General features: G+C 36.6%; 4 protein-coding genes, 1 long non-coding RNA gene and 1 pseudogene across 5 annotated transcripts in view; 3 read left to right on the plus strand and 3 right to left on the minus strand.

The window, feature by feature from the left end:
- Positions 1-868: 868 nt before the first annotated feature.
- Positions 869-14339, plus strand: LOC109046154 (structural maintenance of chromosomes protein 2-like). Its single transcript, XM_042716114.1, has 24 exons — positions 869-1169; positions 1570-1719; positions 1825-1947; positions 2245-2283; positions 2442-2552; positions 2668-2712; positions 3032-3265; positions 6775-6924; positions 7190-7423; positions 8012-8156; positions 8326-8443; positions 8544-8682; positions 8774-8893; positions 8991-9195; positions 10400-10535; positions 10634-10758; positions 10888-11081; positions 11222-11365; positions 11705-11899; positions 11975-12175; positions 12897-13013; positions 13122-13282; positions 13481-13628; positions 13746-14339. The coding sequence occupies exons 1-24, from the start codon at positions 1002-1004 to the stop codon at positions 13926-13928; spliced, it is 3585 nt and encodes a 1194-aa protein (XP_042572048.1). The 5' UTR covers positions 869-1001; the 3' UTR covers positions 13929-14339.
- A 1378-nt stretch (positions 14340-15717) lies between these two features.
- On the minus strand, positions 15718-35426 carry LOC122134561 (annotated as a pseudogene).
- Positions 35427-37233: 1807 nt separating this feature from the next.
- On the minus strand, positions 37234-39545 carry LOC122135826. Its single transcript, XR_006153673.1, has 3 exons — positions 39411-39545; positions 39110-39180; positions 37234-38556 (listed from the first exon to the last, which is right to left on the minus strand). It is a non-coding gene; the product is annotated as an uncharacterized LOC122135826 (long non-coding RNA).
- LOC109059031 (F-box only protein 10-like) lies at positions 39372-53420 on the plus strand. Its single transcript, XM_042716115.1, is given in 11 exon segments — positions 39372-39508; positions 40673-41310; positions 44459-45271; positions 46003-46152; positions 46461-46597; positions 46734-46804; positions 46973-47125; positions 47780-48109; positions 49249-49559; positions 50325-50506; positions 51124-53420. Coding segments are annotated over 10 exon segments (2925 nt in total). The 5' UTR covers positions 39372-39508; positions 40673-40710; the 3' UTR covers positions 51302-53420.
- Positions 53421-60312: 6892 nt separating this feature from the next.
- Positions 60313-70817, plus strand: LOC109059035 (transmembrane protein 192-like). The gene is made up of 6 exons (XM_042716116.1): positions 60313-60442; positions 60964-61116; positions 61449-61710; positions 62434-62571; positions 68436-68538; positions 70064-70817. Exons 1-6 carry the CDS (start codon positions 60413-60415, stop codon positions 70185-70187), a joined length of 810 nt encoding a protein of 269 aa, XP_042572050.1. The 5' UTR covers positions 60313-60412; the 3' UTR covers positions 70188-70817.
- A 414-nt stretch (positions 70818-71231) lies between these two features.
- Positions 71232-72089, minus strand: part of apela (apelin receptor early endogenous ligand) — a 5203-nt gene continuing 4345 nt past the window's right edge. The window contains exon 3 of the mRNA XM_042716117.1: positions 71232-71950. Coding sequence (XP_042572051.1) covers positions 71881-71950 — 70 coding nt within the window. The 3' untranslated portion in view covers positions 71232-71880. The remainder of the gene's footprint in view (positions 71951-72089) is intronic.

Genomic DNA, 72089 nt, shown 5'->3' on the forward strand with positions numbered 1-72089 from the left:
ATTAATAACATATTTAGGGCGAAATGTACAGCTGCTTACCAAATAAGTATATAAATGGTAATAAAATATTTGAATTGGGATTAAAAGTTTTTATTTGGTAAAAAGAAACAGAGTTCGAAATAAAAAAAAAAAAGAGTATATATATAGAGAATATATTTTTTAGGGTATTTTACAAAAATATAATACACGACTGGGGAGAGTATATTTTTTTTTTTTGTCCAGAAATAAAATATTATGATATTATGTAACAGGTTAAATGTGCACTACACTACTTTCCTTTATTATTATTATTTTATTATTAAAGCTCAAAAATCAAGATTAGTACACACAGAATAATACGGCCATCAACATAAAGGTGGTAGAAAATAATATTAAATAAAGTAGAAACAAACAACAAAAAAAGAACAGAAAAAAATCAAAAGGGGGGTGTTTATACATTACAACCTAAAAGAATAACTTACATGTCATTAAAGATAAGAAAAGAGTTACAGACAGATAAAGTTTCTGAGGCTTTTTTGTTCTCAGACAACTTGATTAATGAAAGGTATTGCTCAAAATCTTTTATAAAAACAAAGAAAAGATGTCTAGAGTTTGTACTCTACGTTCCTTTTGAACTTAGCCAAACCGCCGTGCTGACGTCATACACGCGTCAATGTTTTGGGTCCATCAATGGGGTGGCTAAAAAGTCGCCTGAATCAAAAGAATAAATTAATTTCACTTCCAATGGCAATGCCTTGTTTGTAATAAACATGAATTCTTGCAAAATAAACTATCATTTTGTCTAAATATATGCAGGCTTCGAGTGGATTTATTTGTTTGTAGTTTAACTAGTAATTTGAATCTGGTCTTAACGGAGCAGCGGAAACGCGCCTGGCGCCAAATTTCAAGTTTGGATGGTTGAACGGAAAGCAACGCCGAAGTTCTTTTGAGGTTGTTGTTACGAAAAATATAGCAGCGTACAGCGTTTTTATTTTATTTTACGCATACGGTGGTTTACTGAAATGTACATAAAGTCTATTGTACTAGAGGGCTTCAAGTCCTACGCCGAAAGGACGGAGATTAACGGATTTGATCCGTTTTTTAACGCCATCACCGGACTGAACGGCAGTGGAAAGTCTAATATACTGGATTCCATCTGCTTTCTGCTCGGGATATCTAACCTGTCACAGGTCAGTTTTAATACATCAAATATATATATATATATATATGTATATATATGTATATATATGTACATATATATATATATATATATATATACACATACATACAATATAAAAAATAAAAACACACACACACACACACACACGTAGACTTTTGTTTTGATATGTGTTCTTTTTTTTTTTTTTTTTTGTTCTGTTTTTGCTTATTTAATAAACAAAACTATTTTCAGTTGTTCTGTTGTCTAAACCACTTGTATAACGAAAACAAAATGCAAAAAATAAATAAATCAGAATACATGTTTTCAGTCTAATATGGATACAGAGCATGATTAATTAAGTATGGAAGTGGGTTGCAGAGTTTATAAGCTAAAATGTAATACTGCTCGTTTTGGTTTGTCAAACCTTGCAGGTTCGTGCCACTAATCTCCAAGATCTGGTGTACAAAAATGGTCTGGCTGGGATCACCAAAGCAACTGTGTCCATCACCTTTGACAACTCCAACAAGAAACAGAGTCCACTTGGGTTTGAGACCCATGATGAGATTACCATAACACGACAGGTATTCACCTTGAGATCAGTGTCTGCTCCACTCTCACTGATGGCTCTTAGCACGCGTCAAAGAGTGAGTTACACAGCTTGTGATTTTATCGTTTTTATTGTGCAGGTGGTCATAGGTGGACGCAACAAGTACCTTATCAACGGCGTGAATGCAAACAACCTGCGAGTCCAGGATCTGTTTTGTTCAGTTGGCTTGAATGTCAACAACCCTCATTTTCTTATCATGCAGGTAACCACCATAATACACTGATTTAAGACTTTTCAGGTTATGTGGGCTTTTATAAAAGTATTGGATAATCTTATTCTTAACAGCAGCATTTTCATTTTAAAATGAATGGAACGGCTGTTTGCAACTTATTCAACAGTTTGTTTGTTGTCATAAATGCGTGACAAGTAAATAGGGTTCATTTTGATTATATGTCTTTTATATTTTGATTATATATATCTTTTTGGATTTTTAGACTTGTCATATGTAGTTAGCCTTTTCTTCACATTCCCAGTCACCCCAATTGTATGTTTATTTCAGGGGAGAATCACCAAGGTCTTAAACATGAAGCCTCCTGAGGTGAGATGTTTGTCATTTGAATATACTTGGTTGTGATCTGCTCATATTTTGAATGTAGTAATAAAGATTCCAGTTGATTTGCTCTTTACTGATGGATGAAATGATACAAACATTCAGTGTCATTGATGTTTTTTATTTTATTTAATTTTTTTTCACAGATTCTGGCCATGATTGAGGAGGCGGCAGGTACCAGGATGTATGAATGCAAGAAAATCAGTGCTCAGAAAACTATTGAGAAGAAACATGCCAAGCTGAAAGAGATTCAGACTGTACGTACATTTATTTCATTATAACTTTTTTATAAAAAAAATCACCCAACAATTGGAGCAACCAGCAATTTCATCTAATGGAGACTTCATCTTTGGATGTTTTTGTGTGAATCAGATCCTGGATGAGGAGATCACCCCTGCTATGGAGAAACTGAAGGAGGTATGTGTTAAAAAAACAAAACAATAATTTATTGTATATGTGTATATTAGATTCATGCTATTAGAAAGCCATGTATTATTTACTTGCATCTTCTTTTATATAAATAATGACGTTGTCAATTATTAATGAATCATGTATAATAGAGAGAGGCTATACATTATTGTGTGTCACTGCTTCTTTATGTGCAGCGGTGAACAGCATTTTGTTTTTCATTTTCTAACAGCGTCAGTTCCTTACTGTGGACTGAATATGTATGACTTATACAATATATACTTATCATCTTTGTCACATCCTGTCCATCTCCCTTGCTTCTCCTCAGGAACGTGCGTCCTACCTGGAGTACCAGAAGCTCATGCGTGAGATCGAGCACTTGAGTCGACTGTATGTGGCATACCTGTTCGTGTGCGCCGAGGAGACTAAGCTGAAGTCTACCGAAGACCTGCAGGAGATGCAGACCTCTATCGCACAGCTGCAGGAGAACATGAAGCAGAATGAGGCCAAAGTGAAGGAGCTGAGCGCGGAGATACAGGAGCTGGAGCGCAGGAGGGACAAGGTAAGCAGCAGGAGCAGGGAACAGGAGCAAGAAGCAATAGTGCAGTGCTTCCCAAGCTGTGGGCGGTGAGAATTTGAGATTGGTAGTGCTGTCATAAAATTCACAACGGTTGTGCTAAAACTATATAATAGGTTGTTCAGAATTCCTTCAGAAATCATTCTAATATGCTGATTTGCTGCTCAAGAAACATTTCTCTATTCTAAATTTTAGAAACAGTTTTGCTGCTTAATATTTTTGTGGAAGTGATACCACTCAAACATTTGTATGAGAGAAAGTAATAATTGAATTCATCATGCATGAAAGTTACAAAAAGTGAGTGATGATCATTTAAAATTATTTATATTTAATAAATGCATTAACAAATTTAATTTACATATTTGATAAATGCAAATAAATGCTGTTCTTTAAACTTTATATTTATCAACAAAGCCGGAAAAATAAAGTTCATCATCATTTCCACACAAAATATGAAGCAGCAAAATTGTTTTCAACATTGATAATAATCAGAAATGTTTCTTGAGAGTCAAATAAATTGTAATGATTCCTAAAAGTCATGTGACACTGAAAACTGGAGTAATGATGAAGAAAATTCTGCTTTGCATCACGGGAATAACATTACATTTTATAATGTATTAAAATTGAAAACGTTTTTTTGCATTTGTAATAATATTACACACTATATATATATATATTTTTTTTTACTTTATTTTGATCAAATAAATTCAGCCTTGATGAGCAGAAGATAGTTATTCCAAAATCATTAATAATTGTAATTTTTCTAAACTTTTGGCAGGTACTTTAAATAATAATAATATTAATAATTCTATATACTTTACTATAACATATTATAGTACTTTATTATACTATACTGTATTATTATATTGTTGTCATGATTATTAAATGCTGCTTTTTTTTTTTAAGTATTTTTACAATATAAGATATATATTTTAATGTGCTAAAATCTATATTTTTAATAATAAGTGATGTGGGCGTGGCTTGAAGCATGGTCAGATTGTTCTTCTTTTTGTCTCTAGCTGATCAAATGCCTGAATAACAAAAACATACTTAACATACTAGTAGATGATTCAGAAGCGCCAGATTGTCTTAGCAAAGTCAGAATTACCCTCCTCTCCTAGGTTCTTCCTAGGTACTTTCGGAAGGCCAAAATAAAGTGCTTTTTGCTTTCGTCTAGATACACACAGTATCTCCCTGACATGGCTGCTTTCAACACTAACGCGTTTACTGAAACCACGCCTTCTTTCTTTGTGTGAACATTTGGGCGGCATTACGCAAAAATAACACCACGTTTCCACATAGTCTTTGAATGAGCCGTTTTAGAGGGCATGGCAGAGTCTTAACTTTGATGAAAAATATATCTTGGATTTGAGACTTTAGTCTTTGCAACTTTACAGATCTTCTTCGTGCACCAAGAGCTTGTATCGCTCCAAAGAGAAAGGAAAAATTTAAATTGCATCATATGACTCCTTTAAAATAATTAGAGTATTGTAATTGTTATATTGTGTGATTTGACCCCTTTAAAAAATTTTTATTCCCTAAATAAAAACACATAAAAACATTTTTTTCCTCCATTATAAACCACAGGGTATGGCGTGGGCGCGGGGGTTGATAAAATAATTCCATGGCACACTCTACTGAAATGCGGGGGAGAAAGAAAGGGGGAAAAAATCAGTAACAAAACAACACTGCATCGTCAGTGTTGGTATTGTGGTCAGACACTTGCACTTAATATGAAGAACAAGCTCAAATGGAGTTAACAAGGTTTTTGGCTGGCGAATGAGGAGATTTGTGTTTTGTCTGTCAATAGATCGGCCGCATCTGAGGCAAGTGCATCGCATTATATGCTTTCATCAACTTTTATAGGTTATATAACATTTATTGTTGCTATATGGGCGCTTAGTTTTTCTTGTTGTTTAACACTTGGCCAAAATCTCATGATATGAAGCGAATATGCACAGGATCTTAAAACGTGCAAAAGTATGGCTAGTCGGCAAATAACCTACTCCGCTCTTCAAACACACAAAAACATTATCCTTTACAGACATAGTGTTTGAATAAAGAAAACGCTTTACTGTTAGAACATCAGTTACTTATTTACTCTTGCATTTGCGAAAAAGCGGAGATCTGTCTCCTCCTGGCTGTGCGCGGAGCATCATCTGAGTGGAGGCGGGCTGAAGTTACGAGGTATCGCTGAGAGCTTGAAGATCCAGTGGCGTTACGAAGTTTAACTGACAAGCTCTTTGTAATACTTATCATTGGTTAAATATTTGTAAAAACTCTGTTTTAAAATAATAATAACGATTTATAATAGAGATATGAAGTTTGGATCATTTTTCACGGCACACATGACTGGGCTAGCTAAGAGACAATCTGTTTATTAAATATATGTAATATACAAATATATCTATGTACTATTAATCTATGTTTTTTTTAACAAAGAGGTGGGGGGGAGGGTCGTGGAGCTATGCTATGTTTTTGGGGGGCCTTACCCCTCTGAAGTTTGGGAAGCTCTGCAATAGTGTATTTGTTGGTAACATTCATTTTCATATTTTGTTTTTAATTTTTTTTTTTTTTTTTTTTGCTGTAATAGTTTCCACATTTTTCTCCTTTCTTTCTTGTCAAGTGCTCTGTGACCACCTACACAAAAAATGTAACGTGCAAATCAAAAGCATAGCATAGTATTATGTATAAATGTGAAATGCAAGCCACATGATATTTACACAGATGTTCAAAATATTGGTTTTTAGATTAAACTGGAAAACTCTTTTGAAATCTCCAGTTTTAACTGTATTTTTGATAACATAAATGCAGTCTTGTTAAGCATAAAAAACTACTACCTTTAACATTAAAAAAAATCTAACTTTAACCAACTTTTATCATGGATTGGGTTTTTTTTACATAATGACATACGCAAAAGTAAACATTAAAGGCTGCAGTTGAGTTGTAACCGTAATCTAGTATCACTATAATTACGAAAAGTAAAAAATATTTATTGTAACCTTATATATTTTTTTGGTAATCTATCAAGATGCTATTTTGTAGTTAATTTACCCAAATTGTTGTTGTTGTTGTTGTTGTTGTTTTTTGGTCTAAAAAGGCCACTTTAAGCTTAATCTTGAAATCTTTTGTCAGCTCTGTATGAGGATCAACAATTGGTTATAAATAGTTTTTCCTCCAGTTATTTTTCAGAATCGGACCGCAGTTTGTTAAATGGTGTGGTGACCTCTGATTTAATTGGGTAGGGTTTCTTTTACCTGAACAGGTTGGTAATCGTGTACTTGTCCTGTAGAGACTGAAGGTCTGTAATAGAGAGTGGAATGGTGGGTAATGGACTGGCAAAAGTATTAAAGTCTTTGTACGGGAAAACATTTTTGAATTTTTTATGATGCAAATTGATACCTGTTAGAAAAGTGTGTGGTTGATTGATTAAATATTTCTGTCTCCTGTTGTATTCCATTATCATGTCTCATTTCTGTGTCTTGTCTGTCTAGGAGGTTGGCGGGGTTTTGAAGACTCTGGAAGAGACCTTGTCTGAAGCACAGAGAGTGGACACAAAGGCCCAAAGCGCTCTGGACCTGAAGAAGCAAAATCTGAAAGATGAGACCAAGAAGAGAAAAGAGCTGGTCAAAAACATGGAGGAGGTATAACAGGAAAAAAAAAACTTTTATTTTTAAAAGCTTGCATTAAAGTTACAAATAGATTTAATACACAAATGAATGAACTTTAATAGAAATAATGATGTAACTTAAAGAAAAATATTCCTGAAGGGTTGTAAAGTATTGTGATTATTATATTTCAAGATATTGCCAGAAATCCGTTTGTCTTTTCATAAATGAACGAATTAATTTTACATAAATTAATCATTTATTAACAATCATAAATAAATGTTAACTTTATTTGAACTAGGATAAGAAGATGATGTCAGCTAAAGAAGTGGAGGTTGCCAAGGCTATGGATCGGCTGAAGGCCGTGCAGGAGGAAGGGCAGAAGGATGCAGAAGCGCTGGAGGCGGCTTCACAGCATTTTAAGGCAGTGTCAGCTGGTCTCTCTGCCAATGAAGATGGAGCTGAAGCCACACTTAGTGGCCAGATGATGACCTGCAAGAGTGACATGAGTAAAGCTGAGACAGAGGCCAAACAGGTGACCTTTTTGGCCTCTAACATCCGTCAATAAGTCCAGTAATCACAGTGATGTAGGATTTTTTGTCCAATGTATACTTTAAAAATGTTGTTCATTGTCCATACTGTTATTACCCAGATCAGTAATGTCTCAGAACTCTGCCTAGCAATTTTGATTATTATGGGTAAAAAATACACTATCATTCAAAATTTTGAGGTTGTATAATGTCTCAGAATATATATATATATATATATATATATATATATATATATATATATATATATATATACTGTGCTGTGATATATATCATACATACACACACACACACACACACACACACACACACACACACACACACACACATATACCAGTGTGTTTCATATATATATGTATATACCACCAGTGTGAAAAAACAGAATTCATTTGAAATAAAAGTCATTTGTAACATTATAAATGTCTTTACTGTCACTTAAGCAGTTTAATGCATCGTTTTTATGTAAAAATATTAATTAAAAAATATTTTTGAAAGGTATTATGTTGGTACATTTTATTCTATATTATGTTGTTTTTTTGAAGACCACTTGTCAATGTCTCTGTTCTGACTCTTAGGCTCAGATGAAACTGAAACACGCTCAGCAGGAGCTGAAGACTAAGCAGGTTGACAGTGGCTACAAAAAAGACCAGGACACATTTGAGGCTGTGAAGAAATGCATAGAAAAGCTACAGGCTGAAATGAAGAAACTCAACTACGAAGGTACTGAATACATTTTGAATGTGATTGTGGTTGAATTGGGTGCAGTTAATTGAAGCCTAAAAATGTGAACTGTAAAATTTTAAAGCTTAATACAGAATTAAAGTTTCATATTAGTCTTTAAGACATTACTTTAAAAAAATGTTTTAAAGAAGATTGACTGTGTGTTCAGATGGACGAGAGGAGCGTCTGTTGGAGCAGAAGAGGCAGTGTTCACGGGGCGTCAGTCAGCTCAGAGAAACCTACGAGTCCCTCATGGGCCAGTTCCCCAACCTGCGCTTCGAATACATGTGAGAACATGCGAGCCATTTTCATTTCGACTCATTTCTTATTTGTTGTTTATACACTTCATTCATTCATTGACTCCATTGGTACTATGCGTGTATGTAGGGACCCTGAGAAGAATTGGGACCGCAGTAAGGTGAAAGGTTTGGTGGCAAATCTTTTCACTGTGACTGATGTGTCAAATGCTACAGCTCTGGAGGTGGTTGCTGGTGGTCGACTCTATAACATAGTGGTGGACAATGAGGTGAGTTTTACTTAATGAAAGGTTTGGTGGCAAATCTTTTCACTGAAAAAAAAAAATAGTTGTTTTTGGTTTTAAACTTGTCTGCTTGCAGGTTACTGGGAAAAAGCTTCTGGAAAAGGGTGAACTGAAACGCAGATACACCATCATTCCTCTGAACAAAATCTCATCACGTACCCTCAATGACAATGTAGTGCGCACTGCCAAAAACTTGGTGAGCATTCTGCTAAGTTGTTGATTTGATTATGATTTCTTTTATTCTCAGTGGAATTTTATTTAAAGAAAGGATACCCATATATTTTGTGTTACAGGTTGGGCCAGATAACGTGCACACCGCTCTGTCGTTGGTAGGATATGAATCGGAGCTGAGGAAGGCCATGGAGTATGTTTTTGGAACTACGCTAGTCTGTGACAGTTTGGACAATGCTAAAAAAGTTGCCTTTGACAAAGGTGTGAGCACCAAAACTGTTACGCTGGGAGGAGACGTGTTTGATCCTCAGGGAACATTGACTGGAGGTTAGTATGGGTTTATAACTAGACAAGATATAGAGCCTCACAAAAGTATTCAGACGTTTATAAATGTATTAGGTATAGTTATTTTTTATAGTTTTAATAGATCTCAGATATGTATTTTTGCTTCTGGGATGTTATTTCACCAATTTCATCAATCTGATGTAATTGGATCAGTTCTTATTAAATTCTGATTGCTATATAACAAATAATGTTTTAATGAGAATGTAGGACAAATTGTGAGGGGGGAAATCTTTATAATGCAATATAATATAATGTGAAAATACCTTTCTACTAAATTCTCCCAAGAAAAACTTTTTCCCCTTTTTTAACTGTTATTTTATTAAGTGCTATTTTAATAGTGATATACTATTATAATGTTTATTTCCAATTAATTATTATTGACATTTTTATTTATATTTTTATTTTCTACTCTGAAGTAAATTTTTCATCTTTTATATTAAAATTATTTATTAATTATTACTGAAAAGGAATTTTTCTTTTTTTTTTTTCAAGTTTTTGGCTTTTTTTCACCTTTATTATGATATAGGTGATAAATGGGGGCGTGATCAGGAAAAGTCCTAAAGTCAGGGTTAGAACTCAGGACACTTGTAGCAAAATGGCACTGTATGACTGCATGCTGCTGACACCGAAAATGATTTTTAAGTTATAGTTAACATTAACAATACTAAATATGACCTGTTCGTGATGGGTTTTGTGAGATTCACCAATCAGAAATAAATTCTGAGTTTGCAGTATTCAATCTCCACATATATTTTGCAGAGCAATCAAAGCTTTGTTTTTGAGCTCAGTATGTTGCAGATTCAACTGAATTGTGGAGATTTACATTTATATAACATACGTTTGGCAAATGCTTTATTACACTATTTGCTAATATATACAACTTATCAGTTCATGCATACCCTGGGAATTGACCCATTTGCTGTTTGAGCTACAAGAACCATAGATACATCTTTGAGATCATTAAATTGTACTGTGTGTATCACCTTTATACTGGCTCCCCAATCTCTAGTTCTCACCATCAGCATTAGCCACTGAAAACCCATATTGGTGGACCACACAATTTACAATCTGAATAATGATACCTGTGGGCTTTTTATCCAGAAGACAGATGAGTTTATGGTCTAAATACATTTACAAGGGACATTGTGTTCTCTAATAACTGTTACCTGTCTGTGTGTGTGTGTAGGTGCACGTGCTCAGACAGCCTCTGTCCTGTCTAAACTGGCTGAGGTGAAGGACATTCAGGACAGTCTGAGGGCTAAAGAGGCAGAACTCACCGCAGTAGAGTCTGAGCTCAGCAGCCTCAAAGGAACAGCTGAGAAGTGAGTCTCTGTCCAAAATCCAACTTCTCAAAATCCCCACTGACCAATCAGAACAAAAGCACAAGGCAGAAGACTGAAATGTTGCTGCTCTCTTTTAGATACCGTCAGCTGAAGCAGCAGTTGGACCTGAAGACTGAAGAGGCCCGGATCCTGGAGACCAAACTTCAGCAGAGCTCCTTCCACAAACAACAAGAGGAGCTGGAGAACCTGCACAAGACCATCGGTACACACAAATACCACTCTTTGGCAAATTGTTGTTGGTTCTCTTTCTGAAACCGGTGCTCTGTATAAGAGTCGCAGTAAACACACAACTACCTAATATGCTGGTTATCGGGGTGTTCTGTTTCTTTAGAGGAGTGTGAGGAAACTCTGCAGAAGACAAAGGAGGTTCAGAAGAAAGCAGAAGAGAAGTACAAAGTTCTGGAGAACAAGATGAAGAATGCAGAGGCAGAGAGAGAGAAAGAACTGAAAGCAGCCCAGCAGAAACTCAATCAGGCCAAGAGCAAAGCAGATGCTTACAACAAGAGACTGAAAGAGAAACAGCAGGTACTTTCTCATTACGATGACACACATCAGACTCCAGACTGACAAAGTTACACTGTGTCTACACTGGTTGTGTCACACCACAACAGCTAGAAGCTGAGTACTTTTTTATTTTTTAACCACCTCTCTCTTTCTTTCTCTAGGAGGCAGATTCGGTAGCTCTGGAGTTGGAGGAGCTGAAAAGAGAACAGGCTGGATATGAGCAGCAGATTCAGGCTGTAGATGATGCTCTGAAAGCCATACAGGAGCAGATCGACACCATGACCACTGAGGTTTTGGCCAATAAGGTACAGAGACAACCTATTTAAGACTTTTCCTTAAAAATTAACATTCTGTTCTCTTTTTACTTTCCTGTCATTCCAAACCTTTATGACTTTCGTCTGTAAAGCACACAAGATATTTTAAGATGCTGGTGAATAAAAGTTTTGGTTCCCTTTGACAATGGAAGTCATTCGGAACCAAAACATGAAACTATTTTGTGTTATGTTTCTCAAAACAAAAAGTCATACAGTCTTGGAATGCCATGAAGGTGAATAAATGACACAGTTTGAGTTTTTGGGTGGACTGTCCCTTCAAAAGTGATGCCTTTAGTGCCATAACTGTTAACTGTCACTCTCTGTGTTTAGGAAGCAGTGCGTGCCGCACAGGAGCAGCTGTCCCAGCAGAAGAAGGTGATTCTGGGACAGGAGAGAGAGATTAAAGGAAAGACCGGAGAAGCAAACTGCCTTCGAGAGCAAAACAATGATGCTCAGCTCAAAATCAAAGAGCTGGAGCACAACATCAGCAAACACAAGAAAGACAGCGCTGATGCCACTGCCAAGGTCAGAGGAAGTTGATGAGATCATTCAAGACTAGAGTGTTGTAGATTAGATGATCTAAAGTTTGTGTTTGTTTAGGTGGCCCGCATGTTAGCTGAAAATGACTGGATCTCCTCTGAGAAGCATCTCTTCGGCCAGCCCAACACTGCCTACGACTTTAAGACCAACAATCCCAAAGAGGCTGGACAGAGGTTGAAGAGACTCGAGGAGACTAAAGACAAGCTGGAGAGAAATGTCAACCGCAGGGCCATGAACATGCTCAGTGAGGCTGAGGAAAGGGTACGACCTTTGACCTCTTTAGTGACAGTGCTGATAGAGATGTTATTACAAAAATGCATCAATCATAGATGAGAATAAAAGAGCAGAGGTTAATCTTGGGAAACTTCATATTATGTGTGCTTTTTTGTGTGTTTTTTTTGATAATATAAATTTCCTCAAAAGCTAAAATGCTCTTTTTTTTATTACTGCTGTCTCTGTAAGGCTATATCTTGCTTTCAAGATAAGATTTTTGTTGATGTTTTCAAAAGAAGCTTCTTAAGCTCACCAAAGCTGCATTTATTTGATCATAGAGTATTATTTAAGAAGTAATATTCAGAAAAATTATTACAATTCAAATGAACTGAATTCTATATTACTCAGTTTTTTTTTATTTTTCAGAATTCTGTTTAATAGAAAGTTAAAATTAACAGCATTTGTATTAAAATTTTTTTTTGTAGTTTTACAAATGTCTTTACAGTCACTTAAATCTTATTGACTGACCCCAAAATTTTGAATGATTGTGTGTTTATTTTTATTATTATTTAATTAATATTATTATTTATTTAGTTAGTTAGTTGTGCCTTGCATGTTTTTTCTGAGATTTGGACCAGTTTCTGCTTTATTGTTTTATTATTAGTAGTATCTTTATTTACTTATTTATTGGTAATGATAATAGCAATTACTATTAGAAATAATTTATTAGTAGTAGTAAAATGTAATAACACTGTCTGTCTTCTTTTAGTACAATGATCTGAAAAAGAAAAAGAGAATTGTTGAGAATGATAAAGCCAAAATCTTGGAAACAATTGAAGAATTGGACCAGAAGAAGAATGAGGCTCTCAATGTGGCGTGGCAGAAGGTAAAATAAACCACCCATGACCCATTCATTTTTTTACAATTACAACTAGTAAGAAAAAGATCAAACACTCATGATGCATCCAGTTCATTAAAATGTGTGTGATTGCAGGTGAATAAGGATTTTGGCTCCATATTCTCCACCTTGTTGCCTGGGGCAAATGCTCGTTTGGCTCCTCCCGAGGGATGTGGTGTCCTGGATGGGTTAGAGTTTAAAGTGGCTCTAGGAAAAACCTGGAAAGAGAACCTGACAGAGCTCAGCGGGGGTCAAAGGTCAGCTTTTGCCAACTCTTTTGCTAAAAGTGGCATATCGCTCTTTCCTAAAATCAATAACCATTTTGGTTATGGCTCTCCAAGCCAACATTTCTTGGCCACAGATCCATTAGAGCATAAGATTGTGGACTGGTTACTGCATATTTCCCTGTACATTTGCTGTCTATTGACCATCTGATGCCTTTATGTGTGTTTCAGGTCTCTGGTGGCACTTTCTCTGATTTTAGCTATGCTGTTGTTCAAACCTGCTCCCATTTACATCCTGGATGAAGTGGATGCCGCTCTTGATCTCTCACATACACAAAACATCGGACAGATGCTGAGAACACACTTCACACACTCACAGGTAATACACATAATTCATTTTGACATTTGTTTTTGACTATATGGCAATTTTCCAGTTTTTTTTGACTGTTTGTTGATCACAGCAGAAACGTAATTATTTTTTTTGTATCCGTTGCAGTTTGTTGTGGTGTCTCTAAAAGATGGAATGTTCACCAATGCAAACGTGCTCTTCAAGACCAAATTTGTGGACGGCATCTCCGCAGTCACTCGCACAGCTCAAACACATGAGGGAAAGGTTTTGGCCCAGCGCACTCAGGAGAAAGCCAAGGACAAACGCCAGCGACAGATACTGGCCAGCTAAACACACTTGCTATATTGCACAAATATAAAGATAGAAGCCAGATATATTAAGCTTTTATTACTTTCAGTTGAGAAAATGAAATGGTAGATTTAAAATTGTTAGTACTAAAAGCTTTTTGAACATCAGATTTGTGCTATTTGTGCAACTAATGCATGTAGAATTGCTCTGTAAATCAGCCTTTTCCATTGCCTATTTTAAAATGCTGTTGCACTCACAGATTTTCTCCACATTATTAATTGACTTTATGGAGTGTAGTTGCTCTACTACTTTTTAAGCCTGCGAGTCAGTTTTCTCTCTCTGTGCACTGTATTTCCGTATATTTGTTTGTAGGATGACCTTTTTGTCTTTTCAAACTTTGCAAGCTGGTTTTATATAAATAAAATGTCCCCCAAAAAAAAAAAAAAAGGTAGTTGTTTCAGAAATTGTCAAGATGACATCCTGCCCTAATGAACATTTAAGAAAACAGGTGAAAAATGCTTATTTAATATTTGATAAAATATGTATTTTTGCCATTAAATGTAATTGGATATTACTTAAACACTGAACGATGTCATAGAACAGTAATTTATACTAATTTATTGCCATTATCTTGAGGCATATATATATACCATTTAAAAAAATATTTATGCATAATGCTAAAATATTTGATTAGCCAAATATTAACTACAAAGCTCTTTAGATTTATCCAGTAGTCACAAATCATGGAAAGTAATTTGTCAACAAGTAGAAGAACTTTTTTTTTTTTTTTTTACATTTTAAAGTCACAGTAGCAAGATTTTTCTTTTCATATTTTGTGATGTGTATCTATGGAGATGGACCTGAATGCCAACTGGCAGTCAACTGAAAGAAAGGGACGGGGTTTAAGTGGACAAAAAAAGAAATTCACAACATTTTGACTAACAAAGACACCCCAAAAATTTGCACAAATGTATTATTAATTTTAATGGGCACAAACCACAAAGGGTGAGATGAGACCCAGTATAACGTGCTTCTACAACAGGGTTATTCAAATCTTACCCTCGAGGGCCAGTGCACTGCAGAGTTTAGCTCCAACCCTGATCAAACACACCTGAGCATGCTAATCAGAGTCTTCAGGATCATTAGAAAATCACAGGTAGGTGTGTTTGATCAGGGTTCGAGCTAAACTCTGCAGTGCACTGGCCCTTGAGGGTAAGATTTAAATAACCCTGCTCTACAATGATTTCATTTATCCATCATGGAAAATATATTATCACACATGCAAACATGGACAAAGGCAGGTTTGAGGTTTGAATTACCTTTATGTTACAAACTTCCCTTTATTACACACTTAATACCTTTACACCAACCCTCATTTAAAAAACATTCCGTTTTAATTAAAAGTTCCCACCTAACCAGTATGATAGATCTTTATGGTGAGTATGATTTTTCTTTCAGCTGTGACCACATTTTATAAAAGAGTTGAATGAATGAGTATATTTGATTATATTGGTGTATTTGGTAATCATGATGGATGGGGGAAACAAACTGGAGGTGTGTTAGTCACTCAAACCACTCGAATTAATTCAGTGTATACGGTTCATAAGAGTTCTGGCCCTGATCAGTCTCTTGCTAAAACAAGCAGTTTCATGTGCATAACTGCAGAAAGCCTTCTGCTTCACAAACTCCATGATTTCCAGTATCTTGAACACACAACCCAAGATGGAAGGAGTCGAGTGTATTCTCGCACTTACATGTACTGAGACTTTAACAAGGTTGGTGAAAATGTCTAAGCAAAACTAGATGAGGCTCACTGTAGCCAAGTGTAGTCTTTGCCCATTGGTTAAAGCATCAGGTAAAAGAGTTCACAGATGGAAAAAAGGTTTAGGGCCTACACCGAGCTGTAGGAGTGTACAGATAATGGCAAAATATGTGTATATGCAACTTGCTGTGAATATTATTACAGAAACTTATTCTCAAATCAACCCTCAGGACAGTGTGTTTGGGCAGGTAATTCATGGCAGGGCTTGTATTTTTCTTCTCATCGTCTGGGCTTTGTCCTTCAGGTCTGGACGGCTGTCTGTCTCCATTGTAGCTAAAGAACGCTGAAGCTGTTGCCGACTTCTCTCTAACAGACACTCCCACTGATCACTCTCTACAAACATAAAACAGCACCAATTTTATTAGTGAGAAGGTTTCTATCCAACTTTTCATACCTGCAAACCATTTTATAAAATATTATTTCTGTCAAAACTTATATTATTTGAACTACAAAGTTTTTCAATTCATTTTTATGCTCATTTTACAGTTCATAGACACCAAAACGATTTTAACTGCTAATTCCAAGACGATAAATTTCCTATTCCACTGGTCTAAGTTTGCAGATATGTTCAAACATATTTTTTACTTTTAAAAGGAACTAATGCATTTGGCATTCATTTTTTATTTTTGGTTATTTGACTTTAGTACAGGACAGTGTAGAAGACACAGGATTGGCACCGGCATATCTGGCATAATTTAGTTTTTTACCTGGAACATTTGAAACAACATGATAAAACTTGACCTATTTCTGTAATCAGCTATTTTTCTGAATGTCAGAGCAAATCAAGGCTACCTTCAATCCTCTTCAAAAGAAGTTCAACTACCGCCAAGGCTTCTGTTCTTACTGATGAATAGCTTTTGTTTTCTGTAGGGGAAAAAGAATGATTCTCATGAGCCAAGTCTGAATAAAAGGTGGATTAAAAAAAGAGGGGTCAACCCAAACTAAAATTCTGTGGAAAATAAAAGAAATTGTGAGAAAGGTTTTTTTATTTTGGAAGTCATCAAAACTGTTTGGTTACCAATATTCTTCAAAATGCCACCTTCTGTTTAGATCTTAAGGGGGACTAAATTTTCATTTTTGGGTGAACTCTATGCCTTTAATGTTTGGAAGCTCATGAGAAACTCCACCTAGTGGTGTTGCCAGGGCAGTGCAAGTGTCAGACAACAACTCGGTCAGAACAGCAGCGTTCTGATGTTCCTTATCCAACAGCAACAATCTAGAACACACACAAAAACACCATACAGTCATTACAGCAGTCAAAATCTTTTTAATGCATTCATAACTATTTTAGCACTTTACTCTTTTTCACAAAGAAATGCAAACATGGTTTAAAGAACATTTTAAGTTCAAAAACCCTATATTACCCACAAACAAGGCATTTGTTTACTTTAAAGTTTTTAGTATACTATACCTCTGATAGAAGACCTTCAAGGCACGTAGGACTCCCAGTTGGACCCTCCACGTGCTCAACTTCAGTCTATCCACACATTATGCTACAAACCTCATTCTGGAACTGATCTACAACACAAAACACACTCATTAAACAGCAGCACTCTGACCTGTGTGTGTCTAAGACTTGTAACAGACTTACTCTGCGTCTGAATGGTTTTAGGCCAGGCCTTTCCAAGTGTCTCAAATGCACACAACAGAACTTCTGTTTGTAATTCACGAGTTTTAGCATCATCGTCGTCATCATCATCATCATGTCTCGGGGAGCTGGCACTCGCCGGCTGATTCTAAATAGAAAAAAACAACTTTTTTTAAAATTAAGTACTAAATGTGGGGTTCCCAAATGATTAAAACACTTTGAGCAATATTGTTCCACTATAACTCAATTAGGATGAAATGCCAAAGCTTAAAAAACAGATTTACTTTGAGCTGTACCTTTTTAATGAGAGGAAGCACAATGTCTGTGATTTCCTGAAAACGATCCTCCTGCGTCGACTCCAAGATGTCTGCTGCACTGTGTAAGGCTGCCATTTTATAAACCAGACTCTCTTTCTTACACTCCTTCAGCACCAGATCCAGCACCTCGCTCACCGTTGGCTGACCTGCTGCAGGCTTCTGAAGCTCCACACTACAGACAGAATCACACATATATGAAAACTTACTGTATGTACAGTTCAACTCATAGGTTTCATTAACCCAGAAACAGCAAGAGGTTTATGATCTTCTGTTTTCTTGTGAGTTTCGGTTACCCTGCATGCTCTGCACAACTCGCTATATGAAGGCTAAACATAATATTAAGAATCAAAAGTAGGTAAACCTCTTTACAGTATTATTTTCTAAGCACTACATTTAAAGAATGACCATGTATTTAAAGGAATAGTTCACCCAAAAATGAAAATCGGCTGAAACTTTCTTCACCTTCAGGTTATTCAAGATGTAGAGGAGTGTGTTTCTACATAGGAACAGATTTGGAGAAATTGAGCAGTACTTGCTTGCCAATGTATACTCTGCAATGAATGGGTGCCGCTATCAAAATGAGAGTCCAAACAGCTGATAAAAACATCACAAGTAATCCAAACCATTCCAATCCATGAATTAACATCTGATTAAGCAACAATTAATTAAAAAAAAAAACATCTTTAAATGTGATGGTTTAAGATTAAAACAGCTTAATCATGGATTTGTTTCTTACAAACATGCAGGTTTTCACTTTACAAGACAATAAGTAAGGGACTGGAGTCGTATATGGATTGTGATGTTTTTATCAGCTGTCTGGACTCTCATTCTGACGCACCTATTTCCTTCAGAGGATGTAATGCTAAATTTCTCCAAATCTCTTCTGATGAAGAAACAAACTCATCTACATCTTGAATGGCCTGAGAAAATATTCAGCAAATTTTCATTTTTGAGTAAACTATTCCATGTTTGTTTTTTTTGCTAAACATCTTACAGATCCTGTTAAGCTACAAGCACAACTATAAGTGTGTGAAAGATATAGTAGAGTCTAACCTGCATTTAGACACTACAGATCCAACAGCTTTCAACAGCTCTTCCTGTGGATATACAAGACATTAGATTTCAGTGGCCACAAATACAGCAAAGAAAGAAATCAGGTTAAAACAAACCACTCAGATCATGTTTGTCTGCTTCCAGAGCAGACAGGATTATTAATCCTTGCCCAGGTGCAGAAAGTCTGTCCCCCAGCACAGATCATGTGTTTGAGAAAGAGCGGGTATGTTACCTTCCCTGCCCAGGTGCGTCCTGCAAGCCCCTGCAGTAGTGCACTCAACACCATGCCCAGGTGAGGTGCCACCAGTGAGCCTGTTTGTTGCTTAGCAATAGTTGCCATGGCAGAGGCACCCTGAGCCTTCATCTTCCAGGACTGAGACTGCAGAGCCCTCTGAGTAATGGCTATGAGCTCAGTCATGTACAACCGGATTCCACCAAAGCTGCCTAAAAATACACAATAATTCATTCTCTCATCCTAGGCCTCAACACACACTATAATATGTAGTACACTACCTTTTGGGGTCATTAATATTTTTTTAAACAAGGAGACATTAAATTGATCAAAAGTGACAAAGACATTTATAATGCTACAAAAGATTTCGGTTTCATACAAATGCAGTTCTTTTGAACTTTCTATTCAAAATAATTCTGAAAAAAATGTATTTCAAAAATATTATGCAGAACAATAAGTAGTAGTAGTAGAAATGCTTCTTGAACACCAAATTAGCATATTAGAATGATTTCTGAAAGATCATGTGACACTGCAGACAGGAGCAATGATGCTGAAAATTCATTTGAAAATATACTGAAATAGGAAAGTTATTTCAAATTGTAATATTTCACAATATTACTGTTTTTACTGTATATTTGATCAAATAAATGGAGTTTTGGTAAGCATAAGAGACTGTTTCTTTCAAAGATCCAAATCTTATCAACTTTAAACTTTCAAACAGCAGTGCACATATCCCTCTAGTGCTTCAAAGCCTGGGTATTGACTTTTCTAATTAGATCCAACTGTCTTCAGTTAGATTATGTTTGATTCAACATTGTAACTAATATATGCATAATAAAAATCAAATACAATTTTGCTTAGATATGAAAAAAAAAATCCATACATGTAAACTAATGCATGTTGAAGTCTAACATAGCAATAGGGCTAGGTGATATAAAAAAAAAATTAAACATTAACAATGATTTTTGATGTAAAGTCTAGCAACATGCATAAATTACAGCATAAACAGCCCACCATAAAATAAAATCTTTACACATCCAAAAAAAAAGACACGTTAAATGACTGATTTTTTTTTTTTTTTGCACATTCAAAAAGGTTATGAATTAATCTGCAAAATTATCTTTTCCCCTTCAAAGGTTGTGTATTGTAACCTACCAGGTACATGTTCCTGCCAGACCTCAGACCACAGGTTGGCCTCAGCGCTTTCTCCTTTCTCTTCCTCAGGCTCCTGATGCATGCCCAGAAACGCCAGCGGAAGAGCCACTCCAGCATGAGCCTTCAACACATCAGGACTGTAGTGACTGATGGCATGAACCGCCAGACAACATGAGGACTTGTACAGTGCCTCTGAAAATGACAGAAAAAACACCTTACAACCTAGATAGCATGAGGTATTTTTCAAGAGAAACCCTCTTCATTAAATGACAGTTCACCCATAAATGAACATGGGGTCATCATTAACTCATTTCATCTTTTGTGTCCAACCAAAGACAGTCAAGTCATATGGGTTTGGAAGTTCATTCATATTTGGGTAAACTATTCCATTAAAGTCCTCATACCCTCTTTTTCCAGGTACCAGGTGCTCAGTTTCTGCAGGAGCTTCTCAACACTGCTGTCTTTGGCTGTCTGATGGGAAAACAAGAGTATTGTTTTGTAACTCTGTAGTTGCTTTAAATTCAACTGAAATATGCATTCAGGTGTTTTCATACCCTGACCAGATGTCCAATGGCAAAGGCAAACGACTTCTGAACGACGCTACTACGGTCATTAATCCCATTTAGGAGTGAACTCATGAGTTTACCTGTGGGACAAAATATGCCCAATCACATATATGACTTACAAATGTACAAAACAGTTTAACTCCTCTATTCTGTCAGTATGTTTTACCTGAATATGGTGTAAGATCTTGAGGGCACTGTACTGTCAATGACACAATCACACTGGCACATCTCCCTACAAATTGCACATACAACTGTCAGTTCTGTGTGTACATGTGGGAGAAAATACTGCCAAAAAGCGAACAGGATGTGTACCTTGGTTCCGAGTCCGATTCCACTCTTTAGTAGGTCACAAAGTTTTGGAACAAGCTCTCCTAACACAGACACATCCAAGTGTTGCAGACACTAAAAACCACAAACGCAGCTCACATAAACATTGAGTACAAAAAAAACAAAACACTTGTAAACATGCATATAAATGTGTTTTTGTAATGAAATGTTCATTTAATTACCCATTGGAATGCAGCTAATGCAACATATGGACAGACTTAATGATGTGTCTTACCATATTAATGGTTTCCATCATAGGAGAGGACTTTGCTGCACTTAACCTTGCGGCATCCATTGCACTCTGACACAGAAGGAAATGTGAAAACAATAAGTTCATTACGTACAAGACGTACAAGTCTACTCTGCTAATATCATTAAAAGGAATAACAAAAATAACGACTGTTTTCAAACGCTCTCAAACTCACACCACTTGCCAAGCAAAATAAAATGAAATATATTTTATTAAAGTCCCCCTGTAGTGAAAATCAAGGTTTTATGTATGTTGTTTTTTGTCTATGTGGTGTTTTTTAATTTGCTTTTAGACAAACCATGTGCCAATCCATTAATCAACACCATTGCTGAGTATTTTCTCCTTAAAACTGTAGTTACCCAAAGGCTGTCCCAGAAACACGGTTTCTGGTTAACGTGAATTTAGAACCGCTAACTCGAATAATAACCTGCAACAACAGTGTAAAAGTAGCCCGGAGTCCCAGACCCACCCTCTCCCGCATTGCTCGCAGGTGCGAATTAAGAATCACAAACTTTGGCTGCATTCAAGTCTTCAAGGCATTTTTTTTGACTACAGGGGAACTTAAATGTATTATTTTATTATTATTATTTGTAACTGACATTTTAAACAAATTAAATACACATTTAAATATGTCTATTTATTTATCAGTCTGGATAAAATTTGGATAAAGATTTACTATTATTATTATTTTGTTGTTTACATTTCTTATGTACTGTTTTTATTTCCTAATATTTAGCCTAATATTTATTTATTTAATGAAGTTTGCATCACTGATTCTGTTTACGTTCCTGTTTTATACTGTGCTGCTTTGAAAGAATCTCTGTTGTATGAAGCGCCATACAAATAAATTAAATTTACACCTAGTTTACTCCACATCAGAGTAGATGATCACAGAGCTGCTCACCTTCTCCTGCTCTGTGGCTCTCAGACTGAGATAGTTGAGCACCTGTGGTTCCAGCACACTCAGGGCCTCCAGCAGAGCCGGGATGAGTCGAGGAGCATGGGGCTTTAGACGGCTGCCTGCTGTCTTACTGATCTTCATAGAGTTTGGATACTAAAACAAAGCAATACTCAGACTTTTACTTTGAATATAAAATTTAATAGGTTTGTGTGCATGTGGCTGGTAAATATATGCTTTCGTACCTGAGAGTGCGCACTTCGGTTACATTGCTGACAATGCCTTTGTCCAGTAGAGTTGGCAACAACACAGCCACTGTCCTCTGAGCAGCAGCACCTGTTGATTCACACATGCGCACACACACCTATTGGACAAACACACATTCGTCAGTTATCGGTGCTGTCTCAAGAGTGGAAAATCACTGGGGTATCCAGAAGTCAGTGCTGCAACTCACTTTACTGAGAGTCCTTTAGAGTCAGATCTGCTGCCTTACGAACTGACTCCTACAACAGGAACAAATAAGACAGTCAAATAAAAATAGCTGCAGGTTACAAGCAAAGCACAAACAAAGCATTGCAAACATACAACAGCTTTTTATTTCTCACCTTTATATCATCCAGAACCCTGAAACAGAGTCTCCCAGAATTTCTGACAGGCGTTCAATGATTTCATCTGCCTGTCTTCCTCGTATCAGATCATTCAAAGCCAAGCAGCTGAAAAAAAAAGAAGGAGGTCTGATGATTTGAACCCAATCTAGACGGGAGGAAATCAAGGTTCTTTCAAGCATATCTAGACACATTACCTTGACATCCCGCACCCTCCCACATGTTACTAGTGAGGTTGGAAATTACATCTTTGAAGAATTTCCTTAAAATATTTCTCCACCTGCCAAAAACAGATAAAATTTAACTGTAATAACAATACAGTGTCCCTAATATCTTTTAAGCAGTGTAATTCATTATTCTGAGTAATAATGTAATAATAACATCTTACCATGCGTTTTGTCTGTGACGAGAGCATCCCAGAATGCTAGTCATGGCCTGCCTAATGGCCAGGTTGGGGTCAAAACTGGTATCTATAGAGACGGGGGAACCAGCTGAGGCAGGAAAGGAGCCAGCTGCTCACCTGCTTTGGCTGCAATAATGTTTAAACCCAAATGCTGCTCCCTACAGCACAGGAAGAGTCAACGATCATTGCCTGCTACTGAAAAAAAGGTCTGAACCATAAGTTACCAAGTCATTATACAATCACATTATGGTTAATACAGCTTACCTTCCTGGAATTCCACATGGCATGGGTGGATTGGCAAGATTCATGAACTTGTAAACAAGATCCGGTTGGTTTTTAGATCACTAGCCAATGCACAAGAGCTCTTTGTAGGTGGAGAGTCCTTGTCTACCAAAGTAAAAGATCAAAACAATATACAAATGAAAAAAAACACCCACTCTAGTAACCTCATTTAAAATGTTTTTTCATTCTCAAATCTGGGAAGTCGTACTCCCTAAAATAGTTCTAAACAATCTGAAATATAAGTGAACTAAAAAGAAGCACATACCCATCAGGTGATTTGCACAAGTGCCTCCCCCTGGAAGACTTCAGTGTCCTCTGAGACGGCATGTTTGGCTCTAAAAACATAAAATCTCACAGATATCACACGATATTCTGTTATGTAACTTACTGAAAAATAAAAGTTCAGATACTGAGCTGAATCTAATTATTAGTCTATATAGAGTAACTGCTCTATGTTCTGGGGTTTGGTAAGTCTTAGCCAGCAATTTACCACCAACCCATAACAAAAAAGTTAATAATATGAAAGGAACCAGAAATAAGCTGTTTTTTAATACCTTTTACCAGTCATCAGTGTTTCCACAAGGGTTGATACCAATTCCTGTGATCCTGTTCTCCTCCGAGCTCATAACCCCCACTCACGCCCTTGGCTGAGTCCTTTAGACGCCACATCTTGGTCTGAGTTCTAAACACACACAGATCATCATCATTCAAACCCTGCCCATGAGCTCCCCGACTAATATACTGCAACAAAATTGTGACCTTTAAAAGGCAGCAGTCACTAAAGGAGCAGTATGGGACTCTCACCATCTGGATCAGCACAAGAACAGAAATAGGAGGCTGTCTGTATCTATCTCCTTCAGATGAGACTCACAGACAAAGAGAGAACATATACTTTGTCATGTCAAATGTTTCTTGTGTGTGTCTCATTCAGATGGGAGTGCATTTGTGCATGGTATTTACCTGTATTCTTTGTGATGTCTGAGTTTCTTGACTCGAGACCGGCCATATTCATGCGCCTGCCGAACTGAGGTTTTGGACTGCGTAACTATCATAGTGCATTTTGACATTTTTGCAAGACAGAGCTCAACAACCCAGGGCAATATATCATTAGTTCTTCACATCTGAAAAAAAAATAAAAAATAAGAAGATAAAAATGATGCGAACCTGGGGTTTTGGATTGGTATATATTTTGAACAAGACAGATCTCAACACCAGGGCATATAATCTTCCATCTTATATATAGACTAAAAATAGAGAGAGATAAAAAATCGATAGAGATCACAGAGATATATATATATAATATATATTTATTATATTTCTCTCTATAATATATATAGAGAGAGAGAGAGAGAGATGAGGAGAGCAGACGAGCAGCGAGAGGATGAGAGACGAGAGAGGAGCGAGCTGAGAGAGACGAGAGAGGAAACTTCCTGATCTACCATAAAACAACTGAACTAAAAGCATCCTTCAGGCTAGCAGGCTCACACAGTGCTTTCACTCTGGCATTATTTCAGTTTTGTAACAGAGCGGTGAATTCTGGCATACCAGACTGAGTATTTCCTTTAATGGCATTATGGCAACCATAAAATTATAAAATGTTTATTGGAGGTAAGCCACTGAAAACTGCTACCTTATAACTTGATCGTCATGACATCTAATTTACATGAGGAGAGAAATCACATTTATATCCAAACAGTAAATAATCTACATGGAAAGGAGTCCAAAAAACCAAAAAGTGTAGTTACTGTTAGTATTCCTGATGCACTTGTTCCAATGTTGCCCCAAATCTTTTTTATATTTTCAGTCAGCACAAAACAGGTTTACTTGATCAAAAGACAAGTTTTGCACAAAAAAGGACAAGTGTGAAAAAGAATTCAAGCCCCATCTGAGCACACAGTTCCTCTTTATATCTCTCACACATACTACTGCAGGAGGGCAGTACTGGTCTTCTGTGCATGTCCACACATCTCGAGCAGCTCCAGAGCAGCTTCCTATAGCAGCATTAGTTAAAGCCTCTCCCACAGTAAAACTGTAGCTCCACCGCTTGGCCTAAAGGAACCCAACCCACATATTACAGTAAGAAAAATGTGAAGAAATGGCCAATGTGTTTTTTCATGTTACTATTTGATATGAATTCACTGAACTATGCTGACAAAAGTAGGACTGTCAATTTGAAGTGTTAATTAAGTATGAATAATTAAAAAAAAAAAAGAGTGTAAAAGTTATTCATGCATTTAACTGCCCCAGACATGCCCAGAAACATGCATCTTTGCATGCGGTTGATGACAAAATGATGCGGGATGACAAACTGATTAAGTGATGTAGGTCTATACGAATCCAGTTATATTGCCCCTACCAATTCAGATATGGCCTTGTATGGGGACTTTGCTCTATATTTATCTCATATGATAATACTGTAGTTTTAGCCAATATCACACAAGCAAGTTTGGCGGTTTTCCCCACCTGAATATCAGCATGATCTCAAAACGGATATGATTTTTACACAAACAGTTCACTAAAACAAGCTGTTAATATTGTTTACATTTTTAGACACAATAGTGTCAGTATTGGGCTGTTTTTGCTTAAATTTGCCAATGTAATGTAAATAGTTCCAAACAAAAGCCACAGCAGAAATGGTGTGCATCTCAGAGCAACACAGAACTATGTTTTTTTACTGAATGGATCCACATTTTTCAAGGAATTGAGTGAGGTCCAATTATGTAGTGACTCATTCATAAAGACAGTAACATGCTTCATTTTGTAATCAATCAGCTGCTTGAATGAATCGGTTGAATGAATGAAATGAACAACTTACCTCCATTTGTATTATAAAACTCATTAAGTTTTTGTAATAAAAAATTAAAAAATAAATACATCATTTATTATATTTCAAGATAAAAGAATTTCTATGTTGCATCAAATATCTTTTTTTCTAAAGATACTTTTTTGGAATGTCTATTCACATGATTTGCTCTTTTCACACAAGATAATGAATTTTAACATGATCTTTGGTGGGCTAAAATTGCAGCCAGAAATGATATGCGATTAATTAAGGGGCAAGCAGATTTAAGTGAGTAATTAATCAGCACAATATTAACTCTACTGACTCCAGGAGGCCCTGCATTGATTTCTTCTGGCCTAGTCTTCTTCGGGGAATTCACCATCTCCCACTGGCGAGGAACCCACGAGTATGGTATGGCCAGTGCTTTCATCTGACAAAATCACAACAGCATATGAAGCAGTCCCACAAACAAAATAGCCTTCATTTCATGTGTGGAAACAGTGTTTCAAACACTGGATTTATGCAGAAGAAGCGTTGATTTGGCCGATGAATAATGAGAATAGCACTAAGACAATTATGAATCCTTCTCTCTGAGTGTGCATTTTTGTTTTTTTTTTTTTTACCTTGGCCGTCGCTTTTCCCGATGGGTATCCTGGCAAGCCCGGATTATCCACTAGACTGAGTTTAGTGAAAGCCATTTCCATCCGCTGGTATCAGCATACACGCTTGTTACGCCCAAATCTCTCCCACTTCTGTCACAGCAGCCTCAACAAGGAGATTCGCTATCCAAAAACAAACCTGCAGACAAACACAGGGGCAGCCTTTGTTTTTAATTAGTAAATATAGTGTTTTATCTTGGGCAGCAATAGTTACGAATGAAACAAAGTTCTGTCGTTATTCAAGATAGCATCCCGTTATCAGAATGGGTCACGTTGAACCCACTACGTGAAAGGCCATCCGATGGTTTTGTGGCCACGCATTATTTCATCATTTTCTTTGGGCGTGGGCTCAGATCGGCATTAGGCTCCGCCTTTTATCATGTATCTGCCCACCATGTAAGCCCGAGCCAAGATGGCACCATGCTGAGTCTCAGGACTGCTAAATATAAAAATAAATAAATACATACATTAATTAATACAAAAAACTAATACATTTCTAAAATTATTTGATACCTTTCAATTAGAAAAAAAACATATTACATTATTTTCCACATACATGTGGTCTTTGGTTGGCTTAATCAGGTTTTGTACAGCAGTTCTAAGTTCAATTTCCAGACATAGTAGAGACAACTACAGAATACAGTTGTTGCTGCCAGTGCACGCCATTGTCTTCTTTATAGTATTCAATGAGACCCTGCAAAGGCAAAATATATTAATTAACAAATACTTTTTATGAGTCAGAACCACTAAAGTCGCACATAGAGGATCTATTAAAATACACTGTTAAAAGGGCAAGGGGTTCGGTAAGATTTATTAGCCAGCAGTCTTTCCAGTAATCATGGGATCCTTCGGAAATTATTTCGTAAATGTGCTGATTGATGCTCAAACGTCCCTCCCCTTGCAAGAACCTGTTCACACAAAACATTTATCTTAAATCAACATTTTTGTAACAAACTGCTGAATAATTTCACGTCCTTCTCATCAATTTATATGCATTCTTTCCACCCTACAATGCTGAATAAACAGTTTTACATTAGTATTCTAAAAAAAAAAAAAAAAAAATCTGTAAACCCATCCACTTTATTTTAAGGTGTCCATTGTTACAGTTCCATGCCACCTCCACTATTAAAAACAATACCCCGCCATGACATATATTCTACCGCAGTAACCTAACACGGCCAAACCCTAATCCTCCATATAGGTAAGATCCTATAGTAGAATTAGCTTCTTAGCGCCGTTCTTAAAGTCTACTAACAACTGTAAACGCCCACCCTTCACCATAAAGTGTAACCAAATTATCTTACTGACACGTAACAGAATCAATAATACTTTAATCCAGTCGATTTTGTCTACAAGTTGGGGGTAAGTTTCTAGGGCACAAGAGACCAATTCCAAGAGACGCGTACATCAATGGGAACCTGAATTAAAGATAGGCCACTCATCAGCTCCACAAATAAATTTAAGAAATCACTTATTCCATTTCCTGTAGATTAGTTTACAATATAAAAGCTTACATCATATGAAGTATAACCCAAGATGTAGGTAATTTACTGCCAAAACCATATAGAAAACTAATCTGTAAACTCTTCACCTCTACAGCTGAAAGCCGTGTTGCAGTAAGTCATGTATACTGAAATGGACTGGCACTCCACCTCCTTTAGTGGCTGAGGAAGAAGGAAGCTGTCACTGACAAGAACGTACTGAACATAGGTCCAATAAGAGGAGCATCATCTTGCATGTCCCATCAGGCTTGAGATGTGGGATGGTGACACCAGCACTAGAAGCTTAAACACATTCTACAGATAAAGACATATACTGCGGGCGATACCCAAAAGAGCATATGTTCAAGTGAAAATACATGCTGTATGTGGTTATGTTATAACTAACAAGATTGAAGGAATTCTGAAATCGAAAAGATCGTGTTCAGTATACCTCGCCAAATTGGCAGGATTAAAAGTCAACGGGGAAGCTCCAAACAAGTATAGTTGCGCAGGAGTCTTCACTCTCTGTGCAGACTATGGACACAAAATAACAAAGAGTGTCAGCCGCTATTATTACCACAAGATGGTAGTTCGCACCTGGTTTGCCAAGTAAATCGCTACACAAAACACAATTGGCGCCGTCAGCAGAAAAAACACATTAATGCAAACAAACCCAGATTATGTGGAGACTGGGTCAATAAACTTGGGATGCGCAATCGATGCATGATTATATAGTTACTTGCAGTTTACATTATGTGGAATTTAGCATCAGAACAGACCTGGAGACTCATTTGTGTGCGTGGAACAACCTCAGTCATTTAAAGGGATACTTCCACCCCAAAGGAAATTTGTGTCATTAATCACTTAACCCCATGTCGTCCCAAAACCCGTAAAAGCTCTGTTCGTCTTCAGAACACAGTTTTAAGATATTTTGAATGAAAAACGGGGAGGCTTGAGACTGTCCCATTGTAGACTGCCAAGTGGAAATAACAGTGTCAAGGTCCAGTGAAAAGCGTTTGAATTCCTCGTCAGAATACTTAATCTGCCATCAGACAGCAATCTGGGTTATATGAAGTGACAGGAACACTTTTTGTAAGTAAAGAAAACAAAGATCACGACTTTATCTCAACAGATTCCTTTGATACAGAAGAGAAATACGCAGCATACGCTTGATATGGAGAGATATCATTGTATTTTCAGGTGATGAATTTTCATCCAAAATATCTTAAAATTGGTTCGAAGACGAAACTGAGCTTTGACGGTTTGGAACGACATGGGGGTAAGTGATTAATGACAAAAAATTTCATTTTGGGGTGGAGTATCTCTTTAACAAATCAAAAAACACCAACCTTTTCATTGAATGTGATCTGACCATCTCAGGAATGACGGCATGGGAAATTCGATCCCCTCTTTTCTCCCTGTCTTAGTAGAGGGGACGAAGACCTAAGTGCTCGCGCGAGCCTCCCCAAGACCAACCTCCTCGCGCGACTGAAGGGACAAAGGCCATATGATGGTCCAACCTTTCATGACAACGGCTTACATTAAAAACTTGAATGAACCCTTGCCAGGACCGTGTTAAAGAATTGGTAAGAATAATCACGTGGATCTCCTGCAGCAAGCAGTACGAGATCTATGGGTGAGCTAGCGGCATACATAGAATCAGGATTGCAACTACACTGTGTCTGGCAACATTTCATCGGCTACATTGTGGCGCACCTGTACCTCGTGGCTAACACCAAAGCCAATACACCCAACAGGACATTACACACTGTAAATTGATTATTATTATTATTATTTTAGTCACGTTTATTCCATAGACTCAGAATTGGATATCTATAAACAAGGTGATTTTGTGTATTTTTTTTTTTTCATCCTGTTATGTCTAGTTGACATTTTTGTGTATTCCTTCTAGTAGGTGCTAGTAATAAGGCAGCTTGCAATAATATAACGTCAGAACCTTTGTGATATATGCAGCCACAAGGGCTTCCATTAGTGTTCAGAAGTGCCCCCCTGAAGATTAATCTATTAGTGATGCAGTGCCCCACCATGACATCAGACAAGGCCTTCCTGAATGGCCAATCGAACACCAGTACAGCCTCCTCCTGTTTCCATTGTTAAAAAGAAACTAGGTTACCATTTTTACAACATGGTCACATAGTAATAACTGGATTACTAGCTATATAAAAATGTATATCAAACAAACCTTGCACGGGATGGACTCAAAAAAACTGCTGTTACCAATGAGCATGTACTTTTGTGAAAAGCTGAGGCATTCGCCTATTATGTCCCAAACTGCAGGAAAAAGGGAAAAAATAAATTTTACATTCCTATTTAAAGTTACATGATATAAAATAGAAAACACAATATTAGTTTACAGAAATATATCTATTAAGTTACGTAAATTACCTTGAAAGTTGTTTCCAACAGCAGAATAGGCCACACCAAAGTAGTTTCGGTGAATGACGGGTCCTTATAATAAAAGTTAATAATATTCAGGTCATTTTTGACGGATACTCTTGAAAAAAAGCCCAAATTTGAGATACAACGGAAAACCTGCTAAATTGATCACAGGATGCGTTCATACCTCGTTTATGTTCCTTGATAAGCTTGGTAAGTCCATTCAGCAGCATCAAACCGCAAAGGATTGTTTGTTGGGTATCTAGGGCACCTTCAGAGGTCAAACACCACACATTATTGTCACCACCGCTCAATCTTGATGCAAATGCACACAAAACAGGGGGGAAAAACGCCACTTAACAACTTACACACAGTTCGGACACTACACCATACATATATGAAGTACAAAACTGCAGAGTGAGGGGACAGAAGTTGTTGTTGGTGTTTGCTCCCAAAAGTCCACATAGACAACCTAAACAAACAAGACAATCACCTGTAACAAACAACCTTTGAACAAGTTAGGACCTATTACTTTCCTGCCCCTATTAGTCTCTCTTCAACATGCATCTCAGCTGCAATTAATTTCAATTCTGTCAAAACGTTCGCTCTCTAACCTGTATATTAGAAGGAAAGTACTCAGCAGCCAGTCTAGAGCGGAGAAGATGAGGCAGAATCTTCATCTTGACTCTAGTGCTGACCGGCTCAATGCTTTAGCTCCTGTTTGACTGTGGCATCCCTGGGTAAAAAACACCTAAGACATTATGTAGAACACACTTACTTGATATAAAAGTTGAATGCCTTTGTGTGTAATGACTATACTTACTTTAGTTTTGACTGGAATATCACCCAGGTAAACTTTATACATTTTGTTGATAATGAGTGGATTGTTCCAGTCAATAATGCTGCAGTATGAAACAACACAAGAGGTGAGATTCAATATCAAGACCTCGTGATTTAATTTGACATAACATTACAGAAAGCCTCACCTCTGCTTGCTTTTCAGTTCAAGATCAGCCGCCGTGGCGACACTGTGTCTGGTGTCACTTGAAGCCACAAACTAAAGTGAATGACTGTTTCAACCTCAGGCACCTGCTCTGCCTCTATGAACTTCACAATTCCCAATTTACACTGCAAACACAATGATGAAGAGGTTACTCCGTGAAGAATCAGAAAGAGTAAACTGGTTATTTCAGTTAATTCAATTTTAAACAACGGACAAAAATAAAGCAAAACATCTCTTATTAAAAACCACAAATATGCTCCAACATATTTTCTTAGCAACCTCACCTGCTCCAGTTGCTCTGGACTCCACTGAGCTTCTCCAATGACTCTTTTAACTGCAATAAACGCTCATTCCTGGAGGAGCTGAGGGAGACCTTGTGCTGACGCGGCTCCTGCTCCAGATCCCCCTCGTGGAGATGAAGGAGCCGGACGACTTGGAGGCTCGTTCAACACAAACCTTGATATAATTTGAAAGATAGGGTTAATGGGAATTCTGAAAACAGCTTTAACATCACCGACTACAACTTTATTGTACATATCCACCCGACATACCCATATGGCATCAGAAGAACATCAAGCATGAACTCTAAGAGGAGTTGTACAGTTTTGGGGCCTCTCGGTCAGGACAAATGGGGGAAGCTTTAGATGGCTCTGATGGATATTTCATATGATACAGTGTAGGGATTCAAACAGGTGCATCAGACTAGAGGGAGAAGACAAAGACATGAATTTAATGCATGTGTAGAGAGATAATATATATCTATATAATAAATATAAAAATAATTATATATATTATATCTCTACACATGTACACATATACACATACACACACACACACACTGCCATTCAAACGTTTGAGGTCTCCACCTTAATGCTTTTATTCTCTTTTATTAAATTTATAATACTTGTATTATATATTTTTAAACAAAATTCTATTTCTAGAATTCTATTAAAACAAAAGTTTTGATTTTAATTTTTATCAAAGAATATATAAATTTTATTATTATTTTTATTTGTTTTTTATAAATTAAGCAGCACAACGGTTTTCACCATTGATAATAATAATAACTGAAAAAAAAAATTTGAAAAATGAAATGAAAATGAAAATCCTGATTCTTCACTACATCACCAAATCTGTATATATTCTAAAGGATCATGTGACACTGAAGACTGGAGTAATGCTGAAAAATCAGCTTTGCCATCACAGGAATCAATTAAATATCAATGGAAATAGACAATACTTGTTTTAAATTATAATAGTATTTCACAATAATACTATTTTTACTGTGTTTTTAAATCAAATACATGCAGCCTTGGTGAGCATAAGAAACTTTCAAAAATATAAAAAATTCTTACCGACCCCAAACTTTTAAACAGTTGTGTTTATATTTTTATAATAAATACATTTCATTAGACAATATTTTATCATATACTATAAATGTGTTTATTACCAGCTACATTTTGCCTTAATAATGAAAACAACATTGTTTCATTTCAAATGAAGCTGAAACTAACCTGTCCTGTTGGGGCTGAGGCTTGCCCTCCATTGCTGTGAGTAGAGTAGGTGCAAGCTCACACTGTTTGGATACCTCCAACCTAGGATAGCCCATCTTTATGTAGATGATAGTGAAGTTCTGCAAGCACAAACACAGTCATGACCATGAAGTTCTTACTTCATAATATGAGAATATATTCAGCATGAAATGGTGACTTCTCAAGGTTAATAGCATTAAGTATTGGCAGTGGTGATAGTAACGTGGGGAAACGATCATACCGTGACAAAAGATGCAGCAGCAGGGTCCTGATACTGAACCAACAGTGTCTCTACAGGAAGCTGAATCTTGGGTCGACTCTTTATCCTTTTGTTTAGGTGTACCAGCAACTCCATAACCTGGAGAGGGCAATAAAAAAAATCCAGTTCTTTAATAGATATTCTTTGAAATTATTCTCATGGGTCCTACTTTTGGGTCCTACTATGCATCCCTTAGAGGTCTTCTTTGAAATTATTCTAGAGTTTTTGAACTTGCATCTCTCACATAAAACACATAAAAAAGCATTAATTTATAGTCTATTATCGTTACATTGGTTTTAGCATTTAGCTATAGCATCACCGCTGAAGAGTAATTAACTCGTGAAGTGGATTTACTTATTATAGAGTTAACGAAAGTTATCATGTGCATTGTAATGTTCGAAGCAGATGTCATAACAAATGTCAATAAACTGTGGAAGATTTTTAAATAAGCAGTTCATTCATAAATTTGTACGACCAAACCTTCAGGCTGTGGAAATACAAACTGGAATACAGAAAACAACAAGTGCAGCACTCAAAAGGGGCAGGGGCTACATCTAAATTTGAACCATTTACAAAACATGTGAATGCATGATTTTAAGATCCATCTTTTCACACTGATGGCAACAGATATACTTATATGCAACTACTACAAAGACTGAAAACATTCACTTATATTCAAGAAGGAAACACAATGCATAAAGACTTTTTGAACAGGGTGATGTGTAAGTTTTTTCTTATTTAAATATAAAAAAAAAAACAATTTAGATCTGCTCTTCAGAAGCTACAAATGCTGCTTCAAAGAAGATTAGAATTAGAAGTGTCAGAAATGCAAGAAAATTACTTTATATGTACTTTTTTTCACACAAAATTTAAAAATTGATTCTTTATTCTTTGCTATGAACAGTTTAATTTTTCTCACACACTTACTTTCTTGCGAACTTGCACACTGGATAGTTTGAGGAGGACAGGGGGCAGGAATTTGGATATAATATCCTGCAACTGCTCATCTGTTTCTGCATGACCCAAGCGCAAAAACACACGCTCCAACTGGTCTACAATGGAAAACAAAGAGAAAGCAGCAACGTAAGTTGCAGATACAGGGTTCAAAATAAGCAGGGCTTAATTATCTATTTTCAGATTGATTTGAATGGAAAAAATCTCATATACTTCCTATATGATCAGAGGTTAATTATAAGAAGCTTATATTTTAGTTAAATCGATGTATTAAATTGACACAGAGAATTACTGCAATGCATCTATGTCCCTAGCATAAGTGCATTTCACCGGCTCTCTATAAATCAATTTACAATAAAAAAAATTATGTAACAAGCTTGCGATGAACAACAGAAGATAAGAATTACTGAAAATACAGATACACGGTAAATTTAAAAGCTATGATCGCTAAGGTTAGTTGGTTAGCCTGTGATCTGAATAGCCTCACTGCTAACCGACGTTAACGGTATTATCTACTACATACTTATTTCTCACGATGACAATAAATGACAACCAGACCAGGACCTCTATGACATTTAGATACCGCTATTTTCACGGTAAAAAGAGGTTCTAGTGTCCTCTAAATTGGAAAACCCCATAAGAGGTACTTTCATTTTGGAGCATGACTGAGCACTGGGCCTCTGTAAGCAAATACTAGCCGGCTAACTTAGCTGCCAAACTGATATTCACTTTACAAATATTTATTTATGTAACTACAGATAGACAGACAGACAGACAGCACCCGGTGAACTCAGTCTTCATAAGAGTGACAAATAATGAAGAGGGTATTGAAAACAAGTATGCAGTAATGAAGAAATAACGCATGTAGAATGAGTTAAACTTACTGAGCTCGTCCTGTGCAGCCATGTTTGAACTGAAGTCACCAGCAGCACTGCCACTCCTATAGAGACAACATCTCTCTCTCTCTCTCTCTCTCTCTCTCTCTCTCTCTCTCTCTCTCTCTCTCTCTCTCTCTCTCTCTCTCTCTCTCTCTCTCTCTCTCTCTTCAATTCAATTTGACTTGATTCAATTCAAAATTGCTTTATTGGCATGACTGTAAATTATACAATATTGATAAAGCTTAGTATACATGTACAAAAAGATAAAAAATAATAATATAATAACACTAACAATAATTAAATGAACATCACAGTAATAGAATGGAATATTATAACACCTTAGAAGTATTAAACTGTTGCAAATTGTAACGTGTGAACATGTGATACCACAGTCTTTAACCTATATAAAAAAAACACACATACATACTAAGGATCACTGTGGTGGACAGTAGGGTAACACACTGAGCTCATACACAACACAACATTCACCTGCTGTCTCTCAGGCTGTTGCACATCCACATGTATCTCGCAGCAAGTGCTGCTGTCTGTCCCCTCTCCTAATATTATTTTTATTTGTTCTGTTTCACTAATGGCTGTAAAGTTCTTTATTAGGTTGTTGAATTTGTTGAAGTAGAGGTTTCTTATGGATATGTATTTATGACAGTGAAGGAGGAAGTGCATCTCTGTCTCGAGGTGTCTTTTCTTTATGGTGGTGAAAAAACATTTTTTTGTTGGTGATGATTCTTTTCTTTTTTTTTTTTATGATATTGAGATAATCTTCCAATTCATCATTTGGTTTTAGAGTTCGATAGAATTGTAATTTACTTTGTGTTTTTGTTTCTTGATCCCAATTTTCCAGGTATGTATTTTTATATTGCTTGATAATTTGATTTATTTTGATTGGGTGAGAAACGGCGCTGGTTTGAGACTGGACAGTGTTAGTAGAGTCAGTCAGGTTAGTAAGTCTCAGAACTAGCTGACTGAGTGGACTCTTTTCGAGTTCAGTTCTTGGGTTTGTAGCACTTTAAAATGTAGCGATTCTGTGGGACTTGATTTAAGATGCATCCAAAATTTGAGAGATCTTTTATGCATATTGATAATTAATGGGAATTGGCCTAATTCTGCCCTACATGTGTTATTGGGTGTTTTTCTTTGTAGTTTAGAATCATTTTGCAGAATTCTGTGTGTAGGGCTTCTGTTGGATGGCTGTCCCATCTAGTGTAGCTCTGATCACTGAGTGGACCCCAAACCTCACTTCCATACAGCGCTATGGGCTGAATCACACTATCAAAGATTTTACACCAATTGGAAGCGGTATTTCAATATTTTGGAATTCTTTCTTGATTGCGTATAGAGCTCTTCGAGCTTTATCTTTGAGAGCATTCACTGCCCAAACTGAAACTCCCCGATGCAGTGATGATCAGGTCGAGGTAAGTGTACTGCATCATGTGTTCTAAGGTGGTGCTGACTGAACTGGTATCTGTGACATCTAGGCTTTTTCTGAAAGACCATAATGTTGGTCTTTTTGAGGTTTACTGCCAGGGCCCAGTTCTGGCAGTAGTTGTCCAGCAGGTCTCTCTCTCTCTCAATTTTTTCAGTTCTATTAAGGTTTATTAGTATGACTGTTTAACACAATGTTGCCAAAGCATTAACATTTATATAAAGAAACAATAAAAAAACAACAGATAATAAATAAAATCCATCATCACTCTCTTGTTGAAATTAATTTCATTACTATTTAAAAAAGCAGATTAACTTCATACTATGAAAAATGGTACAAAGAAAATAAAACAGTTGTCTAAATTATGAAGATAAACACATTTGACAAAGGACCTACATTTATTATGCAATATAATTATACAAAGATATAAACAAATTAAAACAAAATCATTTTTATGAGCGCCTACTTTATCATAATCAATACATAAAGTTCTAAGGCTTCTAAATTATTAACATCAAATCTTTGCTGAAAAATAATATATGTGCATTCTGCCTTTGATTGATAGTTTATATTTGTTTAATTAGTAAAATACCTTTTAGTATCATTCTAAAAATTGTCCATCTTCAGGTTGTGGTAACGCAAATGTAAGAATCAGAATCAGAAGGAATTTGTTTTAGCAACAGAAGCTCCACCGTGCAACAAAGTGACAGTGACAAGACAAGACACAGAGAAAAATAATAATAATATACAAATATACAAAATAAACAATGTACAAAATAGCAAAGACACAATATACAAAATAAACAATTTTGTATGTACACGTATGTGCAAATATGAAACTTAAATAAGTATGTGTGTTAAATGTATAATAGTGTTGTGTGTTCCACATTTTAAGAATATCTTTTATATTGCTGAGTATCTTTTATATTGAACAATATCAATTTCAAGAAAATTTAATGAACTGAACTGAAGCAACTTTACATTATTATCCATACATCATTTTAGGAAGAAAAACAGACTTTTGCAGTTTATTTGTAATTCTTAGTCATCACTGTATTGCATTGAATGGTTTGCCCTCCAGTGCAGAGCTTTAATCACAAAACTAAGCAAAAATATAATCTTACTTAGATATATTTTTCGGAGATATAGTGATAAGTTGACTACTGATATTTATTTGCATTTTATGTAAGTATTCTGCTATACTGTTATACTAAAAATCTCTTTGATTTACATTATAAGCTACCTGAATTTCATCTATTTAGACATATTATTTAATCTTTTTTGCTACGTTCCATAATTTTGCTCAATTTGTGAATTTTTTCTTCCATGAGAATGAGCACTATTTTCTCATTATATCATAGTACAATATGGGCCATAAAACCCTGATGTGTCAAATACAAAACATGAAACACAAACTTTCCCAAATGTGTGTGTGTGTGTGTGTGTGGTCAAAAGTTTCAAAAAACTGTTACATTACAAATATATTTTTCCTATTCTTTACTATTAGACTATTACTTCAAAAATAATTGTTGTTAAAATATAATACAAATTCCAGACAGAGACCTTTGAGAATTAGCATTCTGATAAAGTCTATAAATTGACATCACAAATGAACAGCTTTTCAGGAAGTTTTAACTCAAACATGATGTGTTGATTGACATAAATGTGTATACTGGAACCATCATGAGGATACTAAAAAGTTAATGGGGTTTAAAGAGTATGAGGGGAGCTCTCTTCTTTCTTCCTGAGAACTTAAGTCAGATGGGGACGTTTAGTGGATGGTGGACTGTGGGAGACAAACATGGAAAGGCTAGTGAAGATTACAAGTCACAAAAAAAGCAATTAAGACAGACAAAACTGTTTGTGTTCTCCAAATAGGGAAGGGAGTTTTCCCACTGCTGGCATATAATCAAATATACTGTCTGTTTGATTTTGTTAAACATATTTCACTCATGTAACTTAATTAATCACACTTTTAAAAGAAAATTCAATTCTAACACATTTTTATAAAAACGTAATTCAAAATTCAATGTTTTTACTGCAATGCTCTACTGACTGACAAGGACTTTTAATTTGAATGAGAAACGTTTGCCATTTCCTGTGCATGCAATATAATAAGGAGATATTTAATAAGTTAATTTTTCACTAGTGGAATATTTAGGTCAACGTTTGGTTGCAGAAATTTTGAGTTGACATGGAAGTGTAGATGAATTGAAAAATAAATTTTTACACTAATCATGTAAAAGCCCTTTACAAGACTAATATAGTTTGCAAATAAATAATTAAATGTAGGCTATTCAGGGTAATGTATTCTGCAAGTCTAATCACAGGATACTCACGATTTTTTCTGCGACATAAGCGATGCGTGATTTTGATCATCAGCTTTGCTAACAACAAATGATGCGCGCGCCTGCAAAAGAGGCAAATAAAGGGGGAGTTGGGGTCAAAAGCTTAAAATCACGTGTATTGCTACACAGCAAAAGCCATGTTGCTTAACAACTGTGTCATACAAGAGGGAAAAGTTGTCGTTGTCGTTCGTAGAAAAACATTCCCCCGCCTCCTGAATAAAAAAATACGTGAGCCCTATTTTCCACGCCTTCAAAAACAAGGAAAATAGCAAGAAATACGAGATTTTTTTACCGGATGGGTGTTTGGTTTCTGCTCGTAACCCAAGAGAAAAACGGCCGTGATGAGCTTTACGTCTGATAAAATGCTAGCTGAACACAGTATTGTCAGAGGTAGGGTCGTTTGTTTGTTGTTATTGCGCTGTATCAGATGGCAGCATTGTAACATGTCGCTTTTGTCACGCAGATAAGATGTTGCTGCAGAATCGATGCATGCGTTATTTTCCTCTGCCATATGAACTTCAGCCGAATGCACCCATGACTGTTTTCATTTGTGTCCTCGTATTGAGTCTGTGTTGCTTTGTTATTGCATGCAGGACATGGCATTGTGTTGTGATTCTGTACTGTCTCTTTGCCAAGAGTAAATATGATAGCATTGGATATTCATTTTATTGAATGAATATTATAGATATATAATAGATTATAGATTGCAGCAGTGAACCCTTCTGATGTTTCATTTAAAGAATACTATGCTCTTATTTGGAAACAGAATTTGTGATTATATATATATAAACACACACACACACACGTTTGTTTCTGTGAATTGTGTGGACTCGCCATAGACTTCTATTACTTTTATACTGACCAAACGATATTTTCTCCAAGACTCCAAGACCTCAAATGTGTGTGACAATTAAGAGAGACACCAAAAACGTGCAGTGTTGAGGGTTCACCAGCACCAGATTGGGAACCACTGCCCTAACCCATTTGAATATTTTCCCTTTTTTAACTTAATATATGCAGCCTTGGTGAGCATAGGAGATTTCTTTCAAAAACATTTAAAAAATCTTACTAACCCCAAACAAACGATATTGTATATGCCAGTGGTTCCCAAACCTGTCCTGGAAGACCCCCTGCCCTGCACATAGGCTACATAAGATGTTAGATAAGGGAGACATACAAAAGGTGCAGGGCAGGGGGGCCTCCAGGACAGGTTTGGGAACCACTGGTATATGCATTTAAAATTCTCTGAGTCTCTGATGACTCATCATGTACTAAACAGATTTCTGCCCAATCAAACGTTCACGAGAATGAGAGCATCCTGTAACCACAAGTAGTAAATTGTGGTTCATGATTAAAGACTGCTATAAATAATAATAATAATAATAATAATAATAATAATAATAATAATGATAATAAAGGACTTCAGTATTTCCTGCCCACTCTTCCTGTTTCAACAGGAAATATGCCAATATTGAAAAGAAAGTGTAATTGTAAGTAGTTATAATGATATTTAAACTTTTTTTGAGCAAATACTTCTTCTCTGTTTACACTAAGGTGATCTGCCCAGGTGAGGTGGCGTGGTGCTGACAGTAATGGAGGTGGGAAGTCTGCCTGTCGAACTTTGGCGCCTCATCCTGGCATACTTGCCTCTGCCAGATCTGGGTCGATGCTGTCTGGTGTGCAGAGCCTGGCGGGAGCTCATTCTGAGTTTGGACAGCACACGTTGGCGCCAGCTGTGTCTAGGATGCCCTGAATGTCGGCACCCAAATTGGCCCCGTCGCCCACACCTGCCCCCAGTTTCCTGGAGAGAGGCTCTGCGTCAGCATGCCCTTGCCAGCCGTACATGGACCCAGAACGGCTCGGACCTCCACTCGTCTGCCTGCCTCCATCTTTTCCGCCGGAGAAAAGACCGCAGAGTTTGGCATGCCGGGACCGTAGCAGGAGGTGGCTATGAGACTCTTAGGGGAGCACTGGCTGCGGCAGGGCCGTACGATAAGGTGGTGCTCCACGCGGGTGTGTATGAGGAACAGGTGGAGGTGTCCCTCAAGGTGCCTGTGGAGATAGTTGGATTGGGCAAGTTGGGGGATGTGTCGTTGTTGGTTAGCTTTGATCAACAATGCCCAACAGTGAGGCTGTGCAATCTGGTGTTCATGCCAGCGTGGGTTTCACCAGTGGTTTTTTTTATAAGGTGAGTTTTGATACTTCCACATCAAATGCATGCAAATTGTAACATCTGTGCTTATTCAGCCAGTAAACACTGGCATCTATAATTGGCTGAACACATTCTAAACCCTATTAACTGGGGCTTCATCTCAGTGCTGTAAAAATATGTGATTAACTCAACTGTCAGCATCCAAATCTGTAATTGCTTCAGCCCCTGAAACTTCAGCAATTGTGTGTTTTTTCTTCATGTTTTATGTGTGTGTGTGTGTGTGTGTGTGTGTCTATATCTGTCTGTCTGTCCATCTATCTAGCTATCTGTCTGTCCATCCATCCAATGATCCATATGTTTTTCTGTTTTTCTGTCTGTTCATCCATTCATCATACATGCATTCATTCTATGTCTATTCGCCCATCTATCCATCTTTTAAAAATATAAATATGTATTTATCTGTATATCCAGGGCTTGAATTGAGGGGGGATGCGGGGGGATGAAATTATTTTTTAGATTGTATGCTATTATTAATGGCTCGATTTGTGGTTGGTGTCAACTTGGATTAATCATGTGTATTATGTAAAACTTATCATGCAAATGTTATTGTGCTTTTATTGGTTAATGTTATTGTGCTGTATGTGTAACTGTGAGGGATTGAGAGATGATAGGAGAACTGACATTATCAAGTCATCGACTTTGCAAACAGCAAACAAAAAACACGTTTTGAGGGTCCAAAAGTGTTCACTACGAGATGAATCCTATTAGAATACAGGTAAATTAAACATATAATTCAAGCAATTAAAGAAAAAATATCAATGTATGAGTTTGTTTTTATATTCATTGCACAAGCAATGTAGTTTTCTGAATATCAGTATGCCTACATGCGTGAGCACAACAGGGCTATTAATTTGCTATTAAATTTATACAACAGTGTCTAGTAACACTCGTTTCTTGAATGAATCAGTTTTTGAACGAATCAAGTGAGCCAGTGATTCAACGGCCCATTTAGATGGACACTTTCCCTGCGTCCCAATGTACATATTATCCAGCCTATCTGCCCTGAATAGTATTGAAAATGACTAATATCACATAGAATTTAGGATGGATAGTATGCAAACTGGGATGCAAGCTTGTTTCTTTTCCAATTGAATCAGCGTTTTGAACGAATCGTTTGATTTGAAAGATTCAATAAATCATTTATCAAAACAGGGGCTTGCTCCCATCTAGTGGTGGTTTTATTGACATCATTATTTACCCAGGACAGGCCTAAACTAGTCCCACGTAGCCAGACCTTCAGACTGAAGGTCTGGAATTCATGGCAGCTTTCATTGGCCAAGGCCCACCCATGAAGCCGTTTGACCAACATGTCAAACAGCCAATCACAGTTCATTTCGTTTAGCGTCACGTTTCGAGGCGTGGAAATGTCGCCACAATAACAGACCGGTGTGTAAAACTCTCTGACATATTTTAAAAATTCTATGCCGCGAACTTTAAATATTTCACATACTTTTGAAAATCCAGCGGTTTAGTTGATCCTTTTCGTGGGTTTCTTCTTTCGTGAAGGGGTTTGGGGCCACGGTATCTTTGTTTCCGGGTGGAACGTTAAAGAACGTAACACACAAGTCTCACGGAAATTCTGTAGAATTCAACCAATCCAATGACGACTTTGACACTCCTGAAGTGTTTCCACTTTTGTGTCCGATATGCATCAGACGTTTAGCCAGCGGTCCGTGGGCGTGACATCTGAGGCTGAGACTAGGCCTAAACCAGCCAAGGTTTCAGCACAAAAGCACATTTAGCAAAATATTGTTTAATTATCAATATTGACCAAAATCCCTCCATTTCAGGCCCAAGAAGGAGGGAAAAAAGCTTATAAATAATAGTTTACTTAATAAGGCAAATTTTTCATTAAATAAAAACCTTTTTAATAATTAGACAAATTTTGTAATCATTCTGTAAAATTAGCTACAGGACCCATATATACCCCCCCCCCACTGAATTTTTTTTACAATTCGACCACTGTGTATATCTGTCTATCTATTCATCCCTCCCTGCCGATGTAGGACATAGTTTTCTAACATAAAGCATGTTATTTGTTATCATCCCTTTTAACTGAAGCTTGATTAATAAAAGCTCCACTGTCTTTGCCACTCTTTAAAGGGGTCGTGACATGGATTTTTTATTATTATTTGAATATGTTCCTTGAACTTATAATGTTAATCAAGTTTTTTGCACAAAAAAAACAAAACAAATTTATATGCGAAAAAATTATTATTTTCAACCCTCATTCTGAGCCTCTGTCTAAAATGACCTGATTTTAAGGGGTGGGTTCTTTAAGGCTTGTCTGGAATCAGCCACTGTTATGATTGGCTAACGTCATTGCATAGGAAACAGTATTAACGCCTCCTCACTATTGCATGTGAGTGTTTTTTGACAACATGATCAAAATAAAACGGTCCATTCCATTATGAAACTAACAGTTTGTGATGCATCTGGAGTCAGATCTAGAACCACTCCAAACAATCTTTTGACAAGATCCAGGATGCTATTAAAAATAATCTATCCTTGTTACTTGCGCTGGGACCCTTCTGATAACTGTACGAAGACTTGAATGAGCTGTTTAAACCAAACACATCAAAGCGAACATTCTTTCACTGTATTTGTCCTATTGACGACAGACTCAAGTGAGTGGACTGTGTTAGAAGCGAATGTGCATCTGTATACTGTATTCAGTGTAGACAGTATGGCAGCAGTGATTGTAATTTCTATTTGCTTTTGACATGATACGCCACTCGCATTCAGAGTGATCAAGTGTCAAGCCGACTGAACGCTAGTGGGCGGGGCCTATGGTGAGAAGATGACTATCCGTCGATGCCTTGCTCTTGAGGCAGTGTTTATGCAAATGTTTGTGCCCGGGTGACGTCATCTTGCACCTCAGATCCAAAAAGAGCAATTTTGGAGCTTAATTAAATAAATGCTTTGTTTATAATGAGACCTCTTAAATGCCTAAAGATCAAGGCAAATTTAATTTCTCATGTCATAACCCCTTTAAGACTTCATACAGAAAACAGTAAATTGATATTGAAACACTGTTAAATTGTATTAAGATAATCTGATTCTTATTGAGACACTGTTTGTTTTCCTATAGTGTTTAAATGACACATTTTCTCTTGTTACATTCTTAGACGTCTTCTGGTCATGTCCAGTTGGATAACTGTAACTTTGAGGGCTGTCAGCTGCACATCAGGGGTCCAGGGACATGTCAGGCTCGTTTCTGCTCGTTTGCCCAGGGCAGCTCAGCCCATTTTCTGGGGGTGGCCATCAGTTTAATGGACAGTTGTGAGTTCTCAGGGGGAGATTCTGCCTCTGTCACCGTGGAAGGTGCTCGGTCTGAACGCAACTGGGCCTTCAAACACCTGCTCGCCTTGGCCAAGACCTTCAACATGATGACTAGCAATGGGTCAACTGAAATATCTAATCAGGGTGGGAAAGACAGTGTGGGTGCTGGTAGTCATGTAAACACACCTGTGGAAGGAGTTAACACAATGGAGGACTGGAATAAACAGGAAGTAGATTGGGAAGCAAACTGGGCAAAACAGAAAGGTGGAGATGGTCTTCTTTCAAGTCAGGATGGTACAATGATTGAGGAGGATCGCATGGAAACATCGAGTGAGTCAAGTGAGGTAGATGATGAGCAAGATGACGAAAAAAGCACCTGCTTAAAACTTTCATATGATCAGCATGGACTAGCGCATCTCTCCAAAGCAGATACGCCTGATTCTTCTGCATTTCCTGCACTGTTGAGTCTATCTGCAGAACTGCAGAGGGATGCAGAGGCGCGGGACTTGGCCGCATCGGTTCAAGGCTGCCTGCTGCGGCGCTGTCTGCTGCGCGATGGAAAAGGTGGTGTGCACCTGTGCAATCACGGTCAAGCTCGACTGGAGGCCAATGTGTTCAGAGGGCTCAGCTATGCAGTGCGCTGCATCCAGAATGCCAAAGTGTGTAAAACCTGCATCTTTATGGCCCTTAAAGCTGATGTGTGAAATGTGCAGAGACAACTTTAAGAAAGCTTTTAGTTGGCTGATTTCCCTGAAAAGTATTTGTACGGCAGCTTTTGGTGCTTTGGGAAAAACTATTCACTAATACTAATAATCCGACCCTGAGTGTTGGTCAGCCAGCATTAGAATGTTTTTTTAAATACATTGTCACCCCCATTTTTATAATCATATTACCTTTTCCAACATCTAGTACTCTGCTCACTGGAAGTTACTATAAATAATTATCCAATGCAACAATAATACTTTATTATTATCCTTAACCATAACACTGTTAAATGTAATATTTAGCATATCTCAAAATGAATAGCCATTTTGGTACTGGACAAATTCGGTTGTAGCATTTAAAATGCTGAATTGTTCATTTAAATTTGAACAAAATAGTATAGAATTTTAATACTGACATTAATCCATCACTCAAAACATGAAAATATTTAATCACCAGACACATTTTCTTCATAAAAAATAAATAAATTAAATTTTATTTTATTTCATGCTACTTGTAGCACAAAAATCACACACACAACAGATTTAATAATAGTGTATTGTCATGAAATATTTTCTGTGCTAATGTTTCTGATCTTACTCTCTCTTTTATCTTTTTTTCATGTCCTGGTTCTCTTTCACCAATGTCTTTTTTTTATATATATACTGTGTGTGCTTTTTCTGTTTAGATGGTGATGTTAAGTAATGAAGTGTGTGGGTGCAAGGCATCTGGTGTGTTCCTGCGACTCTCTGCTCAAGGTCTCATTGCTGAGAACAACATTCATTCCAATGGGGAAGCGGGTCTAGACATCCGCAAAGGGGCTAATCCTATCATACTGGTACACATTTATTAGTATCCTAAAAAAAAAAAAAAAAAAGGAGGAGGAATATATACAGCATAATTAGATAAAGGTTTTTTTTTCTTACCCCAATGGCAATTAGTTTTTTCAGTCATGGAAAAACAATTTGCCAATGGCATAAAAAATGCATATGTTTCTCTTATACATGTTTGATTTTAAATTAATTAGTGTAGTCAGGAGAGCTAGTTCAGAGGAAAGTTTAGAAAATATAGTGGTATTTCCACCATGGCAGAAAATTTTCTGTGGTACATTGTTTTTTCTTTCCCTTTCTTTTTTCCTGGCTACAGTGTAATAGAATCCACAGTGGCTTGCGTTCCGGGATTGTTGTCCTGGGCAACGGGAGAGGTTCTATCCGCAGCAACCAGATCTACGGCAACAAGGAAGCTGGCGTGTATATTCTTTTTAATGGCAATCCTGTTGTCAGGTATACAGCGTAGGGTTTATTTTGTTTTATTCAAATAAAGTTGGCTAACAAGAAAAAATTTGATATTTTGTTTCGTGTCATGAAACTAAAAAAAGAATAAAGATCTGATTTCTGTGTCTTTCTCTCTTTATGACAGTGGAAATCACATTTTCCAGGGCCTTGCAGCAGGCATTGCTGTCAATGAGAATGGAAGAGGAGTGATCACTGGTCCGTTGACTGCAGTACCATTTTCTATTTGCCGTTTAATTGTATATAGGTGCTTCAAGCACAGTAGACCTTGCCCTTTTCAAGTGTTTCCTAATGCTCTTGAAACTGCTCTATTAAATTACGCTAAATCAATTTGAATTGCTACTTCACTTCCCTTGCATCTGATAGAGAATGTTATAAGGCAGAACCAGTGGGGTGGTGCTGATATCCGTCGAGGAGGTGATCCAGTCCTCCGCGATAACTTCATCTGTTACGGCTACTCAGACGGAGTGGTGGTGGGAGAGAGAGGGAGGGGCCTCATTGAGGGCAACCACATATACGGTGTGCATATTTCATATTTATACATTTAAGGCATTTGGCAGATGTTATCCAGGCTTTGTTCTTTCTGTAGCTGATATGCATTAGAAATAATTTAAGTGCATGATCAAGTGCAGTGCAACAGTGAGAAGTAATTTTACCATACGCACTGAAAGAAAAAATGTCTTGTCAGAGCTTTTCTCAACATAGTGGGAGGCAACAGGTTAAAGGTCCAAATTGCTGTTTCAATGGAGTTTCAATGGGCTCTACACGATCCCAGCCGAGGAATAAGGGTCTTATCTAATGAAACGATCGGTGGTTTTTTTCTTGTTTTGTAAAAAAAAAATTTTTTTTTTTTATTTTTTTTAAGCTAGTATTGTTCTTGTTGTACTTGATGGATTTTGGGATTTTTTTAGTAATGTTAGAAATGTCATAGGTGGAATTGGCGGAACTGTGTTTACAAAGAGAACATGCAAAGAAAATTAAAAACCCTTTACAAAAAAGGTAAAACAACGATATCGGACAATTTTGAAGTTGGAGGAGAAATGTTGACCATAATATTTTAAGAATAAAGTCAAAATTACAATGGCCTGACATTGAGATGTTTAACTCAGAAAAGAACAAAAGAGTCAGAGTTCATGTTTTGGTCATGACATTGTATAACTGTGTGTTTTGTAGGGAACAGAGGCTGTGGGGTGTGGGTAATGTCATCTAGTCTACCTCAGCTCATTGGAAACCATATTACCCATAACCGCATGTATGGGCTGGCCGTGTTCTGCCGGAAGGACACAGAGTCTGCTGTGAACCGAGAGGGCTATCGCTCTTTACAGGAAAGAGAGAGAGGAGTCGGGGTTGGAGAGAGGGACAGAGGAGGTCCCGAGAACTTCAATGAGGAAAGAGAACTCATGGCATGGGAAAGTGATATCGATAGCGAAGATGAACGCTTTTCCTCTCGACGGCCAATCACAGTTGCCCTAGTGGAAAACAACTGCATTAGCCACAACAGAGGTAAGTTGCTGTCAAATATAATTTCTGTGAGGTATAGACTAGACTTTACAAAGCTAAGTACTGTAGAAAAGTATAAAAGGGATAGTTCACCAAAAAATGAAAGTTTTATGTTTATCTGCTTACCCCCAGGGCACCCAAGATGTAGGTGACTTTGTTTCTTCAGTAGAACACAAATGATGATTTTTAACTCCAACCGTTGCAGTCTGTCAGTCGTATAATGCATGGCAATGGTAACAAAATCTATGCGAGTAAAAAAAGACATGCACAGACAAATCCAACACATTGATGTCCTAAGACATGAAACGATCAGTTTGTGCGAGAAACCGAACAGTATCGATATAATTTTTTACCTCTAATACACCACTTTGTCCAACGGCCTTGAGCGCACGGCATCCGGTGCGTGAGGTGTGTATGCACTCTGGCGTAGTTTATGCAAGTGCTGGAAGTGATCTCTCGCGTATATACATCACTCATTGTTTACACAGTCCATAGTCATGGATTGATGAATGACTGATGCCGTGCGCATGCTTAAGGCAGTTGGACATAGTGGTGTATTAGAGGTAAAAAATTATACTGTATAAATACTATAAATATAAATACGGTTCGGTTTCTCACACAAACCGATTGTTTCGTGTCTTAGGACATCAATGTGTCTGTGCATGTTTTTTTTTTTACTCTCATAGATTTTGTTACCATTGCCATGCATTATACGACTGACAGACTGCAACCGTTGGAATTAAAAATCATAATTTGTGTTCTACTGAAGAAACAAAGTCACCTAGATCTTTGATGCTCTGGGGGTAAGCAGATAAACATAACATTTTCATTTTTGGGTGAACACTCCCTTTAAATCACATAATTCTTATGTCAAAAGTTGTAAATAATGCTTTTATGTTATATATTTTTTTTTATGTAAGTGAATTGCATGTATGCATTTAAAGTTTAATATAATATATATCAAACTTCATATAGAGAGATGGGGAGTAAAACTGTTTATATTTTTGTGATAAACAATCATGCAGCAGAGATTTGGTGGCCCTTGGCATCAGAAAGTTAAAACCCCTAGTCATCTTCACCTGATCATATTAGATTGACATATCACCCACTTCTGTCTCCTTTTTTCTCCTCTGTCTCTCCAGCTGTTGGAGTGTATGTGAAGAGCAGTGAGCCTCTGAATGTGGTGGCCAACATGGTGAACAGTAACAGAGGAGACGGTGTGTCTGTCATTCAGAGCGCTCAGCTGACACGTTTAGTTGGAAACTGTGTCCTCTGTAATGGCTGGACAGGAGTGACCGTGGACAAAGAGTGTCGAGTAGAGCTGCGTGGAAATGGGGTTTATAGCAATAACTGTCACGGTGTCTGCTTCCAAGGTGATGGGCTGATTGTGGAAAACGATGTGGTTGGAAATAATGCTGTTGGAATACGAGTGATGGACAATGCAGATGTTAAAGTGAGTAAGCTTCCATTTTACTGTCTTGCTGTTATGAATTTCTGTCCAATGTAAGGATAACCATTAATTGAATATATTATTATTATTATTATTATTACTACAATAAAAATATATGCTTAGAATATATTATTATTAAAATTGATTTATCCATTAGAAAGTCTTGCTGTCTGTCCAGTGTAAGCATGACATTAGGTTAGGTTAGGTCAACTTTATTATTATAATATTATAATTATTATATTATTATAATATTATAATTATTAATATTATAATATTATTATTATAATAATAATACTATATTCTATTAATGGTTAGGTTTCCTAACCTAACCATTAATAGAATATAGTATTATTATTATAATAATTATTACTTATTGTTGTTGTTAAAAAATAGGCCTTAGTTATGCTTGCTATTTGTCAAGAATTTCTATCTCTTGTAAGCATAAATTACAAAACTGAAAAAATTAAAACATTTTAAAATGTTTTATAAAACTGTATAATTATCTTCAAAGGCATCACAGATGTGCCCCTAACTGATGGAGAAGTTGGGGGAATTTATAGATGTGTCTTTTTGTTTTAATGGGAAATAAGCTTTGTAATCATTAAATATGAATGTAGTTATCACTAAAGCCTACCTTTATACAAAAGTACTGGCTGCGTAGTTATTGACTGACAGGGCAGCAAAGCCTTAGGTTTCGGACACAGCTCATGTACTGCTGGACCTACAGTCCCTGCTATCAGATGCTGACATTTTCTTTGTGTTCTGCAGGTACTGAGGAATCGTGTTCAGGCGTTGCAGGGTTATGGGATTTCTGTAAAGAAGCGGGTCCGAGGTGTGGTTCAGGAGAACCTGATTTATCAGAGCCTCTCTGCAAGTACTAAAACCCCCATACGGACAAACAAACAGAACCTGGAGTGTGTTGTACTTAACAACTCACTGCTCACACCCAGGTTAGATACACTCACATCATAGGCATAAAACTCTATATGTAGTTGAGAAGAATAGGCCAGTTTCATATATCTACAATATATATATATCATATATATATATATATATATATTTTCATATATCTACAAATATATAGTGATGCACCAAAATGAATAATTTTTTTAATAAATTTAAAGTCATTATGCCGAAAGCCGAAATTGACAATAATGTTTATTTAATAATCAATTAATTAATCAAATGTATTTAATAACTGACACTAAAATTATTTGTATATAAACATTTAAATTAAACATTAAGCATTTTTATAACAATTAACAATTTTTTTTAGCTGCTTTCCAAGCTACGGACATTGAAAGGCTTTCCTGAGATAAAAGTAACCTTACATGGCATTGTTTACAAGTTGTTTTATTGATGTCTTTCTCTTCTGATGTTCATTCCTGTTTATTTTGTGCTGTAACTAGTAGTAAAGAGGAAGAGATAATTGGTTCACATTTCACCCCTTCCAAAACTGTATCAGGCAAAATGGAAAATTAATTTTCTGCTTAATATTTTTGGTTCTGTGATTTTTTTTAGCTGCTTTCCAAGCTACGTTTGTTGTGTGTTTTTCTTTATGTAATAGTTAACAAGCGCTTTGGGCCTTGGATAATCCACCTCCTCGTCCTCACAATAGTAACCCTTCTAGCGTCACCCCCTCCACACTTCCTGCTAACCTTACCATCACCATGACAAACAGAATTACTGCCTCTGTAGAAAGCGGTTGCCATAACAACGGCAGCATCTTTTGCTCTATTTTATGAGGTGCATATTTCCTGGCTTTATAGCTCCACAACATCAGATGGATATTCCTACAATGTTCCCTCAATGTGAACCCTGGTGAAGGAGGACACAGAGGAGGTGAAGGCACTGCTTCAGTGTTGGATGGATGATGAACAATCAGATTAAGCCTCAAGCACATGACGTTAAAATGATCAAAAAGCACTTTTTTTTAATATGATTAACCAAATGTAGGTTGTTTAGTAGTCCAATAATCACACTTCAAAGGATTAAGACCACCTTTTTGATATACTTGTATCTGAAATGAATCAGTCCACTCACTCTTAATTGATCAGTGGTCACAAGCAACTTATTGGAGTTTGGATTTTATCATGTACCTGAAGTCTGGCTGGCTACCAATCCAGCTGAAAGCACATTCAGGACAGTTTTCTGCTGGAAGTAAATCACTTAAAATCAAGCTTCTATTTAACAAAATCAATTTTACATGAATCAGTAAGATACATGGATTTAATTGTCCAGTGGTCCGACAGCCTGTTATTATCATTTAGACATTCACACACAGTCAGGAGGGAGAAAGGGACACAGGGGAAGTTGAAGTGAGAGACATGTCACGTGGCTTACTCTCTCTCTCTTCCCAAAAGACCAGATCCAGTGCTGAAAATAGAAGATAAACAAATTCAGTACACCTTGGGAATCGTAGTCCTGCTGGCTTCTGCTGAGATTCTGCAATGGACAAGAACAAAACAGCACGTACTGGCTACCGAGATGCAGCCAATCATGAGTCGCATTACATCAAGCGGCAATATTCATGTACATAAAACTCCAGTTTTATGTACATGTGCACGTTATTGAAGGGTGAAACTGAAAACTGCCTAATGGAAAGATTTGAAGATTTTGCAAGAAAGTTTTTTTAAAAAGACAATTCAAAGATCCTGAAGGGATAGTCTAACCTAAATATGAAAATGTTGTCATCATTTACTCTATCCTCTATCCTTATAACCCCATGTCATTTCAAACCAGTTTTTTTTTTTTTTTTTTTTTTTTTTTAATATGAAGAATAATTAAATAGTTTTGGTTCCCATTGTATGGAGAAACAAATACAGGTGTAGAGCAACATGAGAGTGGGTAAATGATTACAGATTTTTACATATTTTGTGAACTGTCCCTTAAAATGTGATTTCATAGGCACTGATTCAGTAGGCCTATCAATGAATCATTTATTTGAAATGTAAAGCAGTAAAAAAGTTTCACTGGCATCATGTAATGGAAACCTTCAGATATGCAGTGGCCACTATGATAGCTGTTTTACTATTTTGGAGACTGGGAGCAAGAGTTATATCTAGATTATCATAGTTCACAGCTAAACTCGAGCTTTTGAGACCTGTTATAATGTCACAAAAACCTTTGTAGTAAGAAAATAAGAGACTAATGATAAATTGCAACTTAAATCAGTTTTCAGGTAGTTATCCTAAAGTAGTCACAGGGCTTAAAAGTGGTTGGATTTCTTAAGAGATCTTGGCTATGTTCAGAATGGTATACAAGGTTACTATTTACTCAACTTTGCAAAGTATATACACTTTAAATTGCCTGTTAGTCTGTAAAGATGATAAAACTATAAGTATAATTCTAAATCCACAAACACTGTCATATGACCTCATTGTATGTGAGTGGTGACCAGTTGTTGGCTTGAATGTTTTTAAGGTTATTTTGCATAAAAAAAAATTGTATAAAAATGTCAGTCTGACAGCATCTAAATAAGACTAATAAGGTGCTGTAATTTCTGTTCATTCATTATATTGAAACTTTACAAGTCATTGCTTATAAATGTTGGATGATTCGGTATCCTGAACATTTGCACACTATGCATAGTATATACTGCAGGAATAGTATGCCATTATGAACATAGCCCATCACTAAAATAATGGGTCTTGTAATGTGATTTAGTCCCAGAACACTAGACCTTATTTATCAAAAGGTAGCCATCTTCTGTTAGATTTACAGCAGGCTGTTTTTATTTTTGTAATGTTCTCATACCAACTGCTGGTTTGATTTGTAAAGTGCAATATGTATCTACTAAAATGTGCCTATTTTTACAGTATTGTTTTTATACTTATTGTGCAGTATAAATACAATGGCTATAGCAAATTGGCTGATTTCTGCTGTTTTTGTCTGTAGTTGTATACTGCATAGACATGGATTTGATTCTTAAATCCAAAGACATTTTTCATAATCCTTGTCCTTGCTTGCTATACAATAACATCAATCAACAGAGGTGTAATTCCAATCTCTTACAGTCATCTCAGGTATATGCAAATTGAATGCAATCTATTTGCATCAGGTTGTTGCAAAAACTAATCGGAACACAGGCAATTCCAGTTTCCGTTACCTGAATAATCCCATTTATTTTCAAATCAATCTTACATGAACACTGTAATTTTAACGTGCAGTTACAATTTGTGCCCATCTTAGAAAGTTATTACTGTCCACAGCTTAGGTCTTGCATTTCCTGTGTTCCATACGTTGATTGTAATGCACGAGTGGAAGCACCAGAGAGGCCATCCTGTGCTCCTCCTGTGTCCCGGCCTGTTCTCTACTGTGGGCTGACTGACGGGACAGGGTCAGCCCCATGGCCTTGGCCAACTCCAACATTCTGCACAAAAACGGTGTCAAAATAAGGATGATAGGGTTTAAGAGCATTGTTTCTCATCCTTTTTGACTCCAAAGCACACTTTTGTCTAAAACAACATTTGTAGGCCCTCCTTACTAGGAGTGTTTACACACAACACCATTTTCAGTTAAAAATGGGAAATTTTATTTGGTTTGGCTGTTCATTTACATGAAGTGTTTTGGGGACCTAAAATGAAAAAAATGGCATCATGAGCATTTTTATTATATGTTCAATCTATAGGTATGTGCACAGGTGCACAGTGTTATTTTACAAAGTGAAATCGCCAGCTACTGGCCTGGCAGGCATAAGTGTTTTAGTCATTTCGTGGAAGCATGAGAATGGGGGCTGTTTCAACAAGGTTATCGCCTGTACACAAAACTTTTCAAAATTGCAAAGAATTTTTTTTTTTCTCTATTTTTAGTTAGTCGCTGTCATGTAAACATACCATAAGACAATATACTTATGTACATTTGAACAATAACACCTTACAATAAGGTTCTATTTGTTAATTACTAACAATATAAATTAATAACTAACAATACCTTGTTAATTACAAAATTTACTAACCCATTATTACAATCAAAAGTTGCATTTGTTATTATTATTTAATGGATAACGACACACATTTTTATTTTTATTAACTAACATTAACAAAGACTAATAAATATTGGAACACTGTGATGTACTGCTTATTGTTAGATAATACATTAACTAAAGGAAACTAATGGAACCTTGTAATGTGTTGCCAAGAATAATATATTTAAATAATTTTAATACTTATTGAGAACCACCGTTTTAGACCATCACAAGAAAGAAAACACAAACTGTGAATATCTAGTTCCTCAATTAAGGTGTATAATAATACATTTGACTTGGCATCACTGATGCCCATGTCTCTGTGTAGGAGTGTTAGGTTAGCCGTCGGATCACACGTGCAGCAGTAAAGCCAAACAGTCAGCAACCAGTTTCAAACGCATAGACGAAGACACAGTGTTCTTGCATTTATATATGGCAATTGTCTGAAATTTTTGAGTTATAAAAAAGACGGCAAAAAATTAAGTCAGAACAGGCTGCAGGACTGTGCGTAGTTAGGAAAATACACACCTGTATCATACAATCTCGTCGCTTCATAACATTATGATTGAATCACTGATGGCAGATGGACTATTCTGATGATGCTTTTCATACTTTCCTGGACCTTGACACTGTTATTTAGTTGGCAGTCTATGGGACAGTCACAAGCCTCCTGGTTTTCATCCAAAATAAAATTGTGCTGCAAATATGAACGAAGCTTTTACGGGTTTGGAAAGACATGGGGGGAAGTGAATAAAGACAAAATTTTCTTTTTGGGATGGAGTATCCCTTTAATAAATCAAGTTTTTATTGATGTCTATGCATCTATCTATCCGTTTCGCGGAGATAAGCGCCGCGGGTCGTATGGCAATAAAGGGAAGATCAAAACTCGAAAAGAATTTCTATGACTTGTACTACTATGAGAAGCATTGGTGCTGACTTAGAATCCCTTTATTTAACAATTTTTAAAAAGTGTCTTTGCTGAATTTTACAGAGATTATTAGTTCATACATTAGCCTTAACATTTGATAAATCTGTCATGTTCTTCACAGACATTGGCAACACTTTATTAGAATAATGGCTGCTAGTAATGGAAATAAAACAACTTACCGACAAATTCGTATAAAAATCATGATAGCTATAAATAATTTTAACACGTTATGCTAAATCCACTTTTGGTTAATTGTAATTTTAAACAATTCATAGTATAATTAATTACTAGTGTAAACTTGCAAACATCCTAAAAAAACATACTTAGTTACATCCTAAAGGAACAAGGAAAGAGTGCATGAGCTTATAAACTCTAATCTTTAATAAGTTCCAAATCGCATTAGTACTGTTGGTTGACTTGGGTGGGGTGGGGGGTTCCCCCTGCAAGTGTTCTACAGTAAGTATAGCTACATACGGAAAGTCTTTTCAGTCTACAGATAAGCCTAGTGTTTTCAGATTTGACGGCTCTGGACATCATGTCAATGACATCATACTAGTTCAGTGTAGCTGAGAGTGAAGGTGTCCCTGATTGCCTTTATGGGTCCAGAAGAGACACATTATCCACTGAGTTGGAATGTTTCAATAGGCTGGATGTGTTCAATCTAGGCACTATCAATGTCTATGATGAGATAGATGATGATAATGACATAGAGGAGTCCAGTCTTGGCAGTGCCACATCTGAAGATGAAATTGAGGTGAGTGTGGTCAGCTTTGAATCGCACTCCGACGAGGGCTCATTTGTCAGTAGGCAGAATATGCAAATATGTTGCGGCAGCATGTTAATGCATAACAGAGGATGTGATGATTGTCTGGGTTTGCTGAGCATTAGCAGCATGTTCTCTTGTGAAACCCAAATCGTCCACCGTCCACCAATGTGCAACACATCCCTCAGTGCCCCCCATACTCCAATTCTGTAGAAGCAGCAGGGCCTTCAGTTAGCAGGGATGTTCATAGTAGTGACAAAGAAGCATCTTCTATACAGTCTATAACTATAGGTGTGTCACCTGTAGACTCTGTGGACAACAGTGCAGGCAAGATTGAAATTACATTGGAAATCTGAACATGTAGATCTGCACTACAGTATAACAAGTATCTAGAAGCACTAGAGTATAAAGACCCCCGCAACAGTCTCTCTGTCTCATATTTAAGATTATTTTACATTGTTGCATATTTTGCATATCTAGAAGCAATTTTAATCACAGCCGTGCTGATATTTAAAACAAAAGCACTCTGCTTATGTGACATTGGTTTTTACTGTCAGTCACCATAAGTTATTAGAGTAACTTAAATGTAAACACAATAAAACCTGTTGAGTTGTTTTTTAGAAAATGTATCACGGTATCCACAAAAATAAAGGGCAGAACAACTGTTTTCAGCACTTATAATAATCAGAATTATAGCCAATTAAAATAGTTACCAACAAAGCCAAATTGTTGTGAGTCTGCAACTAACATACCAGGAGCATTATGAAGTTTTTTTGAGGGGGCACTAGTGATCGCCTAACATTTTCATGTATGGAAAACAGCAGAACTATTTGTTCTTTTTATAAAAAAATCCATCCCTAAATAAAAATATATATGCACCATATATGTATCATGTGTGAGGCTCTGTACTGATTCCCCCAACCATCTATAGCTTATTGAAAAACTCTGGGACAACTTTGGAGCACTATTCATTTTGTGCCTACAGTAATCACAGAATATATTAAATGTAATATATATATTGTCTTTTGCAAGCTGAATTCAAAGTTTAATTGGCTCAAAATTCTGAGGGGTCATGTGCTTGAATGTCTTTTTGAACAAATCAGTTAAGTGAATGCTTCTTCGTCTTAGAAAACCATGTCAGTCTAAGAAAGAAAGTGAAGAACAGGATCTGTTTATTCTTCAAGAGGGAATGGAAGGCTATAAAGCATCGTTCACTCTGTTGTGAGACCAGAGTGGAGCCATTTGTACTTCCACCAGAAGACACAGAGCCAGGCGGTACAGATTCATGTCTTGCAGAGCCCTCTTGTTTCAAACCAACTGATGGTGAGTGTGCTGCTTGTATTACTATGGTACCCTGCAAAAACTAAATTTTAAAGGGGGCATGAACAGCCTTTTTTATTATTTTGTACTGTTTTCTGAGGTCGACTTATAATGTTATCAAGATTTTTACATCAAAAATCATCAAAATTTAGAATAGGCTATTTTCTGTTTTGACCCCCCTCATCGGAACGCTCTGTTTGAATAGTTGTGGCAGATTGTAGACTCCGAAGTAAACAGCCACTGCTATGACTGGCTAACAGTTATGTATGTTTGACAGCCTACATCCTTCACAGATGGATGCTGCTGTGATTTAGGTTAAAAGTGCATAAATACTCAGTACATATCAAACAATCTGTAACAAGTTCTAAGTTCTGTAACTTACAGGATATTTTACAGTACAATGACCTCTTATGTGTCAAAAGACCCCTTTAAATATGTATTTTTGTCTTGTAAAAACACACACAAAAAAATTATTATAACATTGTTTATGCATGTGTGTTTTTCAGAATCTGACAAGTTTGGCTATGAAATGGGAATTGCCGCATCAGGAGGCTTTAGCACAGTGACTAAGGAAACCCCTTCATCTAATGGCAAATGGGTACTCTTACTGAATTCAACAAATATGTTGATTTTACATATAAAGTTGTGTCTTGATGAAAACATCTGTTGATGATTGATTTACCACTGAAACCTTAAAAATTTGATACTGAGATCTTACATGCTTCAACATGCTCATAATACTAACTCTGTGTTTTGTAACTTGTTGCAATTAGACAGAAGATGCTGATTGACTAGATGAGTGCAGCCTTAGCAGTGACACATCTGAAGATGGCTGTGGTGTGATCGTTTGTGGCACATTCTCCATCCAGAGAAGAAAAGCGGTCCATAGGCCGGGTGAATGGTGCTTTAACAGCGCCAACAACCTCTTCATAGGTGAAAGTGGAACTGACAATAGCCTGGATTTGTTAAGCATTAGCACTGACATATCTTCAACTGAGGAACGAAGTGGCGCTTGGCAGAATGGTCCTGCTAGAGAAACATGTGCATGTACAGATTGCATGAACATGTACGCAGCAGGGCCTTCAATGAGCCTGGAGGCGCAGAGTGACAAAGAGGCAACTCCTGTAGACACTGTGGAGAACAGCACAGGTGAGACTGAAATTCCATTGGGACCTGGGACATTTATGTAGATGGTAAATACAAGCACAGTATACTAGCATATGAGGATGATTCAGTCTTTTTGAACAAATCTATTAACTGAATGATTTTTTTTTTTTTAGAAAAACATACCAGATTGAAGAAGATGATGAAAGGGATCTCTTCATTTTTCAAGAAAACATGGAAGGCCTTTAAGTGGCCCTCCTTCTGCTGCTGCAAGACCAGAGTTGAGCCATTTGTGCCTCTACAAGAGGACTCAGAGCCGGACCCAGAGCCAGCTGATCCCAAACCACACTTTGTTGCAGAGCCATTTGGTTGCAGGCCAACTGATGGTAAGTCTGCTGCCATGATTAATGTAATACCCTGCAAAAAAACAAACAAACAAAACCATTTTAATCAGTATTTTTATTTTATGCAGACTACTATATTTTATTATAACTTTGTTGTTGTTGTTGTTGTTTTTTGTATGTTTATATGTATGTATGTATGTATGTATGTTTTTTTTATTTTATTTTAGATTTTCGACAGTTTGACTATGAAATGGTAATCAGGGAGCTTTGGATTTCTGTGAAATGATTTCAACTAATGGTGCCACTGTGAAGGCAGCAGAAACCTCAAGCCCATCACATCAGGATCAGAGAGCTCAGACCAGCCTTCGTCTGCCAGCCTGAACAAATTAATATTAATATTAATGATTTGTATACACTATATGCACATGCACAAGTAGACTTGTGCCTGAAGTAGCATGGTTGAATGGCCAAAGCAGTGCAAAGTTTCTAGCAGTATTTAGCTCTTAATATAATTTTTCAAATGATTTTAAAGGTAAAATGTGTTTTAAAGGCAAATGATATATGAAAATGTATACATTTTAATTACACTGTATAATTTTATGAATTATTTTTAAGCCAGTATTTGTAACCGAAGGAATCTCATAGTTTATTGCTATTATGACTTTACGTGAAAGTAATCCATTTACATAATTTTGTTTGTAATGTAATATATTTTTTTTTTTAATGTATCAATTTCTCTTTTTCTTTTGGTTTTTGTTGATTTGAATTGCATTATAGATACAATACTGTACACATACTCAATTTTTTTAAATGGCGTTTATCCCGTTTCGGAACCAAACTCGTCATATCTTCTTTTATGTTTAACAAAACCGTATTTTTATGGTAAAATTCTGGCAACCACAGTACAGATTCACAGATTTTATTACAGTATAGGCGTAATAAAGCGTTGTGCTTTTTAAAAGCGCTAACAGACTGAAAAGTTGTTTTACTTGTTAAATTCTGCCGCGTTTTTGCATCATATTACACTCCGTTATTATCTGCTGAACTTCAAATAATACCTGAGCGCTGGCGGCCTAATTGACTCCTCCCCTCAAACACACGGTTTAACCATATTATTATTATTATTTTTTTGTGTGTGTGTTTCGGTTTTTCATTTATTTATACAATCAAAGTGACACTGATACTGTTAAAAAATACAGGAAAATCATTAACTGTCGGTGCTATGTTAATATTCATAAAAGGTGTTTTTGTTCCTGCCGGTAGCCTGAGCCAATCACCACCAGGCTGAATGACGAGCGTCAGGTAACGTAATTAATATTCATAATAAAACCTTTTCTCATAGTAGGATTGGTCAGATCCGCAACCCGGAAGTCTAATTTAGAAATGTTTGTCTGGGCCCTTTGGCTTTATGTGTGATGTTCAGGCGGTGTGATGGAGTCTGTGCGTACATCGGCTCATGGAGTGCGTATTACCATTTTGCTGTTTTATCTAGTGTAGGAAAACAGGGTCGCGAGAGGAGCTGTAATGCAACTATTTCCAAATATCCCTGATATGACAGACTGTTGCTTTTATGTGTACTAATAAGTAACACACTTGTTTGTCTGTGCTGCTTTTGTTTGTCTGTATGTTTTTGTGTGTGTATTTGTGTAGTAGTAGAAGAATATACACTGTACTTGTAAACCTCCTTTCAGTCACCCATAAGGTCTCTATTTGTAATGTGCCTGCTATTCGAGTCACTAAATGTTTTGATAATGGCGCTATTCCCTAGGTCGTTAAAGTGGTGAAAAGAGCCTTTTACAGAATTTTTGTGAAATAGTGAGTCATTATTAGGCCCTAATAGAGTTTATGCATTAGCACTTTGAAATGCATGACTTCAAAGTAGCATTTAATGCCTGCAAAGCAGCTTTCAGCTAATGGCTGTACATGGATGACATGGCTATTACAGTCTGACCTGTATGTGTCTGTTTTGTTTTTGTGGCCAGAATAACACAAATGTAGATTTTACACAAAGCACTGATGATGACCCTCTTATTGATGGACCACTGGTTTCCCAAGATGCACTTGAGTCAGTGATCAAGAGAGAGTTTAAGAAATTACCCACTCATTGGGCAGTGAGTGTCATCTCATTTTTACATGTGAGTATAGCAACAGACAGTTTTCATTGCACTTACTTGTGAAGGAAAATGAATGAAGCATTATTAGATATTGAAAAACAAGATAAAAATAGTAAGTATTGGCAGTGTTTAATGTTGCTCCACACAGAAAAAAAAAACACTTTAAACATGGCAGTTTTGTTATACTCACCCTCATGTTGTTCCAGACTTTTTGTCATTTTTGTATAAAACTTTTATTTTAAGAATCTTTAACCTTAAAATAAGTCTTTGTACATGAACACTAGCACACACACTACACAAGTACCACTTTCACAGTGTGCTTTTTGTAAAATTTCTCTGTTTCTGGTTTGTAGGTGGTTTATGTGGTTTTATGCATTGTAATCACAGTATTTTGCTGGATATCTGATGAGCACACTCCTGAGTGCACTGCAGCATTGCAGAGCATCGACTCCAAGACTGTGATCTTACTGGGAAAAGTTGCTCTCTGGGTGATGGTCTTCATATTTGATAGATTTGTCCAGCATCACCATAGTGCAGTGAGACGGAGAGGTTATCTGGACTTCTATAGACTGACCCGCAAAATAAAAACCCTTCCTCTACTCATTCACTCTGCAGGTGAAAAGATGTGGCACACTGTTAATAATCCACTCCTGTTTTTTTTTTTTTTTTTTTGCCATTTCATAAAGTGAATCTCCATGAAAAACGTGCTAATGCTAATTGAAGTACTCTCTCAGTCACGTGCCCAAATACCTGTTATGTTTCACAAATGACCACTAGATGGCAGCACAGAAGATATTATTGTAACTGTAAATATACATTGATTTTGAAATGTAATAACTGATGCAAAGTTGCTTTTATCTTAAATGACTGAACCCTGGTTTATATCAATTTTTGTATAATGAGGTAACATTTACACTATCATTCCAATTTTTTTTTACTAAGAAATCAAATAAGAAATTCTCATTGATATTGAATTTTTTTTTAAATGCTGCTGTTACGCACTTACTATTAATCTAAGAATCCTAAAAAGGTATCACTTTCCACAAAAAATATATTAAAGAGCACAACTGTTTTCAACATTGATAATTATAATATTAAATGTTTCTAGCGCACCAAATCAGCAGGTTAGAATGACTTCTGAAAGTTCATGTGAGACTGAAGACTGGAATAAAGACTGTAGGAAAGTATTCAAATATTGATCATTTAGTAAAGAAGCCTAATTAAATCAAAGCATAATCAAGTAAATATTTACACTTCTAACTAATGATTAACAGTAATTGATATCCGTTGCTAATATAATGCAGTATTGATCTCTTTTTTTTTTTCTCCCTTACACAGGTAATGCACTGATCCTGATTGTAATTGCTCCATCTTCTCTGCTGGATGCAAATGTGAAGAATCTTTCTGTATATCTTCTGTTGGCCATTATCTGTCTGGAGCTACTGCTGTCAGTTATATGCTTGCTTGGATATGCAGGTACTCTCACACAAGATTTGTTCAAAGTTCATTCTGAATCATATTTCTGTGTAGTAAATAAACCAAAATCATACACAAAACCTTCTGTTTTATCTCTATGCTTTATTATTTACACACACGGGTTTGAAGAATTATTTTTTCCAGAATTTTTTTTTGGCATTAGGTTTATGTAACTGGCCTTGAAACTAGTTTTTGCACTATTTTATTTTAGACATTGATTTTTTTCCCCCTTCCGACAGTGTACGTTTTTTTTCTGTATTTGAAGAAAACATTGGTCATTCTGTAGCTCACATCATTATATGTTTTGGTAAATATACTTGTGAGCAAGCTCAGTCTATCCAAATGTTGTTTTTGAAGGGTTAGTTGGTCATTCTGTAGCTCACATCATTATTTTTTTTTGCTTTCTCAAACTTTGTAAATGTGTCCTTTATCTCTGCCACTCATCCAATTTCACTCAAAACTGCTGCTGTTATTCCTGTTCTTAAAAAAAAACAAAAAAAAAACTTAGATCCAGCAGATTTCACTAATTATCGGCCAATCTCCAATTTACCATTTGCTTCTTAAATTTTGGAAAAGGTTGTTGCAACTCAGCTACAGTCTTTTCTAGTTCTTAAAGGGTTAGTTCACCCAAAAATGACTGTTCACCCTCATGTCGTTTCAAACCCGTAAGACCTTTGTTCATCTTCGGAACACAGATGAAGATATTTTTTATGGAATCTGAGTGCTGTCTGACCCTGCATAGACAGCAATGCAACTGTAACGTTACCAAGTCCAGAAACGTAGCAAGGAGATCTGTAAAATAATCCATGTGACATCAGTGGTTCATCCACAATTATACAAATCTACGAGAATAATTTTTGTGCGCAAAAGAAAAAAAAAACACATTTATTCAACAATTTGTCTCCTCCGCATCACCCTGGTGCCATTTTGGAGAATATCCGCTGGATTTATGCTGTTCTACGTCAGCTGTGTCATGCCGGATCTGTCTCCTGTTGTTGTGATTTGATCTGAACGTAAACAGCGTATCGGCATGACGCAGCTGACACAGAACAGCATACCTCCAGGGTGATGCGGAGGAGACAAATTGTTTAATAAATTTGTTGTTATTTTTTTTCTGTTGTATAATTGCAGATGAACCACTGATGTCACATGGATTATTTTACAGATCTTCTTGCTACGTTTCTGGACTTGGGAATATTTCAGTTGCATTGCTGTCAATAGAGGGTCAGACAGCTCTTAGATTCCATCAAAAATATCTTAATTTGTGTTCTGAAGATGAACAAAGGTCTTACGGGTTTGAAATGACATGAGGGTTAGTAATTAATGACAGAATTTTCAATTTTGGGTAAACTAACCCTTTAATGATCAGTTTGACATATTTCAATCTGGTTTCCGCTCACATCACAGTACTGAAACTGCTTTAGTAAAGATTGTCAATGATCTCTTACTTTCTGGCGACTCAGGTAATCTTTCATTTCTCCTATTACCTGACCATTTGATACTGTCTGTCACAAGTTATTGCTCTATTGCCTTTCAGAGATAGGTATCTCAGGTGCTGCATTATCCTGGTTGTTTTCCTATCTTACAGATAGACAATACTACATTGCTATGCACAATTATAAATCCCCCACTGCTTTACTCAAACTGGGCATTCCTCAGGGCTCTGTTCTTGGGCCATTATTATATTGATTTTACATTATGCCTCTTGGATATATAATTCATTGTTAAGGTTTTAATAATCACTGTTATGTTTCGATATATGCTGCTTGCCATTCAGATTTTATCCACCGGACCACAACATTATCTATGTGTGTATGAGTTAAAGACATGGCTAAATTCCAATTTCTAAGTTTGAAAATTTGATTACTGGCCTCCCAAATCTAATAAAAAATGTAACCAATGTTCCCAGCTTTAATCTAGATGCTACAACAATTTTTCCATATGACACTGTCAGAAGTTTGGGCATTACTTTTGATCTTTTGCTGACCCTGGTTGTTTACATTAGTAAACTTTCTAAAGTTGCATTTCTCCAGCTTCGCTGTATAGCCCAACTTCGTTATGCCAGCCCAAAAGATGCTGAATCATTAGTGCACACTATTATTACATCGCACCTCATCTACGGGAATGCTGTTTTTGCTGGATTGCCAGTGCACTATATTTGTGTCTTATAATACATTCAGAATTCTGCTGCAAATATATTAACCCACTCTAAACAATCTGCTCATATCACCCCCATCTTATTTAGCCTACATTGGCTGCCTGTATCATCACACAGTATTTACAATATTCTTTGAAAAACCTTTAAACCACTCAATGGTCTTGCCCCTTGCTGTCTCTCTGACTTACTTTCTCCTTAAATACTGTCTCGATCACTTCGATCCTCAGGGTGTGACCTTCTTACTGTACATAGATTTGTCTATCTTCAGTGGTTGGCAGGCAGGTCGTTTTCTGTCATGGCTCCTAAGCTGTGGAGCTATTTACCACTGGCACTGAGGACAATAACCTCACTTTCTGAATTTAAATCACAACTTAAAGCCTATCATGATATGTAACTGCGATCACTTCTGTTTCTGGACTGGGAAAATATCTACTGCTACCACTCACAAAAATGCACTCGTTTTGATGGCTAAATGCAAGTAATGGTTGTCACAAGTACAGTACATGCAGACCTCCCCCAGCATGCATTACAATACAAAAGCTTCTGTTCTTAACCCCACTTAGAAACACACCAGGCAGCTACTGTCCCTCTCATCCTCTTTAACTCACATTTTGTGCTCCATGTGATAAAATAATAGTTCTTTGCTCTCCCGTGGTAAAAGGTTGAAAAAAGGGGAAATATTTTAGAGAATATCCGAGAGAAAGACCATATGTGGGGGTTAGAAGCTTGTTATGGACACACGGCTCATCTTTGCCAAAGGCAACCTGAATCCACCCCACCCTAATACACCATGGCATTGTCTTTAATGTTGACACACACACACACACTTACACACATTCTCGTATCAGTGCCTGGATTCCAGAGATGATTAGTGAAGTGAAGCTTGACCACATGTTATCTATAGAGACACACCCTCACTTGCTCACTTCATTCTCAATGAGGTCTATCAGCAGATATCACCTCATGTCTCATATATCACTGTGAATTATGCATGAGGTCAGGTAAATGTTTTTGATGTGTATACACAATCGTTCAAAAGTTTGGGGTCAGTACATTTTTTTAAATTATTATTAATAATACTAACAGTACTTTTATCTTGCAAGGATGCATTAAATTGATCTAATAGTAAGAGTAATTACATTTATAATGTTACAAAATATTTTTTATTTCAAATAAATGCTGCTCTTTTAAACGTTTTATTCATCAAATAATTAAAACAATTGTCACGGTTTCCACAAATGTTTTAAACAGCACACCCTTTTTCAGCATTGATAATAATAATGATCAGAAGAAGAAATGTTTCTTCAGCACCAAATCAGCATATTGGAATGATTTCTGAAGGATCGTGTGACACTAAAGACTGGAGTAATGGCTGCTGGGAATTCAGCTTTGGCTTTGGAGAGCATAAGAGACTTCTTTCAAAGACATTTAAAAATCTTACCAGCCCCAGCCTTTGAATGGTAGTGTATGTGAGTAAATGGTCTACAATCTGGAAATAACAATTTCAGGATTTGGAAAAAAATTATGATAAGGATAATAATAATACAAACATTGGTTTTGCTTCCATTGAAGCATAAATTGCTCTTTGGAACACATTTGTAAAATCCTATGAATAACATGATCAGCAGAAGAGTTCATTATTCTTGAGAACTGCTACAAATACAATTGACCAAATTCTGAGTTTTTTCTGAAACTTTTTACTCAAATAATGCTGTTAATGTAATGTTTAATGAGCTATATTAAATATAAAAAAAGAGAAGTGGCCGTAGAATTTATGTGGATGTAGCTACATCTACAAATTTAAGAAACTTTCCTGTTCTTTCCCATGTGAGATTATTCCCAAAATAATAACCCCAGGTCTCAATCCAATACCCTTTATTTGCTGCACATTTGTTGTGCTAACGAGTGATCTCTATCCATTTAACCACCGTTTATCTCCTCCTGTCCATATATCCATCTCTCTGTCCCCTTCCTAGAGGAAGGTGCAGTTAGGTCAGAGTCATGCTCCAGGGTCTTTGAAGTGTCCTCTGTGATGTTGTATCTCTGCCTTTCTCTCTTCATTTGAACATGAATGTAGCGTTCTGTATGGGCCGTATGCCGCCTCTGCACTTCAAAGGAAGTTTAGGGCTCTTCAAAGGAGGCGAGGGAGGTGATTGGGACTTGCATTGTTTTACCGCGATGCACGGACAACATGTGCTCGGTCCCCGTCATGTCCAAATGTGCTCAAGGATGGCATCAGTGTGGAATGCAGAAATATGATACTTGGGGGAACTTTAAGTGCACATAATTTTTCAGAGTTCTAGAATCAAATGCCTTTCAGTTGCTTGAGTTCTAAAAGCTTGGATATATCGCACAAAAGTGTAAAAAAAATTCTATGCATTAAACTAATGTGCAACATTGTATTAGAATGCAAATGTCATGAATCATTGACCGTTATTGTAATGGTGTTTATTTTTACGGTAGTCTTTTGTGGAGGGAAGCACTACTGTTTAGCGAAGATATAAGGAATGTGACACGTATATCAGAAAGACTGTCACTCTCTCTCTTTAAAAACATTCTTTAAAGGCTTTTCTTGATGTGTGGTGACAGGACTGACAAATTACCCTTAATAACCTTCCAGCATTACATATCTAAACTCACATACACACTGTATTTGTCTCAAATAACTGCTCGAGCTTCATTTAGTATTATAGATTGCTTATATGGCACTTCAGAGCGAGAGAAATGGTGTGCATTATCTCTAAAGAGGGATTCCCTGATCTCCTTCCTGCCCAACTCAATGGCCTGTTGGCCCCCATTTCCTGCAGGTGATTGAAGAAAGAGCAGTTTTATCTGATTGGTGTGTTTGTGATGGGTTAGCCAGGTGTGGGTCAGGAACAACGCTGAGGTGTTTGTGTATGTGTGTTACTGTTTTTGGTGATTATGGTCTAATTAGAATGTATTCAGACACCCCGAGATATCTTGAGGTATGTTCCACTTTGATTTGTAGATTATCTTTTGACAGATATGTTTAAAAATACATGCTCCTAAAGGACAAATTATACTTATTTTACTCATTTTTAAGGTAAAGTATGTAATTTATTTCAATATTAGAATGCAGAAACACAGTATCATCCAATAACATTGAATTGGCTTGAACTAGCTGTTCTGTTGCAGTGTAGGGAGTGAATGTTTGCTGATTGAGAGGCACATTAAAGGAATGAGAGAGGAGGGAAATGACGTGTGAAATCACACAGTTGCCCTGCGTTGTCACGCTCACAAAACACACACTAGCCACGCGTCTACTAGCACACCTTACAGTGAAGGATATCCGCGCTGAGCGTGACTCCTGCTCACACACGCTGAACGTGTGTCTTTACACACCTATCCCACATTAAAGCATGTCTTGCGCCATCAGACACACACCACAGCTATCAACATTTCTGTCTGGCACAGTTCTGCATGTGTCATTTTTCAATGCTAAAAACATTCCCTGTTTATAATGTTAAAGGAGGAGCTGGAATAAGAATGAGAGTGTAAATGAAACGATGCATAAGAAGAAGAAAAAAAAGTTTAGTTCCAAAGAAAAGAAAAAAATCCTAGATTTTCTTGTCCAGACATTTTTCCTGTATATTGAAATTATTGTATAGAAGGAAGAGATAAGAAATGAGAAAACTACATTCTTGTTATTTCATGTATTTATCTCCTTGTATTCTGTGTGTTTTAGTACATGTGGTGAAGTTTAATAGCAAGAAACCACATCCTGATGTGACTGAAGAAGAACACTCTCATGGCTGCTCCAGCGAAGGTCATACAGAGACAGGCTTCAGGTACATTGGCAATAAACCCATATACTGTATATACAGTCTATATACAGTATATGGGCTATTTATTATATACAGTGTGTGTTGGCTGCTCCAGCTATGTGTGTGTGTGTGTGTGTGTGTGTGTGTATATATATATATATATATATATATATATATATATAAAATATACTTTTTAATTTGTCTAATAAATGCAGGTTGATAGATATTCATAAAATTTGTTTAACAGCAGACTTTCTTGAACCATTGGAATATTAAAGGGGTTATGAACTGCCTTTGTTTTTTTTATTTTGTACAGTACTCTGAGGTCCACTTATAATGTTATCAAGATCTTTTGCATCAAAAAACATCATTAGGAAGTAATAGGATATTTTCTGTCCTGTTTTTAACCCCCCTCATTAGAACGATCTGTTTGAATAGGTATGGCGTATTGTAGACTCGGAAGTAAACGCCCACTGCTATGATTGGTTAATAGTTGTGCATGTTTGACTGCCTACATCTTTCACAGACAGACGCTGCAGTGATTTAGGTTTAAAAAGCATAAATACATCCAACGGTCTGTTTAATAGACAAAGCAATAGTGATTACGTAATAAAAACAGTTACTCACACTTGTGTGTTGCAGCATTACTGTCCGATCCAGTATAGCTGGCAGCGCATCATCTTTTAGTTTCTATCTTTCTGAAAATCCCACGTCAAACTGTGCCTTGTTTGTAAATGAATCTGCGGTAAAATGTAGTGAACAAAGGAACAAGTTCTTCCTGACATGGTCTGGAATGGTCTGTGTTTCCACAGCATGGCACTGAACAACTGTCTTGTCTTGGGAGATTATTTATCATTTGGTTCCATGTGTAGACCTGCGTTCACCTCTCGTTATTTACACTACATGAGCGAATCGTTGGCGGAGCTAAACAGGCAGCACTGTAGAAGCAGGCATTGTTTTTTTTTTTTGGGGGGTTTGTTTTGTTTAGGTATTATATTATATAGTGGAGTTTTACATTAGATGTTGTTTTGTTTTGGTGGATTTGATTTTATGTGTTTTTTGTTTAACAACAGTTGTTTTCGTTCTGAAACTTACATGATGTTTTATAGTACACTGACCTCTTATGTCAAAAGATCAGAGCCTGTCATTTTTTGTCACATAGGCATTGTTTTTAGTCCATCGATGTTTTATGTTATAAGATCAGAGCAGATTATTTTTTTTTCATGCTATAGGCATGTATAATTTCTTCATTCCAGTGGTTCATAGTAGGCCTAAATTATTTAAACAGTTGTAATATAAGATCGTTTTCTGTGCTTGCACATGTTTTTAAAATAAAAAGGGTTTTCCAGTTTTTTTTTTTCTCTCATACTAACCCATATATGGTTATCTGTATTGGCCAAAACAGGCCATACTGGAGCATCCCTAAATACAACGTATTTTCTGTGTGACTAGTGTTTTCATAGGCACACACACACTCACTCACATTTCAATCACCAGTGCTGTGGATGGGTCAGACAGGTGCACATGTGTTCTGTGGTTTATTTCACAGGGACGGCTCCAGCCTGGAGGATGTGGTGGAAAAGCAGGCGGACCTGATTGATTATCTGAAACAGCACAACAGTGTTCTGAGCAGGAGGATCCTTGCGCTAACCGCTCAGCAGATCAGAGGCTGACACATGCAAACGGAGAGAGTGACTCAGGCCTGTTTGTGCGTATGATGGGGTTTGATGACTTGCGTGCGAGTGTGTGTGAGCGTGTCTATCTTGACTGGCATCGGCAGCCATGGCTCACTGATCAGAAGGCTTTTGGTAGGAAACGAACCCTGGTAACCTCTCTAACAACACTCTCACGTTTCCATGACGACAAGTCTGAGTAGACAATAGCTGCAATTAGGAAGTCAAAATCCTCTTCTGCAGAAATGTTCAGTAAAGATGCTCATTATGAGTTGCGAATAGTGAGATCTAATCAAGCTAAATGCTTTATAATATAACTTGTGGTTTTCCTTGTTTATATCTGTGAGAGCATGAATATGTTGGTACAGCGATAGTTAATTAGTACTTGATTTGGTTTCTTTAGTGCATCACTGGTATTTCGGCTTTGTGGATCAGTGCTGTTTTTGTGTGTAAGATGTGTGTTGGATGGATGTTTCTTGTGGTATGTATGTGTTGGAGCTGTTCTCAAATCGTGACCTTTTTAGTCCTGATGCTACAGATGTTGTGAACTACTGTCATTTTATGTAAAATAATGTGAATAAAATGATTGAAACTTCTTTTTGGAATAAAATTTCCACAGATTTTATTGAATTAGGTTTGTCGAGTTTTTAATGTGCTCATGGTTCGATGATTAAAAAAAGTTTTAAGATAAAGCAAGATTTGAAATTTTGTTTAAAAAACATCAGGTTCTTAGAAATATCCTTTTTGTATATTAGTTATGTGTGGTTTTGGAAAACTTGTATACCATGTTCAACAAAAGTTCAACAAATACGATTTGTGTGGTGTAACGAAGTAAAAAAAGTCATTAAAATGTTCTTTAAATACATCGAAGTATACACATAACTAATTTAAATACTTAAAATAGTTTAAAGTTTACCATTTTAACTTTTTAGACATTCCATGATAGTGAAAGGTCTTTCAGTGTAACATCAAGATATTTTGCCACAAATGTTAGCATATTTTATAATAATTTTAATCATAAATAATTTCAAAAGGGTTGCTCTTCATGACATTTTACAGTTAATAAAAGGAAAAATTATATTTTAAGACGTTTATGTTAACAGAGGTCCTCTTTTTTCGTTAAATTTTTGGGATAAGTTTTTAACATTTTTACTAAATACATAAATCTTTTTAAGAGTAGTAGTCAACAGAATAGGAAAATACACCATCTGGGATCAGGAATGTTGACCTTTCTGAACACTGTTTTTTTTTTTCAGATTCTGTCAGTCAAAACAAGAACAATCCCAATTTGTCAAAACAAATTGTCAAACCGGGCAGTCTATTGATCCTAGTATAACACTTTTCATTCACTTTGCCCCCCAAGGATATTGCTACATAAAGCCCAGGTGAAAAGACAATACACTTTTTATTTAATCAGGATAATAATAAAACATTTGAAGTGCATAACTTACATATAAACACATATCATTCAGTTCTTACTATTTACAATGGTTCTGGCAAACTCAAACTGATTGAGCGATGAGTTTTCAGCATGTTTGGTTGCAGTTGATGTCCCCATGGCTTGTTCACTTAACATTCATAAAAAAATACACTTCCTTTACAGAAGTGACTAGCATGGCTTGGTTACAGTATACGGGCAAATGAACAGTCCTCAGGGATTCTGATATGAAACTCCTCTCTCATTTCCCGTCCATCACTGGTCTTTGGTTTTCTTAAGGCTTGACAAGACACCATAGTTGTGGATAGTTGAGTAGTTGTGAAACCTGAAGAAAACAGAAACAGAGTTTCAATCCACAATCATTCAAGCCAATGGAATAGATATTTATTGTTCTTGAGGTGATCTTTGTGCAGCTTTTCTTTTAGACATTGTTCCTATATATGTGTGTGTGCATCTGTTTGTGT

This window comes from Cyprinus carpio, chromosome B1, assembly GCF_018340385.1.
Source record: "Cyprinus carpio isolate SPL01 chromosome B1, ASM1834038v1, whole genome shotgun sequence".
In the NCBI taxonomy this organism is placed as follows: Eukaryota; Metazoa; Chordata; class Actinopteri; order Cypriniformes; family Cyprinidae; genus Cyprinus; species Cyprinus carpio.

Bases quoted from the DNA above. Each gene is read 5' to 3' on its own strand.
- LOC109046154 (XM_042716114.1), top strand. From the start codon at position 1,002: ATGTACATAAAGTCTATTGTACTAGAGGGCTTCAAGTCCTACGCCGAA. The intron at 8,157-8,325 runs GTACTGAATACA...CTGTGTGTTCAG, and splicing joins GAAGAAACTCAACTACGAAG to ATGGACGAGAGGAGCGTCTG. The intron at 9,196-10,399 runs GTTAGTATGGGT...GTGTGTGTGTAG, and splicing joins TCAGGGAACATTGACTGGAG to GTGCACGTGCTCAGACAGCC.
- LOC109059035 (XM_042716116.1), top strand. From the start codon at position 60,413: ATGGAGTCTGTGCGTACATCGGCTCATGGA. The intron at 61,711-62,433 runs GTGAAAAGATGT...TCCCTTACACAG, and splicing joins TCTACTCATTCACTCTGCAG to GTAATGCACTGATCCTGATT. The intron at 68,539-70,063 runs GTACATTGGCAA...TTTATTTCACAG, and splicing joins CATACAGAGACAGGCTTCAG to GGACGGCTCCAGCCTGGAGG.